Below are 72,089 nucleotides of genomic sequence, written 5' to 3'. Positions count from 1 at the left end.
AACTCTAAGCGCGCGGCTAAAGAGGTCTGGGAATGATGCATTCGGCAATTTTGGATTGCTACATTGAGTATGTGTAGCGGTGGGTCCTGCTTGCGTAGTGGGAGGAGGGTCACCATTACATAGGATTATTTAAGTTGCATGTCTAAGTCAACCTGGTTGACGGTATAATTTCTATGGACTAATAGACAAGACGAGGGGTCCTGCTTGAACGCCGTATAATTTGTTACTACAGCGCTTTTCCCTGGCTCTTGGAGGGCAACCACGGCTGGCAAATGCTCAAAGATTGAAAGGAAAAGTCGGAGGTCGGCCCGCTTGAAACGGGACCGGAGCCCCCGACAGTTCCATTGAGTAATCGTAATGGGGGGGAGCCGATTTGGAAAGGGGGGAGCACCTACGCACGGGGTGTCCCGCCATGCTCAGATTTAGAGGTGAGAGGTTGAAGTAGGGTTGCCCCCGAGTCAGATACCATGGGGCTGAAGCTCAGCAGCTAGAAGGGGGCAGCTGTCTTCGTCATCGTCAAGGTCATTTACTCGGCGGGACAATCTGGAGGGCCGACCAGATACGTCCTTTAAGAGGACCGGTTCTGCGAGAAAGGCGGGTGTTAGTCGCGACGTGTTGAGCGATCATAAAGGGGATAGCCTCCATGACTCTAGCGATGAGGCGTTCCATCGCTGTCTCCTACAGTGTGTCAAATTTGGCATTAAGACAGGCTTCGAGTTCGGCAAGGGAAGGTTTCAGAGCCTGTGTCGCCGCTGTCTCGCTCTCCATAGCGTCCGTATCGGAGGTACTAGGGGGAGGGGGAGTTGTTTTAGCCTTTAAGGCTTCAATTCTGGCAAGTAGCATCTCGTTTTGTGCCCGGAGAGAAGCTACAAGATTGTGGAGCTCAGCGTCAACCGCCGAGCGAGAGAGAGGGGAGAGGGGGTGGGTGGAGGAGGCAACCCTGCCTGAACCGCTCACCTGTTTGGCATTTTTGACGGCGTTGGCCCAGGAACCGGCAGCGCCATTCTTGTCTTGGGAGAGGGCTTCCTTCACCTGGCCGCCGTGTGGGGGCGGTGGTTGCACTGGAGAAGAGGAAGCCACGAAGCTGGTCGAATATGGAAATCAAGGAGACCATCAAACAACGACGGGTGGCTTCAAGGGAAAGCAGAGAAGCAAAGAGGGCGCAGTTATCTGAAGAGGAAAGAGGCGAAAAATGGGAATCTTATCGACAAAAGAAACAGCAAGATCAGGTCCTAGTCCAGGCTAAAATGAAGCCCTCCTCTGATAAATGTCTGGCTGAAGTTCGCGAGGCAAATAAAGGGGGGCCAAGAAAATTCTGGAACCATGTAAGCTGGTTGGGAAAAACAAATCAAAGAACGCAGGAACAGATTATAGATGCTTAGAGAAAATGTTTAGAGTGAGACGATCCTGTGAACTACATTACGTCATTTATGGCTGCATCTTTTAGCAACGACAATGGCGTATCTCCCAAAGTGAGGCGGCAACTCAGGACATCACAATAGAGAACAGCTTAGATTTGACTAGTCTTAACTGGGAAAAGGCGGAAGCGAATATTCCTAAAACCACATCCGCAGGGATAGACGAAATTCTTGGCCCAAGAAGCAAGGTAGCGCTGATAAAAGCATTGGAGACATTCATAACAAATCAGCAAATTCCGCACAGATGGGGACAGGGTAAAATGAATATGATTTATAAAGGGAAAGCAGATAAGATGAACATAATATTCTACCGTCCGATTACGATAACATCTGTTATGTACAGGCTGGCAATGCAGGCGGTGAAATTAAAAATGCAGTCATGGGTAGAAGGTAATCGAATACTCGGAGAACATCAGAATGGGTTAAGAAGGGGTAGGCGCTTAGACGATAGTCTGTTCGTGCTTACCCAATACATAGAAATAGCTAAGGCGGAAAATAGACCTCTGTTTTTAGCCTTTCTGGACATAAGCAGTGCATACGATAACTTGAACAGGGAACTCCTGTGGAGCATATTGAAATATTTAGGTATCGGTCATGAGGTAATTCATTTTCTCCAGGAAATCTACTGAGATAATGAAGCTGAAATTACATGGGAAGGGAGAAAAAGTACCACAACTGTGGGGGTGCACGAAGGATTATGGCAAGGTTGTCTTCTATCACCGCTGCTGTTCATGCTTTACGTGATAAGTATGGAAAGAAGGCTAGAAGAAAGTAATATAGGTTATAATCTGTCGTACAGATTAGGCGGAAATGTAGTTCAGCAGTGACTCCCGGGTTTAATGTACGTGGAAGATATTGTACTGTTAGCAAATAGCCAGGAAGATTTACAGACGTTGGTTAATTGCTGTGGAGACGAAGGAGACGCTCTAGGATTAAGTTTTAGCGCAACTAAATCAGGTGTGATAATTTTTATCGATACGACTGATCAGGTGGCGTGTTTATTTTTTAGCGCAAACCCAGCCAGGCCACTGCTCACTGGCTCGCTCTGCTGCACACGTCAGTTCCTCTCCAATTAGTGGTTTGGTTTAGTTTATGGGGTTTAACGTCCCAAAGCGACTAAAGCTGTGATAGGCGCCGTAGTGGAGGGCTCCGGAAATTTCGACCACCTGGGGTTCTTTAACGTGCACTGACATCGCACAGTACACGGGCCTCTAGAATTTCTCCTCGAAAGAAATTCTAGCCGCCGCGGCCGGGATCGAACCCGCGTCTTTTGGGTCAGCAGCCGAGCACCATAACCGCTGAGCCACCGCGGCGGCTCTCCAATTAGTAAGCAAGCATTAAAAGTAAATGCTGTTCAAAAAAACTATCTGTACAAGAGTTTCATATGCATATAAAATATAATCAATCTATCAAGAACTAGATTTCAACGTTTATTTTGGTCACGAAACTATATAGAGGGCCAAAAAAAAAGAAAGCGTTGTAGCGGGTGGTATGGTCGACGCGCGACTGCCCGCGACATGGGCCGCAAGAGGAACGGCGATGGAAAAGTCAGGGACGAGAGGCGCGAGTGCTCGCAACATGGCCCTCAATATGAACGCGATGGAAAATTCAGGAGGAGTACGGCTATAGCAGCCACAGGCGCAGCTTAGACGAACGGCGCAGCGGCCGAACACCGTAGAAAAATGAAAGCAGGTGGAACCACGGCATTGCTGCACTGTTCGCTCCAGCTGTTCCGAGAGAGTGTCAGACAGCTATCGACTTTCACGGATTCGTAAAGGTAAGTTAGCGGCGATCGTTCGTTAACTCTTCTCAATTCCAAAAATCTATAAATGAGGTGGCCAGTGCCTATTATCTACTGCATATTACAAGAGGTATTTAGAGCGCTGTATTGGGACTCGCTGCGGATTGGAGGCGAGTGTGTAGCTAGCCTCTGTATGCACTGTAAAACGACACTTTAGTAAAACTGCAGGGCATGATTGTGGGCCTAAGTCCTCAGCAGAATGGCTGGTCTAAAAATTATTCTGTGAAGAAAACTTCAATGCTACTACGTGCGGGAGGGGTTGAACATGTAATGTAGCTAACCGATAGTCTGTTTTGGCAGTGGAGTTGATTCCTAGGCAAGGAAAACGTAGCCCGCACATTGTTAGAAGAATTCTAGATTGCTGGGAGGTGTCTATTTTCTGCGGGGTTGTGCAGCTAGGTTGATAATAATGATCTCTAAATATTAATACACTCCGTGATTTTTGTATTTGATGAAGCAGTATTATGCACTTAGCCCAATTCTTTCTGTTGGTACCTTTCTCTAATTAATATCTTAGCAGTGTTGTTCTTTCAAAATGATTTATAAGGAAATAAAGCGTATAGTAGAACTTATTAAAAGGATTGCTCATTCAGATTTTGCGGTTATCTTGGTTAGTGTACCTGTAATTGATTGCATATTTAATCACTGTTTAAACTACAGCCCAGTCATTATTGCGTAAGTCATGTTGCATGATCGCTTTTTATGACATATTCAAAAAATTTTGTCAGCATTGTGCATGCCTCATTCAGGTTTCCATGTGGAAAATGCAGGGTGGTAAAATAGAACATTCCGAGCTGCATATGAAGTCTACAGAGGCATTGTGTACTGGTCTGTTAAAACCTTGAGCTTGCAGCACCTCTTTGTTGCAGAGTCGGTCCCACTTTGTTGGCTCGTACCAGGTGCAGAGCCCAACAAGTTGGACTCCCACCATCGCGAGATAGCGTCTACAAAGGCTACAGTGCTCAACAACCATGGCACCCAGCAGAAAAAGATTACTCAAGAAAAGAAGGCATGGGTGCAACATGTCTCAGGGAAATGCGCACATCAAACTGAGACAACCTGGGGACCGTGCAAGAGACATCCAGTCAGAGGAAAGCAATGCAAGACAAATTTTAAATATTTCCGTACTTTTGTTTCATATGGCCTAATCTTTATCTTGTATACTGCTGATCAAGACAAATTTCAGGATATCGTAAGAAAAGACGACATTCTGTTTTTACTTCTATTGCATTGTGACAACACTGAGTCACTATGGAAACAAACATGAAGCTTATGTGAAAGAATTAGAGGGGGCAGATTGTAATGGCAGAGGTAACTCGAGGCTGGTGAACATCAACATTAAATAGGTGCTGCAAGCACAGCTTACAGCACTGTACTTTGGGAATAAAGGGATAGTGTTGGCTAATATGCACATTTGCAAATTGTAATTTGTGACGTTTAACATCCCGAAGCAACATGAACTGTGAGGGGCATTCTAGTGAGGGGCTGTGGAATAATTCAGACTACCTGGGGTTTTTAACGTGCGCTGACAACACTTAGCACGCAAGCAGTTTTTCTTTTTGCCTCCATCAAAATGTGGACACCATGGCTGTGGGCGGGGCTGAACCCGTGAGCTTGGGATAAGCAGACGTTGCAGACAGATGGCACACCAATATTTGGCATAAGGTGAATAACACATCACAAGTGCATGGCACGTCAGTTTACACTGCATTGTAATTTGTTGTAGATGAACAAGCTATTTAACTGTCCTAATTGAGCACACGTAAGAGACCGTCTCAAATCAAATCCCCAGTAGCACAAGGTGGCGGGCCCATGCGGGTCCGACATGGGCAATGAGGGCTGGTGGCTGCCCGCAGTAAACCCACATGGGTCCCCCGTGGGTGCAGTGCTGGCACAAAACGCTGGGGCTGCCCACTTAGTGCCCGAATGTGACCCTCCTCGGCTAGGCATAGGCTTAAACAGACTGGGCAGCCCACCTAGGTCCCACCGCAGATATGCGGGCTAGGATGCGGGCTCTATTATGGTGAAGCGCGGGCAACCCCAAAAGGGGCTGCCCGTACACCACCATGAGGGAGCCGCAGTGTTTTTGTGTGGGAAAAGAGCTAGTATTCCCGCCTTCAGCCGACAGGGGTCCCGTGTAGGAAATACAGGAATGGGCTTCACAGTGGCGAAGCGTTTCAGGCATGCAGTTTGGGCTGTCTTAGCAACACCGGTGAAGGTCCCGCGTGGGCTGGGTATGGGCACATTTTCCATTCCGACGTCTTCACCGCCTGTATTCTAAATCGGGTATGAAAAGGGTAAGCATGGGCTGCGTGCAGTTCGTGTGCATAAAAGATGGGGCTACATGACGGTGAAGTGCGAGCACACCCAACAGGGGCTGCCCGTGCAGCGCCCTAACGGAACCAATTCGGCTGTAGGTGGGCTAACACCAGTATTCCCGCCTGTAGCCTAAATTGGTCCTGCATGGAAAATATATGGGCTAGGCATGGGCACAATTGCGATTCCAACATCTTCCCCGCCTGTATCGTACATATCTGGTAGAAAAGGCCTAAGCGTGAGCTGCGCAGTAGCAAGACATACAGTGTGTGCGGGCAAACGGCTAGTATTATATCCGCCAGCAGCCTTCGTAAATCCTGCGCAGACTACGCTGGGCTTCACAGTGCAGAAACATCATGCGCCATTAGCGAGTTGCCGGGCAAAACCTATCGACAGTCACACGTACACTAGTTGTACACGGGAAGAGTTGACATTTTTGCATTTAGTCTGCCTGCATATCCTACATCACAGGTAAAAGCTTTAAGCGTGACCAAAAAGCAAGACCTTGCACGTTTCACTCTGACGAAGAGCTGCTCTTTGAACGTCGTAATAACAAAAGAACCCGCTTCTGAGATTTGTTGGTGCTTCTTTTGCGTTTATCGCATTGTATTTTTTTCTGGTGTGCTGCGGTCGCCGCGGAGAAGGCTGCCATGATATGGTTTCTTGCTTGTTTCAATGCACTTCAATTACGCCAGCACTACAAGCGCTTTCGTCGTCTCCATGCAACATGTGGCGCATGGAATTCATGACTAGTTGATGAACATAGCGAGCCTCCGGCGACTGCGCCAGAGGCTGCAAAAGGTTTGTTACTGTCGCGTTAATTGCAGCCGCTTTCTTAATGTCCGCTAGCAGCAGTTTGTAGCGACGCATCGATCAAGACACAAAATTCTTGGTTTTCGTGCAGGCATTCTTTGCGCGTCTTCTTCGTCTAGTGATCGTACATTGATAACGCAACTTGGTCAAGCGCCATCGAGAGCTGCCCCACCCTTCACCCTATCAGGAAGAGATGCTAAACACAAATCGCCGAGAACATTTCTATCGACGAACAAGAAAAGTTTAGCTAGCGAAAAGGTACAGTGCTAGAGAGAACAAAATAAAAACAAACTCCTGTAGAAACGTCACACGAGTAACCTGTCTTTGCGCACTTTTTTTTTCAAGTTTTTTCTCCTCTCACCACCGCCTTCCCTGCTTTTCCTGGGTCCACTCTCTCAAAAAAAAAAACCTGCTCAACCCTGGTTTTTCTCTCTGCCTTTGTTCCTTCCCCGAGGGCTCCTCTGTGTCTGTCGTGTCCCTCCCAGCCCCCTACCCCGAAATGGCGCGGAGGCACTCACTCTACAGCCCACTACCGAACATTTTAAGCCGCCCTCCCGACCACGCTCCCCGCGACGCTCCATGAAGTGGAGAGGGGGCTCCGATTCTACTTGTTCACTGTGGCCGGTCGCTATTCAGAAGCGCCCCCCCCCCCCCCCGCCTTTCCTGCGTTTGTTTGGAACAGGTTTTTCTTTCCTGTGGTTGGGTTGAGTGTCAAGGGTGAAGGTAGCTGCGAAAACACGCTGGCACTCGCTAGTCCTAGTTGAATTTGTGTTATACAGTTTTTTGTACCTTTCCTCGTGTTGCTTGATCAATCCACGATGTAAAATGACATCGCCTTCCATGCGTACGTATAGTGCAAGTATGGTGGAGCCCTGTCGTCCTTGTCTCAGTGTTGAATAACTTCGCTCCGGAAGACGTGAATGGTGAACAGTGACATTTAGTGACATTTGAGCGGTGGAGGCCACGGCGGAGAAGGCGGATTTTATGACGGCGACGTCGTGCTGCTAGGACGTAAGTACGCATTTGAAATCACTCTGTTGTCTGAGTACTGCCGCCGTCTCAGTTATATGCTCGGCGTCAACAGAAACTTTCTAGTTGTTCAGTGTCTTTTTTTGAACCAGCCAGTTCTAGATTGCTCAGCGTAGGGAGACAAAATACCGAAAAATTTTCCCTGTTACATACTGAAATTTCTTGTCCTTCATGGTAACAAGACTAAAATTAGTTTTGTGGTGTGTATTCTTTCTTTACACAGGCATATGGTGCATACGTGCGAGCGCAATCAGCGACGAGCGTCCTGAGGGGGAGCGGCTCAAGGCCCTGAACAAACATCACACATCGCATCGATGCTGCGGAATGTGCCGTAAATAAAGGAGGATGACCAAGCAAGCATTGGAATCGTCCGAGCAACCTGTTTGCACCCCAACAATGTTACGACACACATTTGAAACACAATATTGATTCAAATACGAAAGGCGTGAGGTGCATTCACGATACTGAGCATTGCCAATCGTCAGGGCCAGGCGTCATGAGACACCTGGCTTGTCCGTGCCTTCTCTTTCGTCCTGTCTTCTTTTTCACGCATTATCTCATTTTAAGTAATGTGACGTACACCTTCCGCTGCGTGAGATTCTCGGTAGCTTCTCTTCGTCTTTTTTCTTTCTCCTATTTCTTAGCGATTACCAATCCACAATCACTTTACCGATAACGATCGTCGATTACAATCCCAATTATTGATTACCTATGATCAATCCTTATCTAGCTTACAGAGCACGGCATATTACGCCACTTTTACACATACACACCATTTGTTCCAGTACACTGAAGCACCATACCACCCCTTTTCATTGCGTCCAATTTCTGACGCGTAATTTGCATATTAATATTTGTCTGGCTCTGCGGTGGCTGAATGGCTACGGCTCTCGGCTGCTGACCCGAAAGACGCGGGTTTCATCCCGGCCGCGGCGGCCGAATTTCGATGAAGGCGAAATTCTAGAGGCCCGTTTCCTGTGCGACGTCTTTCCACGTTAAAGAATCCCAGGTGGTTGAAATTTCCGAAGCCCTACACTAGATCATCCCTCATAGCCTGAGTCGTTTTGGGACGTTAAGCCCCCATACACGACACCAATATTTTTTTTCACTACTGTCAGACCAGAACACATCCCAAACACACGTTACTAAGCCATACACCCGACCACGCGTTCAATGGGTGTCGCTCAAACACGCCTGAAGCAATTACCCTTCGTGGCCTACGGGAATAAAGAACAAACAAAAACCTTCGTGGCATACGCGTTACTTGCGCACCTGGCGCAGAGGGGCTATTTTCTTTTTCTATTTACAGGAATTGGGGTTTTTTTTCGACGGGCGTAGCCGGGATTTCACCTGAACGAGCTCTTTACGCTGTCGCTTAATACCTGCTACTGTCCAATATACAATGCGGTGTTCATGTGCTAGGCCGCGACGTCACGGGCTTCTAAACCGGGTACATAACAGAAGTAGCATCGGCGCGCCTACGCACGAAGTCCACATGCGGTGTTCACGTGCTAGGCCGTGACGTCACGGGCTCCTAAACCGAGTACATAACGGAAGTAGCATCGACGCGCCTACGTACGAAGTCCACATGCGGTGTTCACGTGCTAGGCCGTGATGTCACGGGCTCCTAAACCGAGTACATAACGGAAGTAGCATCGGCGCGCCTACGCACGAAGTCCACATGCGGTGATCACGTGCTAGGCCGTGACGTCACGGGCTTCTAAACCGGGTACATAACGGAAGTAGCATCGGCGCGCCTACGCACGAAGTCCACAATGCGGTGTTCACGTGCTAGGCCGCGACGTCACGGGCTCCTAAACCGACTACATAACGGAAGTAGCATCGGCGCGCCTACGCACGAAGTCCACAGTGCGGTGTTCACGTGCTAGGCCGTGACGTCACGGGCTCCTAAACCGAGTACATAACGGAAGTAGCATCGGTGCGCCTACGAACGAAGTCCACATGCGGTGTTCACGTGCTAGGCCATGACGTCACGCGCTCCTAAACTGAGTGCATAACGGACGTAGCATCGGCGCACCTACGCATGAAGTCCATGTGTTCACGTGCTAGGCCGTGGTATCATGCGTTCAGGCGAGCATAAATAGCAGCTGCGGAGTCTCCTGCGCTTCTTTGGTATTTCCCAGGCTTGGTGGTCGTGAAAAACATTTATAAGAAATTAAATTTTTTACAGAAAGGTGATTGGGGTAGGACCTTATTGGCCCTTTCCCCTCACAGTACTAGGTGGAGCCCCTATTCCGGGGCCCCATTGGCAAGCAACGCCGCCCGCGTCCGTTGAACCAAGGCCTTTTGGCTGTTCAGGTCTTGACAGCCGAGCAGGACCGCCTCCCAGTCCTCTCTGGTGGGGTTGGGGTTGGGGGGGATAGATGGGTTAGATTGACACGCCCAAACCATGTGGAAGGTGTCAGACACCTCCCCACAGAACTGGCACGTGCCATCAAAGGATGCATTGAAATGTTTAAGCACCGCCGGGCACAGTACAGTGTTAGTGAGAATTTTGATGAGGAGGCGCTCGTCAGCGCGATCCAGACCCTTACAAGGGGCCGGGTAGCGCCGGTGCTCCTCCTTGTAGTAATCGGTGATTTGTTTGAATGTAATGGCCAGATTGTCTGATTGGGAGTACCCTTCCACGGACAGGGAGATAGCCCGAGGAGAGAGTGCGCGGGCGGCCTGATCGGCCTGTTCGTTTCCCTGGAGGCCCTGGTGACTGGGGGCCCAAATCAGGTTGCGTCGAGTTGGATCTTCGCAACGGCAGCTATATTCCAATATGCGCCAGGCAAGCGGGGGAGCCCAGCCCTACTCATAGCTCCGACAGGCCCCTCGCGAGTCGGTGATGATGTGTTTCGACTTGGGAGTAGTGAGAGCCAGAGAAATCGCAATCTCCTCCGCGTGTGTTGCGCTGTAGGCTTTGAAAGTGAGCCCGTTAACTGTGTTTGCGTTGTGTACGACTGCGGCCGGGTACCACAGCCCGTGATGTGGGCCGGCAACGTCCACGTGATACACATGTTGTTGGTTACCATAGTATCGCGCCAACGCTTTCGCGCGCGCCTGGCGACGACCGCTATGGTCTGCTCTGGACATGTTGCGGGGAAGGGGTCGGACCCGGAGGGCGCGTCTCCAGGGTTCTGGCACTCCCTCCCTTTCCTCAATATGGTAGTCATGTTTGATGTGTAGCTGGTCCAAGAGGCGATGACCGGACGTTGTCTGTGCAAGACGCGTGTATTAGTTGGCTAAGTGGGCTTCTCGAAGCTCCCGGAATGTGTTTACCACGCCCAAGGCCAGAAGTCGCTGGTTGGACGTGGTGACCGGGAGGTCAAGAGCCCGCTTGATGACTTTCCGGTGGATGACCTCCAGTTGGTCATCATCATGTTTGCGCAGGTGCAAGTAGGGGGTTGAGTAGAGGATTCTACTCGTTACGAAAGCATGGGCAAGCCGCAGTGCATCCTTGCTTCGTAATCCGCCCCGCTTGTTGGAGACCCGGCGGACCATGCGGCCCACCTGGTCTCCCACTGTGCGAAGTTTGGCTAGGGTAGTGTCGACCCTGCGTTGATGGTGTATGAGGAGACCAAGGACGCGGATCTCCTTGGCCTGCCGGATCGGTCCCGAGGGGAGACTGATGCAAAGCGGTGTTGTGTCCCGAGGGGAGGGACGTAAGTGCACAAATTCTGATTTAGCTGGGGCGCACTAGATTCCGCAGTAGGCCGCGTAGTCGTCGACTAGGGTCGCCGCTGCTTGCAGGCAGGATTCCATGTGGCCCAGGTTACCTTGCGTGGCCCAGATTGTAATGTCATCCGCATAAAGAGCGTGGTGTATCCCGGGCAAAGAAGACAATTTGGAGAGAAGATGAAGCATTGCCAAATTGAAGAGGAGGGGAGACAGGACCGCGCCTTGAGGTGTTCCCCTCGAGCCGATGGTGTATGGTCCGTGTTCCGCATCTTCTATGCGTGAGTAGGCTTGACGGTGTGTATGAAATTGTTTTATGTAGTTGAATGTTTTGTGGCCACAGTTGGTGTTACTGAGGTGGTCCATGATTACTTCGTGTTTGACGTTGTCGAATGCGCCTTTAACATCCAAGGCCAGGACCACCTTGTCGTTGTGGGGACATTCGACAGGATCTAAGATGTCGTGGTGAAGCTGCAGAAGTATATCCTGTGCAGACTTGTGAGGGCGAAAACCGAACATGGTGTCCGCGAAAGTGTGCTGTGTTTCGAGAAAATCGGAGAGTCTGTCGCGCACCATCGTCTCCATCAGCTTGCCGACACAAGACGTGAGGGAGATTGGGCGAAGGTTCTCCACATCAATAGGTTTGCCGGCCTTCGGAATAAAGGTCACAAGAGCCTATTTCCAATCGAGAGGGAGAGGAGTCTCTCAGTCCCAAATGCTATTGATGTATTTGAGGAGCGCGGCGTAGGCTGCGTCGGGAAGGTTGGCCAAGAGCTTGACCGTAACCTTGTCGCGCCCGGGTGCAGTGCCCCGCTTCATTTTGCTTAAGGCTGCCCGGAGGTCGTGGAGTTGGAAAGGCTTGTCCAGCTCCGTGTTCTCTTCGCCTGCATACGAGTACGCCGCCTGCGGGGGGTCCTTAGTGGTGCACAGGTAGCGATCCCTGAGCGTGTGTGCTAGCTGTTTTGTCGTTCCTGTGAAATTGTGCAAGACCCTATGTAATTGGCGTTGGGTTTCCGTGCGTATTTGTATTGGATGGAAGAGTGCAAGATAGGAGTGAACGAAGACACCATATTGACTAGACGCGTCTTTGCTCATTCCAAACCATCGAGCTGGCATGGCGGAGCGGTTAGCGTGCTCGTCTCGCACTGCGCAGACCCTGGTTTGATTCCCCAACTCGACCAATTTTCTACTCGGCTTTATTTACGTTTCTGGTCTGATTAGAAAGGGTAATTAGGCTAATTGGTTAATTAACTCATTAACTAAAGTCAGTACCACTTGGAGCATCACTATACCATCCTCTAATTGGTTGCTTGGTGACTAGCCCAAGTACAATGGGTGTCATTTGAAATTCGCACACTGTGACGTCACGGCCGTTTCGACCAATTGGAAAGCGTGACATTTCTCTCGACAACTGCTGCTTACAACGATGAGGCATTAAAGGCTTCCGCCTTAAAAGCAGAGATACCTCGTGTTGCACTGTAACATTGCAGAAAGCTGGAATGCAATAATGCACAACTAGGTACAGTCATATCATTGGCACAAAAAGCAGACGTCTGTTTTCGCCTGTGTTGTCACTGCAAGAAATTCAGCACAAAGTTTTGATGTGATCAGAGATGGCAAGAGCCATGACGCAGCACATGCATCCTTTGCATAGGCAAGATTCACCACCGAACCAAGAGCTTTCTGTCCAAAATCACATCATGTGTGTAAGTGGCGGGGCGGACAAGTTATTTTAAGAATAGCTATAAACGTTATGGACTGTGCACAAGAACTGTGCATGCATACAGTAGCTGTCCTCTGCTACAGGGCATGGGAGCAACTCCTGCAACAGTACTAGGGGGTTTGGTAAAACACCAGGCATCCCGAAGGATCTTGGTGTATACAGCACGGCTGTGATAATGCCAGCATCTGCAGTTTTGTTTATTTTATTAATTCCAGATTAGTGCAGGCCTTAAATTATTTACACCCAAGCAGGAGTGGGAAGAGAAAATATACTTCGAAAAAGAAATAGTTTTGCACCTATCAGGAAGGCTAAGAAACATAGAAGTGGTCCCACACCTGCAAACGATATCCAAAACTTGCGGGAAAAAGACTTGCAAAGGTAGGGGGAGTCCACTCATGGAAGATGTAGCTGCGTGCATAATGCACGACAGGTGCCAATAAGGTTTCGTCTGTAGCTGAAACGGCTGCGACCACACCTGAAGAAATGCAACCATTTTGAATTCCTTTGAAGCCTACTTGAATGTTTGTGCAGCAGGATAAAATGCAACAAATCTTTGTCAGTTTATGTCACACGGCTGCTGCTAACTGTCAACTATGAAAAAGAGACGAAAATCAAAATTCAGAAAGTGCTCATTGAAAACAAATTAGGTGCAATTATTACACCAGTTGGTTGAAAGGACAAATCACCCAGGTGAAGATCTGTGTGGTCTATTGGATACTTATGTTCATAGTTTCGTGTTTCAATTCCTGCCATTTTGTTTTGGAGGTCATAACTCTGGCTATGTATATTGAAAAATATTTCACATTTAGACTGTCCACCCAGGAGACCGGAACTGTCTTGGAATTGACACTAAAAAAAATTTGAGCAGCGGATGGCATACTTACAGCTTTCAAGCCTTTTTGTTGAACTTAGCAAAGCGCAATAAAAAGACAGGGACAAGAAGAAGAAGCACGCAGGACAAACGCTTGACATCAACTAGTTCTTTACTCAGGAAAAAACACATATATACAGATACATAGAGGGCGGAAACAAATTATAAACCAAGCAATGAATCGGCTTTATCACAAGTGTGTTTAGCGTGAACAGGTATCAAAGTAAGCAATTTTCTTGCGTGATAAGATCAGGGAAGGAGTGCCGATACAATTTTCAGCTTTCTTTACAATGCGATAACCCTCTATAATTTCTCTGTCAAGACTCTTTTTTCCTTTACCGCATGTGCGTATGGCATTGAACTGCGGCTCATTTGCTTTACATTTTTTACATGGCTTGCAGTGTTCTGCTAGGTGCCCATCCGTTGCTGCAGCTTGCACAGCACGACGGTGTTCCCTCAACCTATCGTTCAGGCACCTGCCTGTCTGGCCAATGTACGACATCTTGCACGAGAGCGGAATCTCGTAGACCACCCCTGTGACGCATGTTGTGAAACGGGTGGCATTCTTCGTTGTGCACCCAGGATGGTCATTCACCTCGTTGAGAGCTCGACACATTTGAAGTTGAAGTTGAAGTTGTAGTTTATTTCCTTTGTTACGAAGGAGGAGCCGGGACTAAAAGCTGTGGTGACCGCTTGTCAAAGGGTCCCGGCTCTTTTACATTCCCGACAGTACAGGAGGAAGACGATGGCTATACTCATACATACGTACATACATACATAAAAAATATATCAGCATGATGAATACATCACTCACTGCTGAAAAAAATGAATAAATCAGTACTTTACAAACCACTTATGCACATCATGCACTAACGAACGCACAAAAGAAAGATAATGTCATAAATCATCACAAAGAACACCGCAAATAAGATTAAATAAAAATAATAAACGGCACCTGAAATTCAAGGAAAACAGTTTGTCCGGCAATATTCCAGAATTTCAAGTTTTGTGAGAGCTTATTGGGCGCTGAAAACACGACGGATACCCCGCACTTCTCGGCCACTTTCTTAAGCCGGTGCGACACGTTGTGTATGTAGGGGATCACCGCCGGACGCCTAGTCTGGGGAGCCTTTTCTTTTCGCTTCCCAGCGTTTAGCTCCTTCACTAGGCTTTCCACCACAGAGGCGATGATTTCTTGTGGGAAACCAGCCCTTTTCAGGCGCTGTGACTTCATCTGCACAGTGGCCAAGACTTTATTCTTACACGATTTGTTGACAGCCTCACGTAGGCAATTTAGGGCAATCCCCCTCTTTACTACCTTTGAGAGGGCCGGATCATATTTCAAAATGCCTTTTTTGGTACGCGGCTGATACACCCAGCAGACTTTATCCTTATCTAAACTCAAACAAACGTCAAGGTACAGCAGACTGCCTTTGATAGGATCCTCAAACGTAAACTGCAGACCGAGGGAACACTTTTCGAACACCTTGATCACATATTTGTATAGCATTGCTACTTTGGCCACCTTCTGTCGATTTCTTTACCACAAGATAATCATCCACACACCTAAACACTTAAACAAAAACAGATTTATCAAGGCTGTCGCTAATGTGCCTGTCACAATGGGCTAAAAAGAATTCACTTAAAATGGGGGCAAGGCAGGAACCAATGCATATGCCTTCTTTTTGAAGAAAAGACTGTCCGTTATGAATAACAAATGTTGATGCAAGGTAAACACAAAACACTTCTAAGAAGTTGTCAATAGATAAACCCGTCGAGTTCTGAAATGCGACAGCACCCGATGCTTCGATAAGATCTCTTACAGCCCGCAGCATATCCGGCTGTGGGATAGAATAAAACAAATCTACCACATCCAAAGAGAAAGCGTACAGGCTCTCAGAAGCTTGTCCCCTGTTCTTTAGGTAGCTTATGACTTCCCACGAACTTCGAATCATAAAAGGATCCATGAAAGGTAACGAGCTGATATGCTTCTGCAAAAATCTGAATACCGCGCCTTGCCAGGAGTCCCTTTCCGTAACAATGGCGCGAAAAGGTACCCCTTCCTTGTGGGTTTTTACAGAAAAAAAGGCACGCAACCAGTCACTTTTTGCCCCCTTTACCTCTTCCCGGGCAAAAGTGAAAAAAAGAGCGTTTGAACTATGTGAGAGTTTGAATCTATCGAATTTGTGCAAAAGTATCTCAGCAGAGCGTTTTTTATAGTTTTTTCTCCTCAAATATTTGCATTCGAAAACGAAATTCACTCTCTGCCTACTGAACACTGCGTGCACATTATATCTCAAATAAGCAAGGAAATGTAAAAATTAACCATCTAGGGCCTTCCACCTCTCGTATCACCAGGTGATATGTGCGTTAATTACAGGTGATTCAAGTGGTGGTGCTCTCGAACAAGCTCAGATGAACTTAGTGACTTTTGACCATACCTGGATACCAAATGTGTGACCAAAAATAAAGGCAATTCTGTTCAAAACAATATTTGCCAAAAGAAACTGAAAATTTGGTTGAAAAAAAAACTCCAAAAAAAAGCCTGCCAAATTTTTGAAATGTACAAATCGAGCAAATCCAAACCCTATTATAAGGCCTAGAGGGTAATGCTTTCTTATGCATTACTACTTCTAGCTGGAATGAGTCATAAGCGTAACTGTGACCCTGAAAGTAGCATTGCCACAATGGTGACATATGAGAACCCAACCGAAACTTCATAATTATTAACTCCCGAGTTTAAAAACATTTCTGCTGCTGGATAAATAGAGAAGGTTAGGAGAGCGAGGAGTCAGTAGCAGCAAACTACGTGCTGGGATTCAATTCAAGCAGTGACAAACTAGTGCAAAAAAGGGGGGGGGACTACAGGTGGAATTCAGGAAATATAAAAGGCAGTGGTTTCAGACACCCTTTATTGCTTATTTTTTCATTGTACATGGTACCTTTTTATATTGTCATTTTATTCTGAAGGATGGCACTTCTTTTTACTTCAGCTTGTTCAACCTCAACCATAGGCATGTGCACAGCGTAGCCTAACCAATGAAAGGGGGGCGCCAAATCTGCTCTATACCTTCACAGATGTGTTGTATATTCTCCGTGCTAAGAAGGAATCGAAATTTCTTCAGAAGCGCGTTGTTACATTGATGCTTCTGTGGCACAAGTACTGCTTTCTTCTCCCAATGTTACACACGGAAGTAAAATTACTACACACATAATGTAACAGTGAATGTAACACAACGAAACGCGCTTATTCTACGGTCACCTGTACTGAAACTGCCGCATCGCGGAATGTGACAGCGTTCCGTGCAGAAACAGCAGCCACTCAAACCATTAACGTCCTCTAGGAACCGCCAAGGCACCGCAAGTCATGAACATCTGCGCGAATCATCCATGGCACGAATGCTTCCAAGGAAGTCGGCATGTTGGATTGAGGCTATTGTGGTTGGCTTCGGCTGAAATGCAGTTTTTTACATGCGTTGTTGACGCGAAACCCTCAACAACAACTCACGAAATTATATTGGTAAATTATGTAGTCTAGCTTATTGTATAAGAAAATTTTATTTTTGTTGCTCGCCATATCATTGATATAAAGTTTCAGCGCATTATCATCATCACCATGTATATGCTGTCTGCTCCATGCGGTCCATATGGTCATGGTGTAGCTGACCGCTCGTTTCAGCCCACTCATGCTGTTAAAATAAGAACATCAGTGAACGTTCTTCACTGCCTGCTTTTCTTCAGCTAGGTTACGAGACCCCGCAAACACCATCGCGACATTCAATCCTGAACGTGGTAAGCTTGTAGCATTAGGTGCTCGCGGTGAAAGATGTCGGTACTTTCGAGAGCACAGATCTGTACTCGGCGAATAATCGAATGATGTGCACGACAAGATATGGGTTATTATTACAAGGGTGGACGATTGACTCAGTTTGTGCTTCATGTCGGGTTTGCGTTGTACAGTCGACCGGCGCGCTCTGTTGTGCATTTGTGACAATGTTCACGCGATATGGGTGCATGCATGCATGATTAAGGTCTTCTTTCGAGCCCTACGCCGGCCACTCCTAAGTGACGCAAGCTTACTCCGCGTTGCGCCGTTCGAGACAGGCGTGCGGAGATCTGTACGTCAACCTCTATTACTTTCTTCAGCAAGTGAGACATGAAAAGCACATTATTAAGAAACTGGTACATCTTTTTTTTTTTTGAAAATGTACTCAAAAACCTACGAAAAGTTACAAAGAGGTATATTATCACCGCTGTCGAAACAACAAATGCTGTATTACAATACATGAGTGCAACATCACACTAACACGGTAACAGCAAAAAGAAGCACTTGCAAGAACAGTATTGTTGTGTACAATAGGATTAATATGAGATAATTCATATTCCAGTACAATGCAGCTCTGTTGAGATTGCTAGCTATTATAGCACTGCTAACGCAGCTGATTCTGGTGAAATTGGGCCAACTACAAACTGCATCAGCAACGCTTTCCAGCTCAAATTATCTAAGACAGCACCACGTTCATCCAATAGCACAACACAGGTGATGGATGAAAATGCAACGGTTGAGGTGCATTAATTTCATCCCAAAGTATTTTTCTACATACTTTCATACTTATAATCTGGTACGAACAGACAAGGACAAAAGGAAAAAAACGTGCACATATGGCTTGCCCGCAACAGGTTTCTTTATATGTGAAGGCAACAAAGTATATAGTGTAAAATAACCTGAAGAACATGAAAACACTCTGGGCATAGAACGTGTCTGAAAGGTTAGAACTGAAAAAAAAAAAATGCTTCCTTGATTATGTTACTGCCGCTGGGCTATAGGCTGTTTTGTTTTGTCATAGTTATAGAAGGGCCACTCATGCAGCTTCCCCCACCATTGGGTATGACGTAATTAGCCTCTACCACTTCTCTCAAGCACTGGTCGCATCCCTTACTCAGCACTGCATATAGAGGAGTCGGTTATCTGACAGCAATCGTATGTGGAGTTTTCTTCCTTTGGGTCCTTGTCTCTGTGCGCTGGATTCTAACTATGAAGTCACTCCAACTTGCCTACTTCACTGTAGTCTTGCAGGTACTTATACGCTAAATCACAGCGATGCAGATTGGCATGACACATGAGGCTACAGTAAACAATAGTCAACAAATATTTGACATGCCGACAAAACAGGAACTTGCATGAAAAGAATTAACATGGTAGCAGGGTTTAATATCAGTGCTTTCAAAGCCCTGTGGTGCTTTCACATTGTGCACAGCTCGGCTTTTGGTTGGTTAGAGTGCTGTAGCCATGAATACACTTCACTTCCATAAAGAAACATGATGAGACCTTGTAGATGTCCTCAGCTTATCTGAAGTTTGTCTGAAAGCATGTGACAAGTAATGCGGATGCGTAAAACTATACAGGCACTGCCAGAAGACGAAGAGTGGACTAAGCGTAAATGAGCATTAAGCGAATATATATTATCGCACTTAGTTTAGACATCACTCTACCGGCGCCCCCGTGCGGTCTTTCTTCGACCTTTGTCGCGCGCCGGACTTCGTCCTCTTCTGCTGGGTGCTAGGGCCTGCCGGCTGCGCTCTGCCCAGTGTGCTCGCCAGGTACTGTACTGCCAGGAATAGAACGTCCTACCGGCGTCCGTGACATTTTTGGTGGAGGTGCTGGGTGCGATCTATGTACGAAGAGGTCCCAGGAACCTCCAGCGCTCAGCCACACCCCCTGGACACGACACCTGTCCACAAGTCAAGCCGCCGCTTGAAAGGCTTAGCCCCCGAGTGCAATTCCTTCACCGCAACATCCCGCAAGATGACCTCTACGGTGGCCAGACAGACCTTCCAGCAATCTGTGAGTTCGCCACCGCTGCTTCTTCATTCGCCTCGTACGCCCGCGTCATTTCGTGGTGACAAGTTTGAAGATGTGGAGGACTGGTTGGACGGGTATGACAGGGTCTCTGAATTTAATCTGTGGGACGAGGACCGCAAGCTTCGGAACGTCTACTTTGCCCTCCAGGACGCCGCCAAGACGTGGTTCGAAAACCACCAGTCCGCCATCCACACCTGGCAAGCCTTCCGGCGCCAGTTGATGGATACGTTCAGCAGCAACGAACGGAGGGAGCGTGCTGAATTGGCCCTGCAATCGAGAGCGCAGCAGCCAAACGAAAGCGTGGCGATGTTCGTGGAGGATATGACCCGGCTTTTCAACCGCGCTGATCCTTCGATGTCGGAAGCCAAGAAGGTGCGCCATTTGATGCGGGGCGTGAAGGAGCGATTGTTCGCTGGGCTCGTGCGCGATCCTCTGGCTACAGTCGCCGATTTTGCAAAGGAAGCGGCAGGCATGGAGCGCGCCCTGCAGCAGTGGTTTGCGCACTACGGCCGTCCGTCAAACATCACTGCTGTGGAGTGCCACATGCCGAGGTCCGGGGATGAGAACACCTCCCTCCGAGAGCTCATCAGGAGCATCGTTCGCGAAGAGCTGCAGAAGCTTCGCTCTGTGGAGCAGCCTCCTAGTGTCACCGCCATCTCGGAGGCTGTCCGTGACGAGATACGCCGCACGGTGCAGCCCACTCCACCTCCGCAACCGCCAGCACATTATGTGATGACATACAGCGAGGCATTGCGAAGTCCTGCGCCACCACCGCCGGCGTTCTACTCTCCTGCCCCTGCCGCACCGTCCCACCGATTCCCGCATACGACAGCGCTGCCAGACGACCGCCTACCCGTCACGAAGGCAAACATGTGGCGAACGCCGAACAACAGGCCCCTGTGCTTCCACTGCGGCGAAGCAGGCCACATCCGTCGTCACTGCCCGTACCGCCGGATTGGCCTGCGCGGCTTTTCGCCAGACGCACCCCTGCCACGCTATGGTGAACTACCCCGCGAGATCGATCAGTACCTAACGGCCAACGTCCCACCTGCACCCACTGCCAAACGTCAGTCCAGGTCACCGTCGCCTCGACGGTTTTCTTCACCAGCCCGCCAGTCCTACGTCCGGCAGGCCTCCAGCCCGCGCCGGGAAAACTGAGGACGGCGACCCCCGGAGGTAGGGCCGCCGTCACCGGACATAATTACGAACATCCTCCTCTCACCGACGTTAGCGTGCGACCCGACCTCCGACCCCACGCCGCGACGACCTTTCGACGCCCAGAGACGCCTTCGCTTGATGCCTCAATCGGACAATCTGAACGACCCTTAAGTCCGACGACTTTTCGACGAACGGAGACGCCTCCGCTTGACGCCCCAACCCGACCGCGAGAACGATCCCCTAGTCCGACCTCCCTCACACAGTGTTTTTCTGAAGGGGACCAAGCTTCGGCTGAAATCCCGGTCATCGTTGATGGCCGCCGCGTGACTGCTCTCGTAGATACCGGCGCCGATTTCTCCGTCATGAGTCGTGGTCTGACGCTTGTCCTAAGGAAAGTACTGACACCTTGGCCTGGAACGCACATCCGGACAGCTGGAGGCCATCTGGTGAGACCGCTTGGCGTCTGCGCCGCTAGAATGGAGATTCGTGGTGTCACCTTCACTGCCTGCTTCGCTGTGTTGGCTCATTGCTCGGAGGACCTCATCCTCGGGTTAGATTTTCTTCGGGAACATGGTGCGATAATCAACCTCCGCGAACTTGTCGTGACGTTCTCACCTCAGTGTGCCATAGCCGACCGCAGCGAGCCCGACAGGTCTGTTTTTCGCGTGTGTGATGACAATGTCACGCTACCACCACGCTCCAGTTTGTTTATTACGGTGGAATGCTCCAACCCACGCACTCATCACGGGGTTGCGGAGGGTAACCTATCATTACTGCTGAGTCAACAAGTCTGCGTTGAGCGGGGTGTTACTTCCCTCCGCGGACTGCGAACGCAGCTTTTTGTTACGAACTTTAGCGCCGAATACCGCCACTTGCCGCAAGCAACCGCCATAGCCTATTTCGATGAAATTAGTGACTCAGTCTCCCACTGCGCCTTGTCCCTCAACGATACCCATGCATCGACGTCTGACGCCCCCGTTATGACTGACGTGAACCCCGACCTAACCGCCGATCAGAAACACCGCCTCCACATGATCCTCGACTCTTTTCGTGACTGCTTTGCGACCACTTCTAAAGTTCGGCAAACATCCGTCGCTAAACACCGCATTGTAGTGGATGAAGGCGAGAGGCCTATACAACACCACCCCTATCGAGTGTCTGCGAAAGAACGGGAGGTGATTCAGAGGCAGGTTGAGGAAATGCTCCGCGACGAGGTTATCCAGCCGTCAACAAGCCCGTGGGCTTCGCCCGTTGTGCTGGTCGCCAAGAAGGATGGCACTCTCCGATTCTGCGTCGACTATCGTCGCCTCAACAAGATTACTAAAAAGGACGTTTATCCGTTGCCCCGAATTGATGACTCGTTCGATCGCCTGCATCATGCCCGATACTTTTCCTCTCTTGATCTACGCAGTGGGTACTGGCAGATCGAAGTCGATGAACGTGACCGTGAAAAGACCGCGTTCATAACCCCCGACGGTTTGTACGAGTTCAAGGTGCTCCCCTTTGGCCTGTGTACCGCTCCGGCCACCTTTCAAAGAATGATGGACACTGTCCTGGTTGGCCTCAAATGGCAGTCGTGTCTCGTCTATCTTGATGATCTGGTTATTTTCGCTGCAACCTACGAAGAACATCTCAAACGCTTGAGTGCAGTATTGACGGCCATCCGATCAGCCGGTCTATCTCTCAAACCCGAAAAATGCCACTTCGCGTACCAACGGCTGAAGTTTTTGGGCCATGTTGTGACACCTGAGGGTGTCAGCACCGACCCCGATAAGACAGCCGCTGTAGCTGCGTTCCCGACTTCCACTGATAAGCGAGCTGTGCGCCGGTTTCTTGGCCTCTGCGCATATTACAGACGCTTCGTGCAAGACTTCTCCAGGCTGGCTGAGCCTCTCACACGGCTGACAAAAGACGATCAGCCTTTCGTCTGGGCACAGGAACAGCATGACGCCTTCGAAAAGCTCCGCAAACGCCTACAAACAACGCCCATTCTTGCCCATTTTGACGAGGAGGCGGATACAGAACTTCACACCGATGCCAGCAACATTGGCCTTGGTGCAGTTCTCGTCCAGTGGCAAGATGGTGTTGAGCGCGTGATTGCTTACGGCAGCCGCACGCTGTCTCGGTCCGAGGCCAATTACTCAACCACTGAAAAGGAGTGCCTAGCTGTTGTGTGCGCGATAACAATGTTCCGGCCCTACTTGTATGGTCGCCCGTTTCGGGTCGTGAGTGACCACCACTCACTGTGTTGGCTCGCGAATCTTAAAGACCCCTCGGGCCGGCTAGCTCGTTGGAGCCTTCGCTTGCAAGAATTTGATGTAACAGTTGTCTACAAGTCGGGCAACAAACACAGCGATGCAGACTGATTGTCCCGTGCTCCTATCCCGTCCAGCTCTGATGACCTCGAAGATGACCCTCTCTTTATTGGTGCTCTGACCACGTCCGCCCTCGCTCAACAACAGAGGGACGACACGGAATTGCGGCCACTCATCGATTATCTTGAGCATACCGCCTCGTTACCGCCTCGTCTATTCGTGCTTGGCTTGTCGTCGTTTTGCTTGCGAGATGGCGTCCTCGACAAACGGAATTACGGCCCGACGAACTCTGGTTACCTGCTCGTGGTTCCAACGGCACTCCGCACTGACGTTTTGCAGGCATGCCACGACGAGCTTCCTTCCGGCTACCTCGGATTTTCTCGAACGATGGCACGAGTTCGTCACCGTTATTACTGGCCCAGGCTTTCTGCGGCTGTCAAGCGTTATTTACGCACTTGCCGCGAGTGTCAACGTCGGAAGAAACCACCTTTCAAGCCGGCTGGCTTGCTCCAACGCATTGCTCCGCCGAGAATTCCTTTCCACCAAGTCGGCATGGACTTACTGGGCCCATATCCCACGTCATCATTGGGTAACCGGTATATTGTGGTTGCCACCGACTACCTAACCCGGTATTGTGAGACGAAAGCCCTTCCCCGCGGCACTGCAGCTGAAGTTGTGGACTTTTTCATCATCAGCATAGTCCTCCGCCATGGCGCCCCTTATGTTGTTTTAACGGACCGAGGCACAGCGTTCACGTCCACGCTTACTGAGGAAGTTATGCGGCTCAGTGGCACAAGTCATCGTAAGACCACAGCTTACCATCCTCAAACCAACGGCCTAACCGAGCGCCTCAATAAGACTATCGCTGATATGATTTCTATGTACGTCGACGATGACCATAAGAACTGGGACGAAATCCTTCCGTACGTCACGTTTGCCTACAATACTTCCCTTCAAGAGACGACGGGGTTCACGCCATTTCGTTTGGTACACGGTCGTGAAGTCGTGAAGTCGTGACTATGTTGGACACGATGTTGTTGCCCGATATTGCACGCCCATCCTTTGCTGACGCTGATGCATTCGTTCGCCATGCAGAGGCTGCCCGCCGGCTGGCTCGGCAACGAACCTGCGTGCGGCAAGAAGTCGATGCTAAGCGCTACAACCTCCGTCACCGCGAAGTCATTTCCCAGCCTGGCGATCAAGTGTGGGTTTGGAGCCCCATCCGTCTGCGCGGTCGCTCCGAGAAGCTTTTGCGCCGTTACTTCGGCCCCTACGAGGTACTCCGCAAACTCAGCGACGTTACGTATGAAGTGCGCCCGCAAGGGAGTGTTCGTTCTTCCAGACGCCCGCCGACATCCGAAATTGTGCACGTCGCAAGACTCAAGCCATACCATGCCCACTAGGACAACTCTCACCACGTTCAGTGCCTGGGATTCTGTTAACACCCACACGCGGCTCCCCCTCACTTTCAGGCATCGAGTCGATGCCTTTCCAGAGGGGAGGGGCGATGTCGCAATTAGTTTAGACAACACTCTACCGGCGCCCCCGTGCGGTCTTTCTTCGACCTTTGTCGCGCGCCGGACTTCGTCCTCTTCTGCTGGGTGCTAGGGCCTGCCGGCTGCGCTCTGCCCAGTGTGCTCGCCAGGTACTGTTCTGCCAGGAATAGAACGTCCTACCGGCGTCCGTGACAATATTCACTAAGCAGTCGCAAAGCAGACTGTTTTAAGAAGTAGCAGCTGTAGTCAGCCATCCAGTTGTTTGTTTTAGTTTTCCGTGGTTGCCACTCGTTCACTAAGTAGAAAGTTATGTACAAAATACTTAAGACTGCTGGCATGCTTCATGCTTTCCGTGCACCATGTTTTGCTTAAGGAATGGAATAATGCTTAGTAGTTATCAAGTGCAATGCTGCCTGGCAATCATCACCACTCTTGTGAGGCTAGAAGAATGTCTGCATGCACCATCCCATTTCATTATGCTCTTCTAGCCCTGCTAGGGCTGGTGCAGACACAGTCTGTTGACCAGCAAGTTAAATAATTTGTATAAACTGGAGCTAAACAAAGGACCCCAAACTGCTCAGCGTCTCAGGAAGCATAGCTCACTTTAGAGGGAGCCCACCTTACTGTATTTGAAAAAAAAAACTCAATGGCGCTTGGCCCCTGGTACATTCCGCTCAATGCTCTGGCTCAATATATGCGCACGCTTTGTTTTCTGTAGTCCTTTTGCTGTTTTTGTCTTGTCGGTCGCCCAGCAGGAATACGTCCCGAGCCCCTTGGCAGACCGGGCCGACGCCTAGCCAGGCTTGTCGGCTGGACCTTGATTTTTCTGGCACGCCTGTTTTCAACTGCAAACATCTTCATTCTCATGAGAACTGCACGTGCACCACTGCTTGTGTTAACTTTCTTTAACTGCACTCTCACAGCATCCAGAAGGTCTGTGTAGCAGGGGTCTGCTTCGCCAGCTAGTTCGACCAGTCGTTGGAACTCCTGCTGCAAGCCATTCTTTGTTTTTTCAAGATTCTGAAAAACATTTTATGGAAAAGCATTTTTGTCACAGTTCTCTCATTGGCATCGCACAAATACATCATCATTTGCAAATTTCTCAAAGCTTTTATGATGGGTGACCATCTTCAAACATATTTATTCACATGTTTGCTTTCATGTTCACTTGTTTACTAACTTGCTTGGGTAAGTCACAAGAACAATATATATAAGGGTTGGAGCTTAAATAAAAAGGCTAGGCTAAATTCATTTTTTAAATTTGGTTTTAAATTAAAAGAACGATATCTTTGCGGCGTGCACCACAGCCTGCTGGCTCTTCAGCACGAGTTGCAATCAGTCTCAAGAGAGAATCAACCAGGCACCCAAGCTATGAGCCATGTGAGACAACTAAATCTTTGGATTAAGCACAGCATTTGCATGTTTTAAGGCATTTCTTGGCTGCTTCAGACATGTCGGGTGCAGACCGAGAGCCTTCACCACCTTTCCTGGTCAAGTCTAATAGCACAGTTCCTTCTGCTCACGGACTATCACCTTGTTAGAGACGTCAGTTTGTTAACGAGGTGTTTTTTCCAACGCATGTAAGTGTACTGGCAACGTTTGTAGCCATAGTAAACCAGTGTGATCACGAAATCAGATGCAAGTGTCTTGGACAAGGTTTCATGGTCGATCGTCAGTGACAGTTGAGCGGCACTTTCATCGTTACCGTCACCATGCAGACTACATAATCTGAGACTCACTGGCTTCTTGTGGATTTCTGCAGCGGTCGCTTTTTCCTTGCTCCCAATACAAAGCTTAGCTTAGCTCTTGTGAAGTGTGTGCTGCTGTCAGAGTTCATGCCACAGTTCGTGCCATGCTTGCACTGTGTTGCAAGCATAAAATACATTTGCGTTTTTCACAACCAGATAAAGTTATTGTAACATGAAGGCGACTAGAAAGAAAGGCCTGTTTCAGCTCTCAAAAGTGAGAGAGGTGTATATGTGTGTTGTTGACCTGTTACTGTCACATTTTTTCTCATTTGTCTGGTTTTTGTGCAAAGCAGATATTTTCAGCCGACCTAATCACTTAACTCCTACACTGTTTTTTTTTACAATGATAACATTCCATATTGCAACCATTAAACCCAACCATTTTTGTGTTAATTACATCAACTTCTATCACTAACAAGCAGTCCAAAGTAGACTACATGTGACTGCCTTTTGCCTGTAGACTGCCGCACATACATCACCAAAAATAAAGGTAATTCTTGCATCGGACGTAATTTTCAGTAGAAAAAACAAGTGCTGTTCTGAAACAAACGCCGAAAATGCGTGCTGAATTAAAAGAAAATAAAAACCAAAAACTCCAACCCCTAATTATATGCCAGTTCTGCAGTTAAAGGTGGCATGCGCTGGCACCTGACTTAGCCTTTGCCAAGTCAGGTAACTTGCAGCAAAGTAAGATAAAATGAGAGTCTGTGACATCTTTTATTGACTTGTATTTCTCTGAGCTTTTGATACCTGATACTTCGTTTTGATACTTTATAGGAAGAAAGGGGAATGAAACAGTAGCATACCTCTGCTTTTTGATGCAGGTCAGCTGATGACGGTCCTTGCAATGTGATAGAGCTCCAGTTTTCTGGCTCTGTAACCATTTCACTTGGGGGGAGGAGGTTCGCTTCGCTGGAATGATTGGGTTCCTCATCAACTTCAGTCATTGGCATGAAGAACTCGCATGGGGGGCACCTGTCGCCAAGTGCTAGATAGCCCAGCTGGGTGCAGTCAGTGGGTGTGAGTTCTGGGCTGTTTGGGAATGCGCCGCCAAAAGCCTTCTGCACAATGGGCTGATGCTTGCAGTATGCGCCTTGACTTCCTGCCCAGCAGCTACATACCCCAATGTCGGCTCGTACCTCATATGCTCCTGTGCCTGTGGCGTTTGGCACATTGTACGTGGCTTCATTCACTTTTGTAATTGACCCTGATGAATGTTGTGGGGCTTTTTCTAAAAGATTTTTTCGCGACTTGTTCGATGTGAGGGCTCTCTGTGGTGTGCGTGGCGCAGAAGTCGTGTTTCGAAATACCTTTCCCAGTTGCCTATTACGAATTCAGTGAGCGCTACAGCATTACATGCCTTTGTACAGCTAAGAATTACGTCTTTCAGTATTCGGACAGGCGCCTCCGATAATTGTTAGTGTTCTGGCCGCGTGTTGTGGCACCTTGACGGTACAGGAGTGCCCATTCCTCCTTATGCACCAAAAACAGTTCAACTCTTCGGTTGTAGTTTTCATACGGAAGAGACTGAAGGTGTGCTGTAGCTGCCTCCAGTTCATTCTCATTTTTGGCATACAGGATCTGAAACAGGCACATGAATATGCAGTCACGTATCAGTCACTGTTCAACAACTTTCTCATGGTCTAGTATTTATATTCCACGTTCTCGTAACGCATACGCAGATACAACATCACAGGCAAGTGTTAAAAGGAGCCGTGTAAGCAAAATAAGAGGCATGGTATTTAGTTCAAAAGCGTAGCTTTTTGGGCTTGTTGGTGCATGATCATAGCGATATAATAGCGCAGATTAAGACAGGACACACGAGTTGTGGATGCACAACTCGTCATCAGAAGCCGTACGTGCCATGCATTGAAGGTGTCGTGTATAAAATACCGTTATCATGCGGGGGCCATTACATCGGCCAGACGGGGAGATGCCTCAATCAACGATTAATGGAACACGCACGCGACATCAAGAACGGCAAAGAGAAATCACTTGTTGATCATATTCATTTATGCGAATCAAAAGCATGCAAACCATTTTTTGAGAAAACTGCTGTCGTTGCAAAAAGTAGGGACATGCTTACGCGGTTAATAATTGAAGCAGAGAAGATAAATTCTTCGAGAGAGACATGTATAAGCACTCCTTCTATCTTTTTATCGGATAAGGAGCTATCATTTCTCAGACAACGTTACTGATAGCACAGGTGATGACGTGGTTTTGGTGTTAAATATGTTGCATGTGTGTAATAAAAATTTGGTTGGAAGTTAGCGCTCGTGTTGTTCGTGTCTTCTTCGTGTGTCCTGTCTTAATCTGCGCTATTATATCGCTATGGTATTTAGGGCCAGCATTACTCTGCATACAGCCTGCACTCTAATTGAATGCTGGATTTTAATTTTCCCGGTTACTACTATGCTTTGTTTACATGTTGCTAATAGTATGCACCATATTATCTTATCATGTTTACCAATTTGCCTGAATTTAAAAAATCACATCATCATCATGATCAGCAGCAGCACTAGCAGCAGCCTTAATACTCTCACTGCAAGTAAAATGTCTCCAATTAACCCTGCCCTGTGCCAGCTGCAACCAGCCTTTCCCCGCAGACTTCTTAATCTCATCCACCCACCCAACTTTCGGCCGCCCCCTGCTATGCTTGCCTTCTCTTGGAATCCACTCCGTTACCCTTAAGGACCAGCGGTTGCCTTTCTTTCGCATTACATGCCCTGCCCAAGCCCACTTCTTCCTCTTGATTTCAACTAGGATGTCATTAACGCGCATTTGTTCCCTAACCCACTGCACCCTCTTCCGATCACTTATTTTTCTTTCCATACCTCGCGGCATTTTCCTTAACTTCAGCTGAACCCTCTGTGTTAGCCTCCACCTTTCTGCCCCGTAGGTGAGTACTGGTAAGATACAACTGTTGTATACTTTTCTCTTGAGAGATATTGGTATACTGCCATTCACGATCTGAGAGACCCTGACAAATGCACTTCACTCCATTGTTAAAGGGGCTCCAAAGGGCTATAATAAGATTGCTGTACGCTGGGTATGTTAAAGCACGCCGCTTCGCGAGTATTGTCCAGTAAGATTTTTTTAAAACATGGTTCGTAGAAACTGAGTTATCTGTACTCAAAATTTGAATTTCAAATTTGACCTTTCCCTCTCCTCTCGTCACTTCTTGCATGCTGGAAGGTTGGCGCTCCTGCAATGGCCCCACAAATGGGGGCGGAGCTTCCTGACCCACCGCAGATATTTTGCGTGTATTTGTGGGTTCTCTGTTGCATTCGGAAGTGTAATATTTGGCTCAGGTTTTCATGACAAAACGACGCAGTGATACTATGGAGTGTAATGCACTTGCACAGCAACCAATGCAGAGCTGGTATCTATGATTCGTGAACTGTTAATACTGTGCTTAACTGAGACAATTTATTGTGTCAGTTATGACAGGTAATGTTTTCAACTTATTTTCCCATTGTGATCAAAGTCCTCAAAACATAAGAAAAGCAATCTTGGTGCATTGGAAACTATGTCTCCCAGTGATCACTTAATTTGGATACCATGCATTATAGCATGCAAATTCAACTTTCACTGCCACAGGTGTGGTTAGTCTGAAGCCGTCAAATAATAACACAGGTGTTGGCTTCGCTGCCACTCATGGGTCATAGAGACTTTTGTTCCCAGTAGTACCTTTCACATGTGTGGCACTAGCTTAGAGCTAGGAAACAAAAAATAAGGGCAACACGACACAAGTAACCTCACTGCAGAGGTACTTGAATGATAATTTTTCGCGTCATTATGTTTGTCAAGCTTATCTTTGAATCAGTCAAAATACTGCAACTACTCAGTGCCTGTCTGTAAATATATTTTGTTGAATACAGTTGAAATTTTTCCTACCTTTTGGAATGCTGCAATCAGCTGACGTCTGTCATCCTTTGGTATGTTGTTCCGTCACGATGTTAACCAGCGCCACTCTGCTTGAAGCACATGGAAATGGCAGAGCAGTTGGCGTGCAGTAGGCCAAACATCGTGCAGTGCATCCTTTTCAGATCGCGAGTTGTCGCTCATGAATGCAATAGGAGCCTGCATATGTAGCACGAGATGACATCCATCATATTTCTACATGTGTGCTTTTTTTTCTCTTATTAAGGTGGACCACTTAGGGGCATATGCATATTACTTGCACATTCTTCATAATTGGGCTTTAAAATGTATAACCATACCTTTTTTTTCCATCTGCATGTTTTCCACATAGCAAACTGATGATCACTGAGGCGGAAACGACACAAGCTGACCTAGTAATTATGCTGCTATGACAGAGATAGTGATGGTAATTATAATGTAAATAACTATTTCATAACTCATTCAGAACTTCACCCAGAACACATTTATTATCCGATCGAAATAAACCAAATCTAAATTTTACTTCTATGTTCTTACGATCACCATCTACTGCAGGATAAAGACCTGTTTCTTCGTTCATTCTCTAGTTACACCTCACAAGTTTCCTAGTTGTTAGCTTTAACCGCTTCAAGCAAAGAAACAGCTTGTGCATCTAAAGGTTGTCCAGCACTTATATCCTAAAAATGTTGCACGAATAGGATGCATGTAGTCACTTGTGAGTGAACATGTAATTAGCAGCGTACTGACTGTGAACCAGTACTGTAGAACAGCGAGATCCTATGCCTGCTTATATCCGTGTACGCATCAACGTGTCAAGGATTGACCTGTTGCGGACATCTGTTGATCTGCGGACCTTCTCTTTTTGTTGTGAAGTGTACGTAGTTCTCCAGTTCATATTAAATTTCTGTCCATTAAAATGAAATGTTGTGGATCAGCCTTATTTAAAATATGAACTAATATACTGGATGTCGACAAAAGCTCTGATTGGCACTTAGGAAATTCTCAGTACCAGTAGGCATGCTTTGTTTTCTTAATTTATCCACTTTATATCATGTTTCAAATGGAGCTCTGTGGCTTGTCATGAGTGAAGCCAACATGTACTATACACGCTTTCAGGCTCAACTATGAGCTGGTGCTCTGATCATTGCATTTTAAATATTTTGGTTTGGTTTAGGTTTGGTTTATTGGGTTTAATGTCCCAAAGCGACTAAGGCCAAATTTTGGTACCACACAAATGGAGAACTTAAAAAGCGCATCTTCTAAAAAACACGAAAATTTTCTACATCATCTGAAACGTCTTCTGAAACACGTGACAGGTCCAACTTGTGACTAAAATTGGCTTCTCTTGAAGCGTGCATTTATGTTGTATTTTTATTTTTGTAATGTTGCCCTGTGTATATATGCGGCTGACATTATTAACAGAGTCATACCTCACTGTTCCTGAAGCATAATGGGTGTCGTCGCTTCAGCAACTGAAAGGCAAGGCTATACCCTAGCTTACTTTGGGAGATGTGCACAAGCACAGCTCTAGGGACTGCGCCAGCCTTGGTAGCTGTAAGAAGCACAGTTGCAGTGCTCCCATCTGCATCACAGGATGCTGTGGAGTCAATGAAGATGACTTCATGTGCTTAATTCAGGCATTGGGCACGGCGCATGATAGGCGTCACAATGACAACTGCCCAGCTGTCATCTGTGAGACTGCTTGTGCTCACATCAGTCCCTGCAAAATAGGAAGCACAAGCCAATAAGATTGCTGCTTTGCAAACTGAAACTAAGTTATTAAACTGTGATTTTTTTTAGCTTGCTTTTTATGTTACTGTGAACAAAAAACTTTAGCAGTTTCCTGCTAACACATGCTTCTTCCTTCATTTAAATTAACGGCATTTAAAAGGCAGAGAATGCAGCGCTGGTGTGTGCTGTTATTTCATTATTTCCACTGTTCACAGTGGATAGAATTTCTCAGTGCGTCACTTTTCAACAGCTTGCAAAAGTCTTGAGGCTTCCAAAGGCTTTTGGAACTTCTCAGGACATGAAAACAATTTTTTATATGCACTCATCAAAAAGCGGTCACTTCTTTATTCTTGTTGCCATGCAAAAGCAAGCTGCTCTGACCCTTTCAGTGCAGTTACAAAATAAATGCAGCCTTTGGAAATACGAAAGAAAGCAGAAGTGGCACTCACTTTTTAAATAAGGTGCGACCACTGCTTTTTCAATATGTTGCGGTCTTTTTTTTGTTGTTGTTTGTAAGTGACTGATTTCTTGTGAAACATTTCCCATGCGCGCAATCTGGCGTTGGTGATTTTCGAGATGACTACATCTAGGTGGTGCCATGCTCACGTTTCACTGTACAAATTGTGTGCGCTCTTGAAATCAGTTCTTATTTTAGGGATATATAATAGGCTGCTTCCAAAATGGCTATTGTGCCGGTAACTGTTTCTGCAGAATTGAACCGTCCACCATACACCACCAAAATGCATTCCTGCATTGTTCTCCTGCCATTCATGTACGAGAATTGATAGGTCACAGCACTCTCAGGCCCACCACCTTTTATGTAGAGGGCCACAAATAAGTATTTGACTTGTTACTTGTCTTTCATGAGAAGACATCTGCACTTGTCAAAGCACTATCATTAGGCTGAGGTTTAGTTCGGCCTTATTTTTCCTTGCAGTTGCTCTCTAGAAAACGAAAAGTTCTTATTTCAGACAGCTATGATGTGCTGTGCTTAGCGGTGAATGCACAGCAAGATTTCTGCATTGATAGTGCTGTACTGGACGGCTGTATACTAACACACTGTGTTTAGATTTATATATAATGACTGAGCTTACCCTGGGCTGCATACTCTGCTATCTTCTCCTGCAGCTTTGATGTGGGGTTCCCTGATGGACCATACTTAAGAGCCCGCCATTCTTGATGCCAGCGGTATACACAACCCTTGTTTGGGTTAATGCTGCCATTGGCGAGTAGCACAGGACCATCGGGCTTAGCAGCAAGTAGCCCTTCATGATGGCGCATGGCTTCGGAGGGTGCTAAGCCCGCTTCAAAGTATTGGAGAAAAGTGCACTTTGTCTCCTGGGTGGCACGAGAGTGCACAGGGCATCAGCAGAGTCAGTGCTGTGATTGTGGTTTGCTGTGAGTTTGACCACAGCTGCTAGGGGCACTGGCCTGCGTAAGAACGCATAATTTTTTTTTTCGTGTCCCGGTTGATTTTCTTTATTTTGAAGTCGACTTTGGCCAGGCATTTGGTATTGCGCCTTGTTCCTGTCTTGTTGTGTTGATGATGCTGGCAGCGCCAGACTTTGTGAAAGACCATACTTAAATAAGAAAAGCGAGTTCATAAATATTAGTTTACATCTTGAACAAAGTACAAATGGAGCATGTATCGCTTGAAAATGTATTACTCATAAATGTGAATCATAAGTGCAATGATAGGCAGTGCGCCAAGGTACCTCCTGCCCCTCATCATGCTTATATAACTGCACTACAGCTGCGCTTGAACTTTTCACGGATATAAAAGAATGTCAGTTATGAACTTTAGGGACCACTGCATGCAGAAGTATATTATACACTGACATATACTCATACCGATATTTCAATGTGCATATTAAAAATTTTGATGCACCTACATGCTGTCCGTGCTGTGTTGTCTTGGCAACAATTGTTTCAATTACTAGTGTGTGGAAATCATGAATGTACGAGCATCTCATAATAAATGTTGTCAGGAATGCTTATGATACTTTTTGCTTCTTGTATATGAGGGAAGCCTACGGCATAGGAAGGCACAGGAATTGTTTTACAGCAAAAGCTGTTATAGGATTGTTTGAGCTTCTATAGTCCTGCATTCTACTTGAAATCTACAACTTCAACCATAAGACCTTAATTACTTTGTGAATTAATTCATTTTCACTTAATTAATTTACTTGAATTAAATTATGCCACAACTGGCATCCATTGTAGTGAATTGAATTAAAGTTACTTGAATTCTATAGCTGCCTGCCAACACATGGCAGATGGCGGAATTAAATTCAACTCAATGGCCGCTATATGCCAACCCTGGCTGGTGGCGGCCATAATTACTTTGCAACTTATCATTGCTTACTTATTTTATTTCAGTTAACTGGCAGGTGTCAAAATGGAGAGAAGGAAATCCTCATGGACGTTTTAGAAAAGAGAAGAGAGAGGGAAAGTGCTAGAACTACAAGAGGGAGTGGGGTGGGGAGGAGGTAGAAGAGGAAAGGCAGGGATGTTAACCGGAAGAATAATCGGTTTGCTACCCTACACGGGGGTAAGGGGAGGGGGGGAGGATAAAAAAATGAAAAGGAAAAGCGAGTAGCAGGAAATTGAAGGGTGCCCAAATACACTAGTGCGTCGCGGTGGAGCCATCTTACCATCTGCTGCTCAATTTTCTCCTGTCTAGGGCCAAGCGATCCATTTAGAAAAAAAAAACACGTTCGTAATGCATTGTTCTTAATTCCTGGTAAGCATATTCCGGCACATGAAATGAAAAAGCAGCTGTAGGAAAAATAACCATTCTATGAACAGAAACATATTACGCAGCGGAATAAAACGAGAGTGGCTGTTGAAATAACTTTTCTTACTTCGTGCTTCTTCGTACTTTCTTACTTATATTGGGCGTTTTCCACAATCCACGAGGTATTAGTCTGTGGGCTGTAGTGCTCCATCCACTTCTCTGCAGCTGCAGCATCGAGAACATTCATCCGCAAGACCTTTACGTCCATAGTCGACGCTGCGGTGTCCTCCTCACACTACAGGGTGGCAGTGTGCAGGGTGGAAGCACCAGGGGAGAAGAAAATAGCTCCAGAGGCGCCACAGTCCTCTACGGAGCCCATAGTGGATGTGCTGGGCCCCATAGCGCCAGCGCCCAAAATCCCGGGCGATGTGGTGGAAAGAGTAGAGGCATCAAGAGCCTTAGAGTGTTCCATATGTATGACATACACGTTGCTAAGAACTGCAGAATGGGCTCAACGAACTGTAGTCGGAGAATGACACTTCGACAAGCTGCTTCTCCGCGCTTCTGAGATCGAAAAGGCGCGAAAAACACCGGCCGAGTGCTCTTCTCCGCGGTTTCTGAGATTGAAAAGGCGCGAAAAACATGGGACGAATACACCTGGTCATTTCCGACATCCGGGTCTCTTCGAACAAAACGTTTTGCATCACTCTGGCTGTAAGAATCTCACGAGTGCGATTGATCAGTTTACAGTGTTGCGCTGTTTTCGCTCGTTTGCGTTGAATAATGAAATGTTTATTCTGTACGTGTACCAGCCCAGATTTGTTTTTTGCACTACGGCAACGTTGGCAGGATCTGGTTGGGGCGACTGTGGCGCAAAAACAAGCGCACAACACGAGGCGTGAAAAAGTAACGAAACGAAAAACGTGACCCTACCCTGGACGCCTACTGAGAAGACTATGTGCATGATCGCGTATTTCTCCGACTGAAAAGGCTATGCACATAACCGCATATTACGCGCACTGCATGCCGGGCTTGCACATAATCGCAAATGTCTCGACTGCCCGCGGGCGCGACCGCGTGGATGTATTTGGCCGCTGTCGTCTGCTGCAGCGCAACCGGCGTGGCGTCTGCTACGGAAGTGACGTGGGCAGTAGAGCGGGCCAATGAGCAGTGGCCTGGCTGGGCTTGCGCTGAAAAATAAACACGCGATCAGGTGCTTACAATACAAGGCCACGAAATAGCCAAAGTGGCCGAATACAAATACCTCGGGATATGGCGAAACGAAGGGCAGATATACACGGAAAAACATGAACAGGCTCTTAGGGCAAAAGCACGAAGAGACGCCAGGATAACGAAACATCGGGCATTATGGGGGTACAACAAATATGAAGTACTAAGAGGTATTTGGAAAGGAATAATGGTGCCGGGGCTTACTTTCGGCAATGCGGTTCTGTGCTTAAGGGCAGAAGTTCAGTCGAGATAAGAGGTAAATGAGAGAGCTGTTGGAAGATTAGCACAAGGTACATACGGCAAAACCACCAACGAGGCAGTACAAGGGGATATGGGCTGGGCGTCGTTCGAAGCACGGGAAGATAAGAGTAAAATACTTTATGAAGAACGCCTGAGGAAATTGGACGATAACAGGTGGGCAGCTAAGTTATTTAAATATTTATACAGACGGAGCGTTGACTCACAGTGGCGGAAAAGAACTATAAAACTAACCATTAAGTATGCCCGTCATGAGGACGGAGATAGAAAGAGCATTAAACGACAGGTTGAAAAAGCGGAAGTTCAAAATTCGATGAATTCAACGGAAAAGAAACATAGTGTAGAACTATATCGATACTGGAAAAGGCAGATCAGGAAAGAACTTTTCTATGATAACTCAAGAGGCATTGCTCTACTTTTTGAAGCTACGTACGGATGTCTTAGAACGCGCAGCTACAAGAAGAAATTTAACGAAGAAGATGACACATGTGCAGTGTGTGGTAGATCTGTGGAAACAATTGAAAACCTCATAATCAAATGTGATGGTATCCATCTGGATGTCGATGCAGGCACAGTCACTCTTTCTGAGGCCCTAGGGTTTAAAGATAACAATGGTCATGTAAATAAATCTGCAGTGGAAGTTAGCAAAAAGCGATTGGAGGATTGGTGGCCGAAAAGCATTGATGTGTCATAAGGTTAGAACTGTAGGAAACCGTAGGTAAAGATGGTGAATCTTAATGAGAATTGACAATACAGTTGAACACAAATAAAAGAAAAAAAAGCTGAGCATGGTGGCAATTGCCACCACCCCGTTTCAAAGAGGGCGCTCCCATCCATCCATCCATCCATCCATCCATCCATCCATCCATCCATCCATCCATCCATCCATCCATCCATCCATCCATCCATCCATCCATCCATCCATCCATCCATCCATCCATCCATCCATCCATCCATCCATCCATCCATCCATCCATCCATCCATCCATCCATCCATCCATCCATCCATCCATCCACCCGTCCGTCCGTCCGTCCGTCCGTCCGTCCGTCCGCCCGCCCACCAGCCCATCCATCCATCCATCCATCCATCCATCCATCCATCCATCCATCCATCCATCCATCCATCCATCCATCCATCCATCCATCCATCCATCCATCCATCCATCCATCCATCCATCCATCCATCCATCCATCCATCCATCCATCCATCCATCCATCCATCCATCCATCCATCCATCCATCCATCCATCCATCCATCCATCCATCCATCCATCCATCCATCCATCCATCCATCCATCCATCCATCCATCCATCCATCCATCCATCCATCCATCCATCCATCCATCCATCCATCCATCCATCCATCCATCCATCCATCCATCCATCCATCCATCCATCCATCCATCCATCCATCCATCCATCCATCCATCCATCCATCCATCCATCCATCCATCCATCCATCCATCCATCCATCCATCCATCCATCCATCCATCCATCCATCCATCCATCCATCCATCCATCCATCCATCCATCCATCCATCCATCCATCCATCCATCCATCCATCCATCCATCCATCCATCCATCCATCCATCCATCCATCCATCCATCCATCCATCCATCCATCCATCCATCCATCCATCCATCCATCCATCCATCCATCCATCCATCCATCCATCCATCCATCCATCCATCCATCCATCCATCCATCCATCCATCCATCCATCCATCCATCCATCCATCCATCCATCCATCCATCCATCCATCCATCCATCCATCCATCCATCCATCCATCCATCCATCCATCCATCCATCCATCCATCCATCCATCCATCCATCCATCCATCCATCCATCCATCCATCCATCCATCCATCCATCCATCCATCCATCCATCCATCCATCCATCCATCCATCCATCCATCCATCCATCCATCCATCCATCCATCCATCCATCCATCCATCCATCCATCCATCCATCCATCCATCCATCCATCCATCCATCCATCCATCCATCCATCCATCCATCCATCCATCCATCCATCCATCCATCCATCCATCCATCCATCCATCCATCCATCCATCCATCCATCCATCCATCCATCCATCCATCCATCCATCCATCCATCCATCCATCCATCCATCCATCCATCCATCCATCCATCCATCCATCCATCCATCCATCCATCCATCCATCCATCCATCCATCCATCCATCCATCCATCCATCCATCCATCCATCCATCCATCCATCCATCCATCCATCCATCCATCCATCCATCCATCCATCCATCCATCCATCCATCCATCCATCCATCCATCCATCCATCCATCCATCCATCCATCCATCCATCCATCCATCCATCCATCCATCCATCCATCCATCCATCCATCCATCCATCCATCCATCCATCCATCCATCCATCCATCCATCCATCCATCCATCCATCCATCCATCCATCCATCCATCCATCCATCCATCCATCCATCCATCCATCCATCCATCCATCCATCCATCCATCCATCCATCCATCCATCCATCCATCCATCCATCCATCCATCCATCCATCCATCCATCCATCCATCCATCCATCCATCCATCCATCCATCCATCCATCCATCCATCCATCCATCCATCCATCCATCCATCCATCCATCCATCCATCCATCCATCCATCCATCCATCCATCCATCCATCCATCCATCCATCCATCCATCCATCCATCCATCCATCCATCCATCCATCCATCCATCCATCCATCCATCCATCCATCCATCCATCCATCCATCCATCCATCCATCCATCCATCCATCCATCCATCCATCCATCCATCCATCCATCCATCCATCCATCCATCCATCCATCCATCCATCCATCCATCCATCCATCCATCCATCCATCCATCCATCCATCCATCCATCCATCCATCCATCCATCCATCCATCCATCCATCCATCCATCCATCCATCCATCCATCCATCCATCCATCCATCCATCCATCCATCCATCCATCCATCCATCCATCCATCCATCCATCCATCCATCCATCCATCCATCCATCCATCCATCCATCCATCCATCCATCCATCCATCCATCCATCCATCCATCCATCCATCCATCCATCCATCCATCCATCCATCCATCCATCCATCCATCCATCCATCCATCCATCCATCCATCCATCCGTCCATCCGTCCATCCGTCCATCCGTCCATCCGTCCATCCGTCCGTCCGTCCGTCCGTCCGTCCGTCCGTCCGTCCGTCCGTCCGTCCGTCCGCCCGCCCGCCCGCCCGCCCGTCCGTCCGTCCGTCCGTCCGTCCGTCCGTCCGTCCGTCCGTCCGTCCGTCCGCCCGTCCGTCCGTCCGTCCGTCCGTCCGTCCGTCCGTCCATCCATCCGTTCATCCCTCCACCCATCCACCCGTCCGTCCGTCCCTACTGAAAAATCCGGTATGAATTTTAAACCGGAACCGCATACCGGGTTATTGTACAGGATTTGCGATACCGGATTACTGGAATATCCTGTATAAAACAGGAAAGTCCTGTATAATACAGGACTCTCCTGTTTTGTACAGGATACTCCGGTATCGCAAATCCTGTACAATAACCCGGTATGCGGTTCCGGTTTAAAATTCATACCGGAATACAGGACACTCCTGTATTAAACAGGCTAGGCCCGTATTATACAGGAGGGCCCTGTATCACAGGACAAAGGCAGTATAAAATGCTTCAAATATATCCCACTTGGACTAAATCTGCCCAAAAACTGGGGCCATAAGTGTACATGCCAAATGCTGAAATATACAGAGCCTCAGAAACTGGTAATCTGCGATTATCAGCAACTCGCATTGCAGTCGATGTGCCATTGTGTTATTTGCTCCCACCTTTTACCAAAGTACCCCAGTAGCACAAACGGGGCTCTGAATTGCGGGCCCCCGTGGGCCCAGACAAGCCACAGACAAGCCAGGCGTCTCAAGACGCCAGGCCCTGAGCATTGGCAATGCTCAGTATCGTGAATGCACCTCCCGCCTTCCATATTTGAATCAATAATGTATTGAAAATCTGCGTCGTAACATTGTTGGTGTGTAAACAGGTTGCTCAGACGATTGCGATGCTTGCGTGGTCATCCTCCATTATTTACGGCACATACCGCAGCATCGATGCGATGCGTGATGTTTGTTCAAGGTCTTGAGCCGCTCCCCCTCAGGACGCTTATCAATGATTGCTCTCGCACGTATACACCATGTGCCTCTGTAAAGAAATAATACAAACTATAAAACTAATTTTAGTCGTGCTATCATGAAGGACAAGCAATTTCGGTATGTAACTGAAAGAAAATTTTGCGCTATTTCGTCCCTCTACGCTGTGCAGTCTACAAAGTTTTAGTTAAAAAGACACTGAACAGTTAGAACGTTTCTGTTGACGCCGAGCATATAACCGAGACGGAGGCAGTACTTAAAGAACAGAGTGATTTAAAATGCGTACTTACGTCCTAGCAGCACGACGTCGCCGTCATAAAATCCGCCTTCCACCGGTCAAATGTTCACCACCGGCCTCCACCGGTCAAATATTCACCACTCACGTCTTTCGGAGCGAAGTCATTCATCACTGAGACAAGGATGATAGGGTTCCACCATATTTGCACTGGACGTACGCATGAAAGGCGATGTCATCTTTGATCATGGATTGATCAAGGCAACACGAAGAGAGGCGCTAAAAATTGTATAACACAAATTCAACGCCAACGAGCGAGTGCCAGCGTGTTTTCCCAGCTACCTTCATCGCTTGACACTCAACCCAGCCGCAGGAGAGAAGTAAAAACCTGTTCCAAACAAACGCAGGAAAGGCGGGGGGGGGGGGGGGGGCACTTTTGCAAAAAGTCACCGCGAAGCGGCCGGGGACAGTGAACAAGCAGAATCGGAACCTCCTCGCCACTTCATGGAAGTCGCGGGGAGCGTGGTCGGGAGGGCGGCTTAAAATGTTCGGTCGTGGGTTGACAGACACAGAGGAGCCGAAGGGGAAGGAACAAAGCCCGATAGGAAAACCAGGAATGCGCAGGTTTTTTTTGTTGTGACGGACCCAGGAAAAGCAGAGAAGGCGGTGATGAGAGAAAAAAAAAAGCTTTAAAAAATTTGCGTAAAGACGGGTTACTCGTGTAAGGTTTCGACAGGTGGTTTTTGTTTTTATTTTGTTCTCTCGAGCGCTGTATCTTCTAGCTAGCACGAAGCGTCGCCCTTAAGGGAACACCGCAAGCTGCCGGCTCTGTTGAATTAACCTTTTCTTGTTCGTCGATAGAAATGTTCTGGGCGATTTGTGATTAGCATGCCTTCCTGATAAAGTGAAGGGTGCGGCCGCTCGGGATGGCACTTGGACAAGTTGCGTTATCAATGGGCAATCACTTGACGAAGAAGAAGTGCAAAGAATTCCTGCACGAAAACCAAGAATTTTCTTTCTTCATCGATGCGTCGCTACAGACTGCCGCTAGCGAACATTAAAAAAGCTGCTGCAATGAACGCGACAGTAACAAACCTTTTGGAGCCTCTGGCGCAGTCACCGGAGGCTCGCCATGTTTATCAGCCAGTCGTGAAGTTCTGCACTGTGAAATCCAGAGTAATCTGCGCAGGACTTACGAAGGCTGCTGGCGGATATATACTAGCCGTGTGCCCGCACACAGCCACCCTGACTTTGTCAGGGTGCTGCACGGGAAGCCAATATGGCGGTTGCCCTCAAATCACCAAATCATGCACAAACTGCATGTTTTGCCACTGCGAAGCTCACGCTTAGCCCTTTTCTTTTCCTAGCCCTTTCAACAAAACCGTGTATGTGTTGATTATCGCACTTATGCGCGCCCCCCCCCCTTTCCCCTAAAAATTATCTGCTGGCGTACAACAGTCAATCTGCAGACCAAGCACCAAAACCGCGGCACATATCGCTCCGAATACAGGCTGGTATGTCCGGTTTGAGCTCCGTACCGGACTAGTCTGTCCGGTTTGAGCTCCGTACCGGACTGGTCTGTCCGGTTTGAGCTTCGAACCGGGAATGGACTGTCCGGTATGAGCTCCGTACCGGAGCGGTCTGTCCGGTTTGGGATCGATACCGGACCGGTATGAACCGGTATAGCCATCAAACCGGACGGGTCTCGCCGGTATGAGAGTGATACCGGACCGGTATGAAACAGATATGTTCCGGTAAAATCCGGTTTGCCGCGATACCGGATTTTTCAATAGGGGTCCGTCCGTCCGTCCGTCCGCCCGCTTGCCCGCTCATCCATCCATCCATCCATCCATCCATCCATCCATCCATCCATCCATCCATCCATCCATCCATCCATCCATCCATCCATCCATCCATCCATCCATCCATCCATCCATCCATCCATCCATCCATCCATCCATCCATCCATCCATCCATCCATCCATCCATCCATCCATCCATCCATCCATCCATCCATCCATCCATCCATCCATCCATCCATCCATCCATCCATCCATCCATCCATCCATCCATCCATCCATCCATCCATCCATCCATCCATCCATCCATCCATCCATCCATCCATCCATCCATCCATCCATCCATCCATCCATCCATCCATCCATCCATCCATCCATCCATCCATCCATCCATCCATCCATCCATCCATCCATCCATCCATCCATCCATCCATCCATCCATCCATCCATCCATCCATCCATCCATCCATCCATCCATCCATCCATCCATCCATCCATCCATCCATCCATCCATCCATCCATCCATCCATCCATCCATCCATCCATCCATCCATCCATCCATCCATCCATCCATCCATCCATCCATCCATCCATCCATCCATCCATCCATCCATCCATCCATCCATCCATCCATCCATCCATCCATCCATCCATCCATCCATCCATCCATCCATCCATCCATCCATCCATCCATCCATCCATCCATCCATCCATCCATCCATCCATCCATCCATCCATCCATCCATCCATCCATCCATCCATCCATCCATCCATCCATCCATCCATCCATCCATCCATCCATCCATCCATCCATCCATCCATCCATCCATCCATCCATCCATCCATCCATCCATCCATCCATCCATCCATCCATCCATCCATCCATCCATCCATCCATCCATCCATCCATCCATCCATCCATCCATCCATCCATCCATCCATCCATCCATCCATCCATCCATCCATCCATCCATCCATCCATCCATCCATCCATCCATCCATCCATCCATCCATCCATCCGTCCGTCCGTCCGTCCGTCCGTCCGTCCGTCCGTCCGTCCGTCCGTCCGTCCGTCCGTCCGTCCGTCCGTCCGTCCGTCCGTCCGTCCGTCCGTCCGTCCGTCCGTCCGTCCGTCCGTCCGTCCGTCCGTCCGTCCGTCCGTCCGTCCGTCCGTCCGTCCGTCCGTCCGTCCGTCCGTCCGTCCGTCCGTCCGTCCGTCCGTCCGTCCGTCCGTCCGTCCGTCCGTCCGTCCGTCCGTCCGTCCGTCCGTCCGTCCGTCCGTCCGTCCGTCCGTCCGTCCGTCCGTCCGTCCGTCCGTCCGTCCGTCCGTCCGTCCGTCCGTCCGTCCGTCCGTCCGTCCGTCCGTCCGTCCGTCCGTCCGTCCGTCCGTCCGTCCGTCCGTCCGTCCGTCCGTCCGTCCGTCCGTCCGTCCGTCCGTCCGTCCGTCCGTCCGTCCGTCCGTCCGTCCGTCCGTCCGTCCGTCCGTCCGTCCGTCCGTCCGTCCGTCCGTCCGTCCGTCCGTCCGTCCGTCCGTCCGTCCGTCCGTCCGTCCGTCCGTCCGTCCGTCCGTCCGTCCGTCCGTCCGTCCGTCCGTCCGTCCGTCCGTCCGTCCGTCCGTCCGTCCGTCCGTCCGTCCGTCCGTCCGTCCGTCCGTCCGTCCGTCCGTCCGTCCGTCCGTCCGTCCGTCCGTCCGTCCGTCCGTCCGTCCGTCCGTCCGTCCGTCCGTCCGTCCGTCCGTCCGTCCGTCCGTCCGTCCGTCCGTCCGTCCGTCCGTCCGTCCGTCCGTCCGTCCGTCCGTCCGTCCGTCCGTCCGTCCGTCCGTCCGTCCGTCCGTCCACCGTCCGTCCGTCCGTCCGTCCGTCTTTCCAACATCGCCATGTTGTACCTGCACGGCCAACTGGCTCAGGTGGAGGGCATAAAACACGCGCTCTACGCAGACGATATTACTATCTGGACCACCGAAGGAGCCTTGCAGAGATGGAGGACCGCCTTCAGCAGGCCGCCTCCATACTCGATGCATATGCTGCTGAGGGTGGTCTCCAATGGGCTCTCGCCAAATCAGAGCTTATACACGTCACAAAAAATTATAAGGACAACAAATCTCTACTCATATCTCTGTCGCGCGGTCCCATCAGAGAAGTGGTAGAACTCCGGATCCTTGGTCTGTTCATCAGTAACAAGCTTAGGCCAGAATCTACTATAGCGAAACTCAAGCGAATAGGTGAACAGGCAGGGCACATGATCCACCCCGTTTCCAACAGGCGGGGTTGTCTGCGGGGCAGAGACGCGCTACGACTAGCCCATGCCTTCGTGACCAGTCGGAACCCCTACGCCGTGCCGTACCTACCCACCGCCAAACAAGAAGATGTGCGCATTGATGCCATTATCAGGAAGCCAACAAAACGAGCACTGGACCTCCCGGTGAATACCTCCAACGCCAAACTGAAGACGTTGGGGTGGTAAACTCCTATAAGGAGTAGCGGGAGGCCCACCTCCTCTATCCCAGACGGTTCCTGGGCGCCGCCTGCTAAACCGCTTACACATTTAACACACATGCATACCAGAGGAGACGGAGAACATCCCGGTGCTGTGGCGCCACCTGCTCTGGGTGGCTCCACTTCCGCGTAACTTGAACATGGCTACACATGAACGCAGACGACTAGCGCGGTTTCGCGCGCTTGAGAGGCAATATGGGTCTAAATAGGGCGTCTACTACGTGGACATCACAGGGCCGTCGCCCGCGGGATTCTACACGGCGGCCGTATTTCACCGGGAAATGAATGTCGATGGGCTATCTTTTCGGGCCCCAAATTCAACACGAGCGGAGGAAGTTACTATGCCTCTCGCTGCCACCGATGCAAAATCGAGCACCGTTATCACAGACACTCGCCGGACCTGAGAGCATGATCTTACCGGAGAAATATCACCTTCCCAAATTGTGAGACGCGCTCCCGCCGATCCAACTCGCACAAAGGTAGTCTTGGCTCCTGGCCACCAGGGTCCACGAGGCAATGAGGCCGCTGGTGCGGCCGCCCGAGCGCTCACACACCGGCCTCCTCAATTAGCTCTCCTGGCTCAGAAGCTCGTAAACCGCTTCTGCGGTTCCGCGAAATCTTAATTCATTACTGCGACAGCCACCGCCTCTACCCGACACCTGCCAAGGGGCTGAATAAGGCGCAGCAGCAAACTCTGCGGCGCCTGCAAACAGGAATTATTCTCTGTCCTGCCATAGCAAAACATTTTGATCCGAACATCGATGGGCGCTGCCCGCACTGTGGAGAGATCTGGGACATCTTTCATATAGTGTGGGCATGTACTCAGAATCCTCATCTTCACCATTCCCCCCCCCCCCCCGAGAGGCAGGGAGACTGCCCTCCTCAACTGCTCTACACTAGAGTCCCAAAGGGCTCTAGTAAAGCGGGCGCGAGACGGGGCCTCGTCGTGCGGTGTCCCGGACTAAGGATACCGACCACGCAGCGGGTTTCTCTCACCCCCAAACTCGCTTTGAGTAATAAAGTTTTTCACCCCCCCCCCCACACTTGTGGTACTTTTATTCCCTTCTCATGTAATTTCAACTTCATTATCTCGGTAGGTTTCCTGTAGAAAATTAATTACCTCATGACCGATACCTAAATCTTTTAATATGCTCCACAGGAGTTCCCTGTTCACGTTATCGTATGCACCGCTTATGTCCAGAAAGGAAAGGTACAGAGGGCTGTTTTTCGCCTTAGCTATTTCTATGCATTGGGTAAGCACGAACAGGCTGCCATATAAGCATCTACCCTTCTGATCCCATTCTGAAGTTCTCCGAGTATCGGATTACCTGCTACTCATGACTGCATTTTTAATTTCACCGCCTGCATTGCCAGCCTGTACGTAACAGATGTTATCGTAATGGGACGGAAGGATTTTATGTTCATCTTATCTGCTTTACCTTTTTAAATCAAATTCATTTTACTCTGTCTCCAGCTGTGCGAAGTTTGTTTATTTGTTATGACTGTCTCCAATGCTTTTATCATAGTTTCCTTGCTTCTTGGGTCAAGTTCATTAATTAGCTTAATTGGAATTTCGTCTGCCCCTGCGGGTGGGGTTTTAGGAATATTTGCTTGAGCCTCTTTTCAATTAAGAGTAGTCAGTTCTAAGCTGTTCCCTATTGTGCTGTCGTGTGCTGCTCCCTCCCTTGCGGAAATTACCCCATTGCCGTTGCTAAATGACGCAGATGTAACTGACGTAATGCAGTTCACAGCACCGTATCCCTCTAACCATTTTCCGTCGGCATCTTTAATGTCTTCCTCCTTTCTTTTATTTGTTTTTCCTAATCATCTTATATTGTTCCAGAGTTTTCTTGCCCCCCTTTATTTGCATCGCAAACTTCAGCCAGCCATTGATGAGAGGACTGCTTTATTTTAGCCTGGACGAGGACCTCAACTTGCTGTTTCTTTTGTTGATAATATTCCCATTTTTCGCCTATTTCCTCTTCAGATAACTGCGCCCTCTTTGCTTCTCTGTGTTCCCTTGAAGCCACCCGTCCTTGTTCGATGGCCTCCTTAATTTCCATATTCCACCAGCTTTGTGACTTCCTCTTTCCTCTCCAGCGGTTTGGTGCTTTCACTTGTTTCATTTTTATAGTGATGAGTAGTTCTGATTATAATCCCAGTTTTCCATGCGGCGTTTCTAGATTGCTTCCGCTATGTCACATATTTGTTCGTCGTTTAAATTTGCGTTGCCTTTTTAACTTCGCTGCATTTCTCTTTTGACTAGGGCTCCCAACTGCAGACTAATACGTTTATGACCACTTCTTAGGCTGTACTTCCCCTCTTTGTCTATTTTTATTATTGCGAGCTTGCAATACCGTCCACTCCTTAAGCTAATCTTTGCACTACTTGTGCGGCGTCACCATTCAGGACATCATTTAGCTCCGCCACTACCACCACCAAGTTACGCCCTGCAACATTCTCGGAAAGTTCACTTTTTGTCTCTATCAGTGCCTCCTCCATTGTCCTCCCTGGGAATACCCCTACTGCTACCCGCTTATCACCCTTTACACGCTCCGGTATAGCTATTTTGCAGTGCCTCATGTTTGAGTCACCAGCGATAAGCACTAGCCTACTCTGTCTTGAAAGAATGTCGTATGTTTCGTCCTTTTTTGGCGTACGACATTCTTTCAAGACAATGTACCAACTAACCCGTCAAAAAGTTCTACTAGCCTACTCTGCTCCTCTCTCCTAACTTCTCGATCTTGTTGACTCTTATCAGTGACTGTGACCTCATTCCTTCGGTTTACCTTGTTCCCCTTCTCTCTATCGCCTCTAGACTTCCCATCTGCCACCTGTCCTTCCAGCTGTTCCTGTCTGAACATGTCTGACTTGCTTGCTTACTGCTGTTCATACCAGTGCAAGCCCCATCCACGTGGTTGGCGCTGGAACATCCGCCATAATGGCTTCCAGTGGCGGTGTCAGCCATTTTTTACTCCAACTGACCAAGCTGTTCTCAAAGTTTGCTCTTCTCTGCCCTCTCTACCTGTAACTCTTTTTCTAGAGCATCCATACGTAGCACTAGTTTGCTGTTCGCCTGTTCAGCCCTGTCCAGGCGTGCACCTAATAAGCAGCATTTGCACATAAAAGCTGCGCCTTCGGCCTTCTCGATCGATTCGAACCGCGTTTCTTTTAAATTCACCGACGCCTGACACTCCTTACATTTAACCTTCTGCGGCTTAACCATCTTAGCAGATTTCGATTATTGCTGCCACCAAATGCTTAGATATCTACAGGCTCAAAACAAAGAAAAACACTTGAAAGCACGTGGACAAATAAAATAAAATTCTGCCCACCGCAAATGCCGATAGATCAGTTAGAAAGGAATAATTACCTCTACTAAAAAAGTTAACGCGCAAATAAACACTGGAAAACTATCGCTGCCGGCCAGAATAGACGCCGCCGATTATAGGTCGCTGACCTAAATTCTATTGTTTATCCTGCATTTTCTTTAACAGCCTAAAAACTAAAGACGCCCCAATTTAAAAAAAAATTAAAATTATTCACTCACCTATTTTACGCAGTCGCGTCGCTCGCGCAGTCGTCAGTCGGTCCGGTCTCCGCGCATGATCTTAAGAACACCTAAACATCCGTCCGCACAGCACGGCTGTCAACTTGCTTGCTTGTACAGTGCTATAGTGTTCTAGAAGGGGGTAGTGGGGTCAGGGAGAGCCCGCGGGTGCGGCATTTCACGTCGACAGCGCGAGATGGCGCCACCGGAGCACGGGCTGTAAAGTAGTAGTAGTAGTGAAAACATTTATTTTTTTTTTTTTTTCAAAAGGAAGAGTTAGGGAGTAGGGGGATGGGGATAGATAGATGTGGAGCTTCAGTGGTCGGTATTCCCTAGTCCAGGATCCCGTTGGCCTCTGCCGATGCCTTGGCCCTCGTCACCAGCATAAGCTGTGTGCTCGGGTCGGAGTCAGCCAGGAGGGCCTCCCACTGCTCTAGACTAGGGCTATTCACCTTTGGTAGTAAAGGGCTTTTTTCGCAGCCCCAGGTGGCGTGGTACGTTATGGCGTAGCCCCCACACCACACGCACTCTTTCGCGTATCTGTTCGGCCACATTTTGTGATACATGGCTCTGCTTGGGTAGGTGTCTGTTTGTAGTCGTCTGAGCGTGGTGGCCTGCTCTCTGTCGAGGATATCCGCCGGAGCCGAGTACTTCTTGCGCGCTCCCAACAACGCCTTCATTGCCTCCCCGTAAGATTCTGGCGTGCTGAAGGGTTCGACCGGCAAACCCGCCCTCCGGTTCGTGAACCCTCGGACAACGGTGTCTGCCATGAGATTTCCCTCAACCCCAGTGTCAGGGACCCAAATGATGGTGTGTTGAATGCTTGTGTTGTTTGATCCATGTCTGTGTTGTTTTTGTTCGAAGAGGATACTCGCGGCTTTTCGGCCGATCCTTCCATCTCTGTATGCCCTTGCTGCAGCCTGAGAATCCGTCGCTATCCAGTAACTCAGTCCCTGCCGATTGGCTTCAGTCAGGGCTAGAGCTATGGCGATCTCTTCAGCTGCTTGTGTTGTCCTTGTGCGCACTGATGCACCAGTAACTATATTCCCATTGGCGTTCACTACTGCTACCGCCCTAGCGTTTTCGTTCGTTCTGTACTTGGACGCGTCAACATACAGAACCATCTGTTTTTTCTTTAGGAACCTGTCCAACTCCAATGATCTCGCCGCCCGTCTTCCTTCGTGGTTCTTCGGGTCCATGTTTCTGGGCACTGGTTTAACCAAGAAAGTGCTCCTAATTTGGCTGTCAATGTCTGTCTTGTCTTCGCCCTCGTCTTCTGCCGGGTATCCTAGCTTGACCAGTAGTGCGCGGCCAGCGGCTGTTCTTTTAAGTCTTTCCATTTGAAATCTGAGCATGGTTTCGCTGTGCTCCTCATACGTGCCGTACACCCCCATGTTCATCAGCTTCTCTGTCGAGGCGCAGGTCATGACGCCTAAAGCTTGCTTATACGCCCTTCTGATGCATGTTTCCATTTTGTTCTTTTCCCCTTTGTTAGGTTGTAGGTACGGAAGCGCGTACGTCATCCTCGGTATGATGAGCGCAGAAGTGATCCGTAACGCATCTCGCTCCTTCACCCCTTTTCTCTTGTTCGTAATCCGGCTTAACATCCTGCATATCTGTTTCGTGGAGTGTTCCAAGAGCTGGATGGTATGGTCCCGTTTGCCTTTCTCCTGCAGCCACATTCCGAAGATGCGAAGCTTATTTGTCCTCCTTACGGGTTGTCCATCTATCTCTAATTCTATCGTTCCCCTGTCCTCTTTATTTTTGTGAAGTCTAATAAATTCTGATTTTTCTGGGGAGCACTGCATGCCGCTAAAGAAAGCAAATTGACCGATCTCATCCGCCGCTCTTTTCAATATTTCTTGCTTGTTTCCCGTCGATCCTTTTGTCGTCCACACTGTGATGTCGTCCGCATAAACTGAATGTTCGACATCTTTGATGTTTTTCAGTCTCCTAGTTAATCCAATCATTGCTATGTTAAAGAGCAAAGGTGAGAATATGGATCCTTGTGGCGTCCCTCTGTTTGGCGTCGTCTTCTTTTCTGACCTTATGTTGTTGGTGCCGATCGTTGCTGTTCTGTTAGACAGGAAGGCCTTTACGTATGCGAAGATCCTCTCCCCACAGTTTGTTTCCGAGAGTTCTGTGAGAATGGCATTGTGGCCGATGTTGTCGAAGGCCCCCTTGAGGTCTACGGCCAAGATTACGCCTTCTCGAGTGCCCGATATTTGTTTTAGTACCGTGTCTCTTAACTGGAGCATCACGTCTTGCGTGGAGAGCCCCGTTCTGAACCCGAACATGGTATCCGGAAACAGACCGTTGTCCTCCATGTAAATGCTCAGTCTAGTCTTGACCACTTTCTCGTATAGTTTACCGAGGCATGAAGTTAGGGAAATGGGCCTAAGGTTCTCCAAACTTGGTGTTTTCCCTGGTTTAGGTATCACGATAATCTCAGCGTGTTTCCACTCCGCCGGGACCGTGCCCCTTTCCCAGTGCTCGTTGATTAGTCCAGTCAGGCTTTCGATTTGGTAATCACTGAGGTTTCTGATCATTGCATTTGTTACTTGATCTTTTCCCGGTGTTGTGTTCCTTGTGAATGACCTGGCAGCCGCGTATACCTCGTAGTCTTTTATCGGTTCATCCAGCTTCGAGTTCCTTGTCCCTGAATATACCATGGTGCAGGGTGGCACCTGCGTGCTTCCGACGTACCTGGACCAAAGAAAATCTGTAATCTGGGCGTCCGTTCCCTGAAAATTGTGCGTGATACGTTCTATCGTTTTGCTGTTTTCTCTTTTCGATTTTGTCGGGTCTATGAGGTGCCTGAGCAGCGCCCATGTTTTAGCGCTACCCAAGTTGCCGTTTAGTTCATTGCAAATTTGGTGCCAATTATCTCTAAGTAAGTTTGCAGTGTGGTCTTCTATCTCCTTATTGATTTGAGCTATTCTGAGTCTCAATTTCCTGTTATGTTTTTGTTTCTTCCATCTTTTCGTCAGCCCCCTACGAGCCTCCCAAAGATGTAGCAATCGTTTATCCGCACGTGGAAATTCATCGGTGACCTCTAGCTCCGTAGTATTGTCTCTGTGGACCTCCCGTAGTCGTTTGGTCCACTTTTCGATGTCCGTTATCGCAGTTCTTCCGGCTTCATTCTCCAACTGTTCACGGAATTTTTTCCAATCTGTGATTTTTGTCTTTCTCCGGATTGTGCTGAACCTTGTAAGTTTAATTTGAGTTTGAATTACGTAATGGTCACTTCCGAACTGCTCCCCGGTGTTAGACCATTCGTAGTCTAGGATATTTCCTATGATGGTCAAATCAGGGCTAGTGTCTCTTGAAACGCTGTTTCCGACCCTAGTAGGGTATCTGCTATCGGTAATGATTTCCAGCCCGTGCGTGTCCACTCCATCTAGGATGGTTTTTCCTTTCTTTGTATTCATCTTGTAGCCCCACTCTTTGTGCGGAGCATTGAAATCTCCTACAATCACAAGGTGGTTTTGTTTTACCAGGCCGATCACCGCTCTAATGATTTCTCTGAAGTCATGTCTCTTCTTGCGCGGTGGTGAATATATGTTAAGTACGAATAGGCTCTTCTCCCCGCGCTTCTTAGGTATTACCTCTATTAAAAGGTGTTCTATATCTTCTTCTGGTGTCGTGTGCTTGTGCGTAGTGACCCCCTTCTGACATAAAATGGCCACTTTTTTAAATCTTTCATCTACTATGGTGTCGTAGCCGACTATCTTCGGCGAAGTGTTAGTTTCTTGCAGCGCTATTACAGTAGGAGGGTGTTTATGCTGCATTACATGTATGTTGAAATCGGTTTTTTTTCTAAATCCTCTACAGTTCCATTGCCATATTGTAAATTTTTCTTCTGCGTTAGCCATGATGTGACACTACTGCTGCGCCGCGAAGATCTTCGCGCTTTCGTTTAGGTCGACCTGTTCCGGTGCTCTCTTGTTTTGTCTCCTGAACAGTTCTGCCAATCTCTGATCGGTCGCGTTCAGTCTGCTCATGATTTGTTCCAGCGTCGTCAAGACTGTTTTCTGTTGCTCCTGTATTTGGTGTAGTGGTATAGTAGCATCTATTTCTTCCCTTACTTGCGGTTGTACGGCTGCTGGCCCCTGCGTGCTTGTTTTCGTCGTGGGCGATTGTACTCCGTGTACTTTTCCTCGGTTTGTATCATTTTCTTCTCTTTGTTGTCGCTGTTCTATAAACGAGAGCCTCCTTTTTAGTCGTTCATTTTCCTCTCTAAGTTCTCTGTTTGTTTTTTCTAGAGCTTCAAATCTAGCCTGTATCGAATAGTCTAGAGCAGTGGGATAGACTGGAGACTCGCTCCCAGACTGACTCACCTTCTTGGTCTGCTTGGTCTTCTGTTTAGATGCGGAAGCGCCATGAGCATTCCCTCGAACCCAGGCGTTGTCAAGAACCCGCGACATGCCCTCGGTACGCGCTGCTTTCACAGCGCCGAGAAAGCTGTGTGCATCTGGTGTAACACCTAAAATCGGACGTCTGAAGCTCTAATGCATATTTTCTTAAAAGAAAATATGCCCAGAAAAGGTGAAAAGGCGGACAAGCCACAAGTTTGTGCGGAGATAAACCCGAGCCCACGAGTGCAGAGACAGCACCGCCGCACGACGATCCGGTTGCATTTCTAAACGCAGAGCTCACAAACAGGCTACACGTGAAATTGTGGATGAGCAAATCGCTTAATTTGCCATCAAATTTTCGATGCACGTCCAGACGCAATCACATTCACTGTTAAAGTTAGCTAAACAGTTGCGGCACGCGTACTTACGCATCCTGAACAGATATCCCGAATCGACGAGGCTTTAATTCATAAAATGCAGCTTTTATTTTCCAAAGTACACATTTACTGAAATCTAGAGAGATAATTCGTGCTACGGTGATGCTATTAGTAGGCGGTCAAGGTGGTTCCTGCAATGCACGAAATTTCGTAATACCCCTGCAAAAAAGAAAGTAGGGGAACTAATGGCAGCAAACAAGTTTATTGGTATGTACAATAAGCGGGCAGCCACATCATTCTCAAGACACTGCTTACGGCTGCTACGAGAGAGACACTATGAACAACGGCTTATCTTCGTGTGCAATTTCTTTTTCCGCCGTTCCTCTCGCGATTGGTTCAGCCCTTTTACATAAAAGTGCAGCCTTGTCAGCACATAGAACTTTGTCAACTCTGTTGTGAGAGCATCTGCATGCCGGCTGCAACCTAAGGCATAACCAAAATTTGCCTTCACAAGCAGCATTACGTCTACTATGCTGTCACTGCAGAGTTTCTCGCGACTGAAGAAAACAGTGAATATATCCTCTAACTTCTTCACTGCCCGGAAAAGTTCTTGCGAAGGATACAGCAACCCTCCCTTGTCACATATCACTGTGAATTCAGAATTTCTGCCTTCCTTATTGGAGCTTTCCAATAGAAAGGTTTTGCAGTGTGTGCAGTCATAACGTTTAAGAAACTTTCGGGCAACATACCCTGCCATATAATGTATAAGCCGGTCGTCGCTCTTCTGCTCTACATACTCTCTGTGCTCAGAAGGAATACTCTGAAGCATGCGCTCGGCTGAAGCTAGGTTACCTTTCTCGATGAGCTGGTCAATTGCAACAATCCTGTCTTGTGTAGCAGGAGCATCGCATGCACCCAGGAGAGAACTTATTTCTCCACTACCTCCATTAAGGTCAGCATTGCCTGAGCGCACTGTTTTGGCAAGATTATAAAACGACAAGCAGTTGCCGACAATTAGAAACTGTGTCGGTGTTGGGTGGTCGTTGGACCCGCACGATTGCCTGATTATGCCAAATAAATTTTCCAGTGGATCCTGGCTCAACCTGGATGTCATGATGTACTTAAATCCCTGGCTGGCAAGGTAATCCAACAGTGATAATGTGCTTGATATTGTCACCCTAAGGCCGTCTGCAGTTGAATCACTTAAGAATCCACCGCACAGGTTTCGTCGAGTTTCTTGTCCTGGCGGTGCAAGTTGCGCTCCCAAATTCGGCGTCTTTCCTCATCTTTCGGCACGGTAAACAACGACGGCTGCTTTCCTTTAGTCCACTTGTAGCCGGTTTGACACCCGGGAGCAAAGCAGTGTCGTTGTCGTTGACGGTTCGGCATTCCCACGTTTCACGAATGAAGAAGGCAGCCGCCGAAACAAACTAAAATGATGCGCCGAAGAAACGGAGAACAGCCAAAGCCGCGGACCATGCGTGAACACACGTGCGAGAGGCAGCACATGGGCAGCACCAACAGCCAGCCCACGCGACTGCAGCGCCGCCGCTCACATCTGGATTCCGTCCGCACTCGCCGCCTCGCCGCAATGCATGGGGCGCGCCGGCTGCTGAACCCACTACCCCCTTCTAGAACACTATAACAGTGCCGTCGGCGCGGCGCACCGACTGCACTGCCATCTGGCGGAGCGTGGCTGAAGAAACGCTGTTTAAGGTCATCCGTCTCTACCGAGTGGTGCTACGCAACGAGGCGAAACCTACCGTAGTATTGCTAACACAGTAAAAATGATGCGCGTAACATTGAGAGATCAGAAGCGCACGATGTAGGTGAGGGAACAAACGCGGTTTAATGACATCCTCCCAGGCAGCGCTGTGGTACTGGGCGCTCCGTGGTGCCACGTTGTCCCGCTCTTCCCAATGCGTGACCATATATAGCGAATCCCCTCGAGAACCCGTCCACCAGTGGCCCGGTCGTGCCCATCATTCCCCATCAATGGCATACATTTGTGAACAATGTTCAAATGTGGCCAGCCAGGAACAAATGCCATCAACATTGCATGTAACCTGGCACAGGCTGCCGAATCCACGTTTCCATGGAGGCGAAACGCTAAAGGCGCCCGTGTGCTGTGCGATATCAGTGCCCGTTTGAGATCCCCGGTTTGAGATCCCCAGCCAGTCGACTGTGTTCCGGAGCCCTCTGCTACGGTACCCATTCTTCTTTTTTAATTCATTCCCACCTTCCTCACTTCGCTTAAAGCGCGGTTCAGGTGTCCACCGAGATATGTAGACAGATACTACGCCATTTCCTTTCCTCAAAAACCAATTTTGGCTACGGCACCTCTTTCTCTCTTTCTTCTTTCACTCCCACCTTCCTCCCTTCCCTTACGGCGCGGTTCAGGTGTCCGCCGAGAAATGTGAGACAGTTACTGCGCCATTTCCTTTCCTCAAAAACCAATTTACATTTACATAGCCTAAGTGGCATACATCATGGCATACGTTGGTCAATATTGTCATGCCAGTTTTTGTGTCATGCGAACATCACAAAAGTACTGGTATTAGTTGGTCAATATTGCTCTGGCACTTGGGGTGGCTTCCCAACAAAATACGCTCACTGGGCTGCGGTGCCCAATATTGTCATACCGGCTGCGATGGATAGCTTGCGGGTTCTATTGCCGTACATAACCATGGTGAATACGGTGGGGTCTTATTTTACGTCTTGAAGTGGAGAGATATTGGGTCCATAACTACAGCGCAAACGACAGGACAGAGATGAAGAAGGGACACCACACAGCGCTGACTCACAACTAAAGTTTATTGGATGCCAGAAGGTATAAATACCTCCCTGGCGGCCAGAAAGAATGCAGTCGACACTTACATGCGTGACTGACATAATAGTGTACCAGTCATATGCCGCCAAGCAAATCACATGCGCGAGAATACAATATAAGCAGTGACAGAATACAATATAATCAGTGAGCAAGCACTTGTCAAAATTCGCAATCAAGGTATCTTCTTTCTTTTTCTGACAACGCGACAGATGAAGCACTGATGCATTCTTCCGAGAGCCTACCTATTAAGTGAGCTTCAATGATCTCCCTTGCTAACGAGTCACGGTTCTTTTCTAACACTGCACTTTCCTGATAGTTTGGCGCACAGACGTAGGTGTCATCGTCATCTTCATTGCCCGTCTGAATTATTAGTTTCCGTGGCAGGAAAACTACTGGAAAAGTTAAAATCAAAAGGGAATAGTAAATGTACGAAAGAGACGAAGAAAAGGAAGATTGTTGTGGTGCCATATCTTCACAAAGTGTCGCACAATCTGAAAAGAATCGGAAAACATGCAGGCGTTGATGTCGTCTTTTCGGCGCCCAAACGACTGTCCAGCCTGATTAAGAATGTCAATTCAGAGATTAAAGAATCGCGCAAGTGCCCGATAAAGCACGCAAAACAGTTCGTGCCTTGCCAGGAAGGGGTGATATATTCGCTGCCACTGTCTTGTGGTAAGCGATACATCGGCCAAACCGGCCGATGTTTAAACGAAAGACTCAGAGAGCATGAGTATAATGTCTCCCGTGTCGCTATCTCTGGCCACGTGGCAAAACATTGCGGGCACTGCAAAGGCAATGAAGATGACGATGACACCTACGTCTGTGCGCCAAACTATCAGGAAAGTGCAGTGTTAGAAAAGAACCGTGACTCGTTAGCAAGGGAGATCATTGAAGCTCACTTAATAGGTAGGCTCTCGGAAGAATGCATCAGTGCTTCATCTGTCGCGTTGTCAGAAAAAGAAAGAAGATACCTTGATTGCGAATTTTGACAAGTGCTTGCTCACTGATTATATTGTATTCTGTCACTGCTTATATTGTATTCTCGCGCATGTGATTTGCTTGGCGGCATATGACTGGTACACTATTATGTCAGTCACGCATGTAAGTGTCGACTGCATTCTTTCTGGCCGCCAGGGAGGTATTTATACCTTCTGGCATCCAATAAACTTTAGTTGTGAGTCAGCGCTGTGTGGTGTCCCTTCTTCATCTCTGTCCTGTCGTTTGCGCTGTAGTTATGGATCATCAAAAACACCAACTCGCCCAACAAATGCTTTTGTCGAGATATTGGGTAGCAATGCGGAAGCAGGCAAGGCTTGTCTTGAGGTCAGAACCCTTCTCAGCCCGAACTCTGCCCACCCCTGTACCCACTGGTGCCTGGCCTGTCAAAAGTTTCATGTTACCATCGCTGACACCTGCCTGGTCCGCAAGCAGCAGGACCAAGCCCGAGCACAGCCCTCCACAATGGCAAAACCTCATGACCCGCCGCCAAGCCACCTCTCAGGCAACAGCCCTGACACCCCCGCAACCACTTCAAACTATCAAAAATCGGCGCACCGAAAAACATGGAAAGCAAAGGGAGAACGGACAGGGCCGGAGCGCTCCTGTCCTGTCCGTTCGTCCTGTGTTTTCCGTGTTTTTCTGTGCGCCGTTTTTTGATGGATCGTTACCAACTAGAACAACTTTCTGCTTTTCTACACTCGAAACCACTCCCCTCGTAAGCATCTTCCCTTCACCATTCACACTGGCACCACCAGGGCCTATACAGATGTCTTGCAAAGGCGTTCACGGCCACCAACGTAATGCTCTCAGACGCACAAACTAGTGACCACTGCACCACCAAGCGCACTCTCAGAACATATTTCCGCCTAGAGCCCAGTCGGCAGTACGAATGCCACTAGCGTCCTGAGCCAAGAACCACCAGTCTCATGACCGCATCCAGGTGGGCCTCACAGCCCTCACAGCCTAGTCACTACACTCTCTAACACCGCCGCCAAGCAAGTGGAATTCATAGAACAAATCCAACATACACTTAAAGCCAACTCCTCCCCATCTGATTCCCCAGTCCTCAAAAAGAAAAAACCCTGTGGCCGTCTTCGGAGCATTTATCCCGATGACACATCAGATTAAGACACACTCCCCATTCAATAGCTTTTTCCAATGGAACTGCCGATGTATCCACACGGCACATACACCCCTTTCCCAGCATCTCCTCACCCTTCCCACCTTCCATCTGGTCTCCTACTCCAGGAAACATGAGAAAAACGCACCCTCACGGGGTACAGAGCGATTCATGCGAGTTCTAGGGTTCCAACACCACTTGTCTCAAAATATTGCCACGCATCACTGTAGTGTCCTTTCGTTCGCGCTCAAGGCTGCAGGAAAGGGGTGTTATCATTTTTGTTTGCGGCGCGAGAAGCGACCGGACTGAACTCGATTGATCACAGCCATGAACAGCTGCATCTACGTTTTTCTAGATTAGTGTAGATGATCTTGACGTGTTATCTCGACGTTTCCTTGCTTGCTTTCAAATGAGCGATGCCGCAAGCGGCGGGAATTCGTAGTTCGACGACTGACGAGCACGTTTGTTGCTTACGCCGCCGCAGAGTGATTCAGTTGTTTTGCGGGCGCAAGTCAGCCCAAATAAAGAGCTTCGTTTGCAAGTCTTGTTGGTGTCTTCGTGACCGCTGGACAGCCGTCACTACAACGTGACATCTGGTGGAGGTGTGCGGAGGCCTTCTATGTTCCGGACACCTCCTACAAGTCGTGACGCCAGCCATATGAGTCATTCACCGCAGGGCCTGAGTCCAGTCCACCGCGCAAGGCGACGTCTGCAAGGGGACGCACCTGAGTTCGGAATTCTGCCGGACACTACCCGGAAGCGAAAACCGGTAGCAACGTCCACCACGAGCTTGCCCCAGACGACGACTCCAATCATTCTTCAGCAGCCTCGAGTGCCACCAACCTTCGACGCTTCGCCTGGCGCCGACCCCGAAGAATGGCTGGAACAGTTCGACCGTGTGGCTGTCTTTAACAACTGGGACGATGCCATGAAAATTAGGTATGTCTTCGCCTTGGAGGGACCAGCAAAAATCTGGTTTGAGAATGAGGAAGCTAGCCTTACGGATTGGGAAACCTTCAAGAAGCAGCTTCCCAAGACATTCGCAAACGTCGTGAGAAAGGAGAGAGTGCCGCAGCTGCGCACAGTCTCGCACACAACACCAAAACGAGAAGGTTGCAGTGTACACTGAGGAGATGAAGCGCCTCTTCCGGCGGGCCGACTCGAGCATGAAGGAAGATGGAAACGCCAAGCCGCTTATGTGAGGAATAAAAGAGCAACTCTTTGCGGGCCTCGTACGGAACCCCCCCAAACCGTCGCGGAATTTGTCGAAGAGGCATCCACCATGGAAAAAATTCTTGATGCCAGAGCCCGCCAGTATGACCGCCAGCAGCGCTTTTTGTCAGCAAGCTGTGTGGACACCGCTAAGAACGATAACCTGCGGGAAGATATACGTGGAATTGTGCGAAAAGAGCTCCGACGATTGCTGCCAACAGGAACGCAGCCACAGCTCACTTCGCTCACCAGCGTCGTCCGGGACGAGGTGCAACGGGCCATTGGTGTGACACCGACCACCACGCAGCCTCTGGAGGCTCCAGCCATGACTTAAGCCGCAGCAGTGCGCCGTCCTGCACCTCGACGACGGAACCTAAGCCCCTATCGCCCTCAGCCAGCTGCGCTTGACCGCCGCCTTTTTGCCCCAACCCGCCCGCCCTACGACAGTCGCACACGGCCGAAGAAATGCGACGAGTGGAGAACACCCAACCAGAGCAGCCCACTATGCTTCCACTGCGTGGAATTGTGCGAAAAGAGCTCCGACGATTGCTGCCAACAGGAACGCAGCCACAGCTCACTTCGCTCACCAACGTCGTCCGGGACGAGGTGCAACGGGCCATTGGTGTGACACCGACCACCACGCAGCCTCTGGAGGCTCCAGCCATGACTTAAGCCGCAGCAGTGCGCCGTCCTGCACCTCGACGACGGAACCCAAGCCCCTATCGCCCTCAGCCAGCTGCGCTTGACCGCCGCCTTTTTGCCCCAACCCGCCCGTCCTACGAGAGTCGCACATGGCCGAAGAAATGCGACGAGTGGAGAACACCCAACCAGACCAGCCCACTATGCTTCCACTGCGGCGAAACCGGTCACATTCTCCGGTACTGCCCATACAGGAGAATGGGCATCCGAGGCTTCTCTTACGACGCCCCAGGCCTCGACCCGGCCGCCGACCAGCCGAAATCGAAGAGTTTTTGCGTCGGGAAGAATGCTCATCGCCGAGCCGCCTATCACGTTCCCCGTCGCCATCGTCCCCGCGCTTTGTATCTCCAAGCCAAGGTTACACGATGCGTGGACGCTCCCTCAGCCCCGAAGGTTAAACTGAATAAAGCAGCCTCTGGAGGTGAGGTTGCTTCTAAGCGCAATAACAAAGATCATCCATCGACGAAAACGCAAGACCATGCCTCAACTACGACGACAATACCGACGACGACGACGACGGCGCGGCCAGACTTGAAGCTTCTACCGCTGCCCAGTGAAGTAACGTCGGAGTACGCCCACCGCAGCCTCACTACTCCACGAAGCCGACATCGGACCCCGAAGACAACGTACAATACGAGAACGCGAACCAGTGACCTTGAAGTTACGGTCGACGGTCACGCGGTTACTGCCTTGGTGAAACGGGAGCTGACTACTCTGTCATGAGCGGCCTACGAGCTGTCCCACTCCGGAAGGTAACAACAACCTGGGATGGCCCGCTGATCCGCACCGCAGGTGGCAACCTGATTACGCCGTCAGGATGTTGCACCGCGAGAGTTACTGTAAATGGGCGGACCTATGCTACAACCTTCCTGGTCCTACAGAAATGCTCCCGAGATTTGATTTTGGGTATGGACTTCCTGAATAAACATCGGGTGATCATCGACGTTCGATCTAAGTCGATCAAGGTTTCCACGGACAAAGCCATACCTGTTGCGACGAGCGCGACTCATAACGTTGCCTTAAAAGTTCTCGACGAAGCATTGAGTGTGCCGCCCAGATCAAGTGTCCTCGCCTGAATAGGTACTGGAGACATCGAAACTGTCGAAGGCGTCGTCGAGGGGAACACCAAGTTACTCCTGGATAGAGGAGTGGGCGTCGCAAGGGTAGTCGCTCAAATGCGAAATGGCCAAGCCCAGGTATTGCTAACCAAATTCACGGAAGAATACCGGCATCTAAACAAAAGTACGACGACTGCTTTTCTCGACGAGCTGGCAGACATCAAAGATATATTTGCCGTATCCGACCAACCAGTAGAACCATCTGATCAAGGCCATCAACCCACGTTTGATATCAACCCAGCATTAAACCGGAGCAGAGAAGATCAAATACGAAGTCTTCTACGAAGGTACAGCGACTCCTTCTCATCAGCATCGAATGTGCGACGAACCGGACTTGCCAAGCACCGCATTGTCCCAGACGAACACGCCCGACCACTACGACAGAACCCCTACCGCGTGTCGCCGCTAGAGCGCCAAGCTATCCATGAGTAAGTTGAGGAAATGCTTCGCGACGACGTCATCCAGCCATCGAGGAGCCCCTGGGCAGCATCAGTCGTCCTAGTCCCTTCGCTTTTGCGTCGATTACCGCCGCCTGAACAGCATTACGAAGAAATATGTCTACCGCCTCCCGCACATCGACGACACATTAGATCGACTGTGCAACGCTAAGTACTTTTCATCGTTATACTTGAAGAGCGGCTACTGGCAAATTGAAGTCGACGAAAGAGATCGCGAGAAGACTGCGCTCATTACACCAGGCGGACTCTTCGCGTTCAAGGTGATGCCATTCCGCCTCTGCTCTGCCCCAGCGACATTCCAGCGAGTAATGGATACGGTGCTCTCAGGCCTGAAGAGGCGAATTTGTGTAGTCTACATAGATGACGTTATTGTCTTGTCCTCAAGCTTTGAAGACCACCTCAGAAGGCTTCGGATGGTGCTGGAAACAAGTCTTCAAGCCTAACACTTAAAAGAGAAGTGCCACTTCGCCTACGATGAGCTGCGGTTCCTTAGTCACGTCTTAAGCAAGGCTGGAGTTCGCCCAGACCTCAGAAGACGGCTACAATCTCAGAGCTTCCACAGCCTAATGACAAGAAAGCTGCACGCAGATTCCTTGGATTGTGCGCTTATTACTGTCGACTCGTCAAGAGGTTTTCGCGCATCGCTGAACCCTTGACCCAAGTATGCAAGGCTGACGTGCCATTTAAGTGGGAAGCGCCGCAAGTAGAAGCCTTCAAAGAACTCCAGCGCCGTTTACAGTCCCCACCAATCCTCGCGCACTTTGATGAAAACGCCGAGACTGAAATGCCTACCGACGCAAGTAGTGTGGGCCTAGGTGCTGTCCTCGTTCAGAAAACTGACGTAGTGGAGAAGGTCATCGCATACGCCAGCCGTTCCCTGTCCAAAGCCCAGGCTAATTATTCGACCACCGAGAAAGAATGTCTCGCCATTATTTGGGCCAAGCCGAAATATCGCCCCTACCTGTACGGACGACCATTTAAGGTTGTGAGCGATCACCATGCTCTGTGGTGGCTAGCCAATTTGAAAGATCCCTCCGGCTGCCTTGCTCATTGAAGCCTGCGCCGTCAAGAAACCCACATAACTGTAGTCTAAAAATATGGCCGCAAGCATTCCGACGGAGACTGCTTGTCACGATCCCTCGTCGACACAGCAGCGGAAGAGGAAGACGCTGATGCTTTTTTAGGACCGGTAAGGGATAGAAGTTTCGCGCAGGAACAGTGTTCGGATCCTGAGTTGCAAAGGCTAGTTGATTACCTAAAAGGCAAGACTGCATCGCCTCCACGAGGGTTCAAGCGCCAGCTGTCGTCCTTCGTCTTTCACAATAATGTCCTCCTGAAGAAGAACTTTGCGCCTAACAAGACAGTGCCCCTTCTTGTCGTGCCAAAAATTCTCAGGGAAGAAATAATGCAGGCATGACATGATCAGCCGACTGCAGGGCATCTCAGGATTGCTCGCACTTGGACCGCATCCAGGAGAAGTCCTATTGGGCGCGGCTAGCTGCCGACGTTTCCCATTACGTGAAAACAGGCCGTGAGTGCCAGCGACGCAAAACTCCTCCGGCTAGACCAGCCGGACTCCTGAACCCCAAACCACCGCCAACTCAGCCCTTTCAGCAAATAGGGATGGACCTCCTCCACCCATTTCCGACTTCATCATCAGGTAAATAGTGGATCATCGTGGGCTCCGACTACATAACCCGCTGCGCCGAAGCAAAAGCATTGCATAGTCGTACCGCAACAGGAGTCGCAAAAATTCAGGGGCACTTTGACTATCTAAAGTGGGTAGAGGCGGAAGCGTTTTCCGCACCACCTTCGCTGTTTGTGTGGCACTGGTGGCGTCACATATAATTGAGTACTAATTACTAAGTGATGACAAATCACTAATTAATGGTTAATTACTTATTAATGCCTGAATACTAATGCTAATTAATGACGCTTAAGCATTGCCTTTAGGAGTGGAACGCGACAGCGCGTTGTAGCGCTGCCAGGGAGTCCAAGGAACGCCACCACCCGTTCGGCGCGATGCCTTGCCCTTTGAACGCAACGCTTTTTGAGGAAAGGAAATGGCGCAGTAATTCTCTGTCATCTCGGTGGACACCTGAACCGCACCGTAGAGGAAGGGAGGAAGTTGGAGTGAAAGAAGATAGATAAATAGGAGCCGTAATGAAGAAAATGAAAATTGTATTTGAGGAAAGGAAATTACGCAGTAACTGTCTCACAAAATTCAGGGGGGCACTTTTTTGACCTAAAGTGTGGTCACTGATGTGTGGTTAAGATGTTAAGCTTGGCCCCTAAGAGTGGAACGCGACAGCGTCTTGCAACGCTGCCAAGGAGTCCATAGAACGCCACCGCCCATTAGGTTCTACGCCTCGCTCGTCGGTAAATTGGTTTTTGAGGAAAGGAAATGTATCTGTTTCTCATTTGTCGGTGGTCACCTAAACCTCGCCGGAAGGGAATGGAGGAGGATGAGAGTGAGTGAAGAGGCCGTATTCACTAGACGCGCCTTTGTTCATTCCAAACTACAGTGTTCTAGACCACTGTATTCCAAACCATCGAGCTGCCATGGCGGAGTGGATAGCATGCTCGTCTCTCACGCCGAAGACCGGGGTTCGATTCCTGAGCTCGACCAATTTCTTAATCGGTTTAATTTATTTATATGGCCTGACTAGTAAAGCTAATTAGGCTAATTGGGTAATTAAGCAATTAAGTGAGCTCAGTCCCACTTACTTGGAGCATCACTATACGATCCCTTCAATTGGTTGCAGGTTACTAGCCAAATTACAATTGGCCCCGTTTGAAATTCGCGCACTGTGACGTCACGACCGTTTCCTCCAATTGAAAAGCGTGACATTTTCTGTCGACAACTGCTGCTTACAACGATGAGACATTAAAGGCTTCCGCCTTAATAATTTAACTTTATCCGACGATCTGCCGGCGCTGGGGGTCCTCGTGGGCCCATACAGGCACAGACAAGCCAGGCGTCTCATGACGCCTGGCCCTGAGCATTGGCAATGCTCAGTATCGTGAATGCACCTCACGCCTTTCGTACTTGAATCAATGTTTTGCAAATCTGCGTCGCAACATTGTTGGTGTGTAAACAGGTTGCTCGGACGATTCCAAAGCTTGCGTGGTCGTCCTCCTTTATTTACGGCACATTCCGCAGCATCGATGCGATGCGTGACGTTTGTTCAAGGCCTTGAGCCGCTCCCCCTCAGGACGCTTGTCGCTGGTTGATCTCGCACGTATACACCATATGCCTCTGTAAAGAAAGAATACAAACCATAAACTAATTTTAGTTATGTTAGCATGAAGGACAAGCAATTTCGGTATGTAACTGAAGAAAATTTTGCGGTATTTCGTTCCTCTACGCTGTGCAATCTACAAATTGCTAGTTGAAAAGATACTGAACAGTTGAACGTTCTGTTGACGCCGAGCATATAACCGAGACGGAGGCAGTACTTAGAGAGCAGAGTGATTTGAAATGCGCACTTACATCCTAGCAGCACGACGTCGCCGTTATCAAATCCGCCTTCACCGCCGTGGCCTCCACCGCTCAAATATCAGCAAATGTTGCTGTTTACCGGAGCGAAGTCATTGATCACTGAGACAAGGACGATAGGGTTCCACCATACTTGCACTGGACGTACACATGGAAAGCGATGTCATCTTCGATCATGGATTGATCAAGGTAGCATGAGGAAAGACGCAAAAAACTGTGTAACACAAATTTTCCGAGGACGAGTGAGTGCCAGCGTGTTTTCGCAGCTCCCTTCACCGCCTCACACTCAACCCAACCGCAAAAGAGAACAAAAACCTGTTCCAAAGCAACGCTGGAAAATCTGGGGAGCGCTTCTGTATGACGTCACCGCACAGTGACCGGTAACAATGAAAAAGTACAATCGGAGCCTCCTCTCCACTTCATGGAAGCGTCGCGGGGGAGCGCGGTCGGGAGGGCGGCTGGTAGTGGGTTGGTAGTGGGTTGTAGTGTCGCCTCCGCGCCATTTCGGGGAAGGGGGCTGGGAAGGACAGGACAGACACAGAAGAGCCCTCGGGGAAGGAAGAAAAAGTCGATAGAAAAACCAGGGATGAGCAGGTTTTTTGTTGCGACCGGACCCAGGAAAAGCAGGAACTGTTTGTGTGGAACTGTCGGCCTTCGGGCGGACTCTTGCCCCAACCGAACCCAAGACAGGTGTGGCCTTTGTGGACAGCAGACACCCATACAAGAGGGGTTGCGGGCCCCTCACAAGTGTATGCCAAAATGTGCGGTTTGTGGTGGTGGCCATGCAGGGAACTCGGGGGACTGCAGTGCTAAATATCGGCATACCAAGCCAGCCGCACCCAAGGGCGCGGAATCCAGCGGGACTGGCAGGCAGCCACGTCACCCAAGCAGCGTCGGCAGCGATGCTTCAAAACGACAGACGCCTAGTAGAGATAAGGACGTCAAAAGCTGGACGGACGGACGGACGGACTGAAGGACGGGTGGATGGATTGGATTGATGGATGGAGGATGGATGGATCGGATGGATCGGATGGATGGATGGATGGATTGGATGGATGGGTGGATTTGATGGATTGGATTGAATGGATGGATTTAGATTGGATTTGGATTGGATTGGATTGGATGGATTGGATTGGATTGGATTGGATGGATTGGATTGGATTGGATTGGATTGCATGGATGGATGGATGGATGGATGGATGGATGGATGGATGGATGGATGGATGGATGGATGGATGGATGGATGGATGGAATGGATGGATTGGATGGAATGGATGGATGGATTGGATGGAATGGATGGAATGGATGGAATGGATGGATGGATGGATGGATGGATGGATGGATGGATGGATGGATGGATGGATGGACGGATGGATTGGATGGATTGGATGGAATGGATGGATTGATGGATAGAATGGAATGGAATGGATGGAATGGATGGAATGGAAGGATGGATGGATGGGATGGGATTGGATTGATGGATGGATGGATTGGACGGATGGATGGATGGATGGATGGATTGGACGGATGGATGGATTGGATGGAATGGATTGGATGGATTGGATGGATTGGATGGATGGATTTGGACTGGATTGAACTCGATTGGATTGGATGGATGGATGGATGGCTGGAATTGGATGGATGGATCGATGGATGTATTGGATTGGAATGGATTGGATGGATGAATGTATTGGGTTGGATGAATTGGGTTGGATGGATTGGGTAGGATGGATTGGGTTGGATGGATTAGGTTGGATGGATTGGATGGATTGGATTGGATGGATTGCATGGATTGGATTGGATGGATGGATGGATGGATGGATGAATGAATGGAATTGAATTGAATTGAATTGGATTGGATGGATTGGATTGGATCGAATGGATGGATGTATTGGATTTAATTGGATTCGATTGGATGAATGGATGGATGGATTGGGTTGGATGGATTGGGTTGGTTGGATTGGGTAGGTTGGATTGGGTTGGATGGGAAGGATTGGGTTGGATGGATTGGGTTGGATTGGATGGATTTGATTGCATGGATTGGATTGGTTTGGATGGATGGATTAATGGATGAATTGGATTGGATTGGATTGGATTGGATGGATGGATGGATGGATGGATGGATGGATGGATGGATGGATGGATGGATGGATGGATGGATGGATGGATGGATGGATGGATTGGATGGATGGATGGATGGATGGATTGAATGGATGGATGGATTGGACGGATGGAATGGATGGATGGATGGATGGATTGGATGAAATGAATTGGATGGATGATTGGATGGATGGATTGGATGGATGGATGGATCGATGGATTGGGTGGATGGATTGATTAATGGATGGATGGATGGAATGGATGGATGGATTGGATGGATGGATAGATTGGATGGATGGATTGGATGGATGGATTGGATGGATGGATGGATGGATGGATGGATTGGATGGATGGATGGATTGGATGGATGGATGGATGGATGGATGGATGGATTGGATGGATGGATTGAATGGAATGGATGGATGGATGGAATGGATGGATGGATTCATGGATGGATGGATGGATTGGATGGATGGATGGATTGGATGGATTAAATGGATGGATTGGATTGATGGATTGGATGGATTGGATGGATGGATTGGATGGATGGAATGGAAAGAAATGGATGGAATTGATGGAATGGAATGGAATGGATGGAATGGATGGATGGAATGGATGGATGGATGGAATGGATGGATGGATGGATGGATGGATGGATGGATGGATGGATGGATGGATGGATGGATGGATGGATGGATGGATGGATGGATGGATGGATGGATGGATGGATGGGTTTGGGCTGGTGGGCGGGTGGGTGGGTGCGTGGATGGATGGATGGATGGATGGATGGATGGATGGATAGGTGGGTGGGTGGGTGGATGGATGGGTAGATGGGAGCGCCTCCTTCGAAACGGGGCGGTGGCAATTGCCACCATGCACAGCTTTTCTTTATTATTTTTTTGTTTACTGTGTTGGCAATTCTCATTAAGATTCCCCATCATCTTTACCTACGGTTTCCTACAATTCTAACCTTATACCACATCTCTGCTTTTCAGCCACCAATCCTCTAATTGCTTTTTACTAACTTCCACTGCAGATTTATTTACATGATAATTGTTATCTTTAAACAGTGGGGCCTCAGAAAGAGTGACTGTGCCTGCATAGACATCCGGATGAATACGATCACATTTGATTATGAGGTGTTCAATTGTTTCCACAGACCTACCACACACTGCACATGTGTCATCTTTTTCGTTAAATTTCTTTTTGTACCTGCGCGTTCTAAGACACCCTGACCTAGCTTCAAAAAGTAGGGCACTGCCTCTTGAGTTATCATAGAAAAATTTTTTCCTGACCTGCCTTTTCCAGTATCGATATAGTTCAACACTATGTTTTTTTCCATTGAATTCATCCAATTTTTAACTTGCGCGTTTTTAACCTGTCGTTTAATGATCTTTCTTTCTCCATCCTCATCACCGGCATACTTACTGGCTAGTTTTCTAGATCTTTTCCGCCACTGTGAGTCAACGCTCTTTCTGTGTAAATATTCAAATGCCTTAGCTGCCCACCTGTTATCATCCAATTTCCTCAGGTGTTCTGCATATAGTATTTTACTCTTAGCTTCCCGTGCCTCGAACGATGCCCAGTCTCTATCCCCTTGTACTGTCTCGTTTGTGGTTTTGCCGTTGGCACCTAGTGCTAATCTTCCAACCGCTCTCTGATTTACCTCTAATCTCGACTGAACTTCTGCCCTTAAGCACAGAACCGCATTGCCGAAAGTAAGTCTCAGCACCATTATTCCTTTCCAAATACCTCTTAGTACTTCATATTTGTTGTACCCCCCCCCCAATGCCCTATGTTTCATTATCACAGCGTCTCTTCGTCCTTTTGCCCTAAGAGCTTGTTCATGCTTTTCCGTGTATATCTGCCCTTCGTTTCGCCATTCCCGAGGTATTTGTACTCGGCCACTTTGGGTATTTCATGGCTTTGTATTGTAAGCGCCTGATCAGTTGTATCGTTAAAACTCATCAAGACTGATGTGGTTGCGATAGAATTGAATTCTAGAGCGTCTCCTTCGTCTCCACGGCAATTAACCAAAGTTTGCAAATCTTCCTGGCTATCTGCTAACAGTACAATATCGTCCGCATACATTAAACCCGGGAGTCGCTGCTCAACTACTATTCCGCCTAATCTGTGCGACAGATTATAACTTAGATTACTTTCTTCTCGTCTTTCTACATTTATCACGTAAAGCATGAACTGAACCAGTGATAGAGGACAACCTTGCCTTAATCTTTTGTGCACCCACATAGTTGTGGTACTTTTTCCCTTCCCATGCAATTTCAACTTCATTATCTCGGTAGAATTCCTGTAGAAAATTAATTACCTCATGACCGATACTTAAATCTTTCAATATGCTCCACAGGAGTTCCCTGTTCACGTTATCGTATGCACCGCTTATGTCCATAAAGGCTAAAAACAGAGGTCTGTTTTCCGCCTTAGCTATTTCTATACATTGGGTAAGCACGAACAGTCTGTCATCTAAGCGCCTACCCCTTCTGAACCCATTCTGAAGTTCTCGGAGTATCCGATTACCTTCTACCCATGACTGCATTTTTAATTTCACCGCCTGCATTGCCAGCCTGTACATAACAGACGTTACCGTAATCGGACGGAAGTATTTTATGTTCATCTTAACTCCTTTCCCTTTATAAATCAAATTCATGTTGCTCTGTCTCTTGCTGTGCGAAATTTCTTATTTGTTATTACTGTCTCCAATTCTTTTTTCAGCGCTTCCTTCCTTCTGGGGCCAAGTTCATTAATCAGCTTAATTGGAATTTCGTCTATCCCTGCGGATGTGGTTTTTGGGAATATTTGTTTCCGCGTTTTTCCCAGTTAAGACTAGTCAGTTCTAAGCTCTTCTCTATTGTGCTGTCCTGTGTTGCTGCCTTACTTGGGGACATTACCCCATTGTCGTTGCTAAAAGACGCAGCTATAAATGACGTAATGTAGTTCACAGCATCGTCTCCGTCTAAACATTTTCCGTCAGCATCTATAATCTGTTCCTGCGTTCTTTGATTAGTTTTTCCCAACCAGTTTATATGGTTCCAGAATTTTCTTGGCCTCCCTTTATTTGCCTCGCGAACTTCAGGCAGCAATTTATCAGATTACTGCTTAATTTTAGCCTGGACTAGGACCTGAATTTGTTGTTTCTTTTTTCGATAAGATTCCATTTTTTAGCCTCTTTCCTAGAGAGATAACTACGCTCGCTTTGCTTCTCTGTGTTCCCTTGAAGCCACCCGTCGTTGTTCGATGGCCTCTTTAATTTCCATGTTCCATGGAAAGGAGCGGTGATAATACCGCCCCCTGTGGTGTACCCCGTGTACCCAGAGAGTACGGGCCGTATTCGTCGTCCTCGATCTGGATGAGTTCCGGATCCGGATGAGCTGGGAGGGTCTCTGACATAGGTGAAGACGTTCGCCCCGCAGTTAGTGGTGTTCAAGTTAGACAGTATAGGACCATGTGTAAAATTGTCAAACGCCCCCTTAAGGTCGAGGGCGAAAATGGCCTTGTCGTTTTGTTGCATGGCTGTGGGTCGTATTATGTCCCTGTGTAGTTGGAGTAGGACATCCTGTGCAGACATGTGTGGGCGGAACCCGAACATAGTGTCTGCAAAGAGGCCCTTACCCTCCATGTATGGAGAGAGGCGATCCCGAATGATCCTCGTCATGAGCTTCCTCACACACGAGGTCAATGGGATGGGTCTCTAGTTGGCCGTAGTCACGGCTTTACCTGCTTTGGGGATGAACGTTACAAGCGATGTTTTCCATTCGAGTTGGAGTGAACACCCATCGCAGGTCTGATTTGTGTATTGTAGCAAATGGAGGTAAGCACAGTCCGAGAGGTTCGCCAACAATTTCACAGTTATGCGATCCCGACCAGGTGCCCATCTCGGTGCATTTTAGCCAGGACAGCCTTAAAGTCATGCAATGCAAAAGCGGCGTCTAAATCCTGATTTGGCTTGCCGGAGTACGTGTACTCGGGCCCAACCTGGTCATTTTTGCGGCAGAGATACCTGTCGCACAAAGTGTCCGCAAGTTCTGCCGTCGTACCTTGGTAGCCGTGCAGAGCCCACCGGAGCTGTTTTTCTGTCTCCCCTTTCATTCGAGAAGGGTCGATGAGACTGCGTAAGAAACGCCAAGTACCCTTCGAGCTCATCTGACGCGCTGCCGAGTTGCAGCGTTCTATCCAACTGGTGTCTATTAGCTGTGCGGCATATGCCGCAGCCTGCTCCGTAAGTTGTGCAATGCGAGCTCTAAGCTTGCGATTCGTCTTCGGCTTCTTCCACCGTTTTGTTGAGCTCCGGCGCGCCTCCCACAGATGCAGGAATTGATTGTCCACTGCGTGGAGCTCGTCGGTGGTGTGAAGTGTTTTGCGTGTGTTGTTTCTGTATTTTGGTGACCTGTGTTGCCCACTCCGCATAGCCGTCGGAGAGTAGTACGGGAGGTATGTCATGAGTTCTAAATTGCAACCAATTGGTTATTTTGGCCTCTCCCCATTTTTGTGCGGGCTGCCTTTGCCAAAAGCGTGATGCGGAGAAGGCAGTGGTCGTTGCCCAGGGTATCCCCCAGGTTCTCCCAGGTGGCGTTTCTAGTGTTCCTAACCAGAGATAAGTCAGGACATGTGTCCCCGGACACCGAGGTGCCCACACGTGTGGGCCAAGCCGTATCCGTGAGCAACGTAAGGCGAAGGGTGGAGATGAGCTCCGCCAGCTTGCGTCCCCTGGTTTTCTCGAAGTGATAGCAACAGTCAAGACTGGGCGAGTTCAAATCTCCAATGATCACCAGGGGTTCCTTGTCAGCCAATTTCAGTGCACGATAGAAGATTTCGCTGAAAGTAACACGCGGCTTATGCTTAGGGCAATACACATGAAGTACATGTATTCACGGGTCGCGGCGCCTAAGAGGCAGAGCCCTCACCATTGTGTATTTCTGCTCAGTCTCCAGATCAAGAT

General features: G+C 48.7%; 1 pseudogene; it reads right to left on the bottom strand.

Annotated features, from left to right (window-relative positions):
* Positions 1–25,127: 25,127 nt before the first annotated feature.
* Positions 25,128–33,204, bottom strand: LOC149345513 (uncharacterized; annotated as a pseudogene).
* Between the last annotated feature and the right edge of the window lie 38,885 nt (positions 33,205–72,089).

This window comes from Amblyomma mixtum, chromosome 4, assembly GCF_055824585.1.
Source record: "Amblyomma mixtum isolate Tamu chromosome 4, ASM5582458v1, whole genome shotgun sequence".
Classification (NCBI taxonomy): domain Eukaryota; kingdom Metazoa; phylum Arthropoda; class Arachnida; order Ixodida; family Ixodidae; genus Amblyomma; species Amblyomma mixtum.
The sequence above is the reverse complement of the archived record's forward strand: the minus strand, read 5'-3'. Positions and strand labels throughout refer to the sequence as shown.